The sequence below is a fragment of the Nestor notabilis genome, unplaced genomic scaffold (genome assembly GCF_000696875.1).
Source record: "Nestor notabilis isolate BGI_N333 unplaced genomic scaffold, ASM69687v1 scaffold4753, whole genome shotgun sequence".
Lineage (NCBI taxonomy): Eukaryota > Metazoa > Chordata > Aves > Psittaciformes > Psittacidae > Nestor > Nestor notabilis.
The window spans coordinates 1-58,091 of NW_009922227.1; the positions used below are offsets into that span (position 1 = coordinate 1).

Sequence of the window (58,091 nt, forward strand, 5' to 3'; positions counted from 1 at the left end):
TGGCAGCGTACCGCGGCGCGGGAGTGGCGTAGCGGCGTTCCCACGAGGTGGCAGCACAGCCGAGAAGTCGGTCGGCCGGTGCTGCAGGGCTGGGCACCTTCTGCGTACCCCCGTCCTTCACGGGGACAGGCGTGGGCTCCGGGCAAGCGAACTCTCCTTGTTTTCCTATTCCAGCACCTGTCTGAGTTTGTTTGCTTCTTCTTTGTTTTTAACGAAACAATAGGGAAAGCATTTGTTCCTTCATAAAGTCCGTAGGAAGGACAGATGTCCTTTATAAATGATCCTAGATGAATGCTTGTGTGTGAGATTTTGGCAGCTGGGCGATCACCAGTGGCACTGGGACTCCTGCAGATGCCTTACCTTTCCCACATGCTCTACTTTTTCTCTCAGACCAAGAGTTCCTGCTGCTTACAAGGCCTAGTAACTGGCCAAAGCTTCTATGAGGGACAGGGAGGCTGATTAAGACTGCTAAAGCAAAGACAGCTAAGAAACTGCTTGTGCTTAAGTAAAGAAATCAACACATAACTAGAGTGATTTGTCCTAGAAAGTTTATAAGGAAAACAATGTTTTTCCAGTATGAACCAGATACTTGGCATCCAGAGGCTTGCCATGCTGCCTGTACCTAAGGAACTATGTCTATAGTATCCTGCAAGTCATAGAATTGTAGAATACCAGCTTGGAAGGGACCTCAAGGGCTATCTGATCCAACCTTTCTTGGCAAAGCATGACTTAGACTAGGCGTCCCAACACCCTATCCAGCTGAATCTTAAATGGGTCCAGTGTTGGGAAGTTCAGCACTTCCCTGGGGAGATTATTCCAATGGCTGATTGTTCTCATTGTGAAAAATTTTCCTCTTGTGTCAAATTAGAATCTCTCCAGGAATAACTGTGCCCATTACCTCTTGTCTTCTCCATGTGACTCCTTGTAAAAAGGGAGTCTCCACCCTCTTTGTAGCCACATTTCAAATATGGTCTCATGCTCTGCCAGGGAAGAGGGGAAGCCAGGAGGAAGCAGAGACAGGACACCTGACCCAAACTGGCCAAAGGGGTATTCCATACCACAGCACGTCATGCCCAGTATAGAAACTGGGGGGAGTCACCCAGAAGGCCCAGATCACTGCTTGGGTTGGGCTGGGTATCGGTTGGCAGGTGGTGAGCAATTGTGTCCTCTCCCCTTGTTGTTTCCCTTATCATTATTATTACTACTAGTAGTGGTTTTGTATTATACCTTAGTTACTGGACTGTTCTTATCTCAACCTGTGGGATTTGCGTTCTTTCGATTCTCATCCCTATCCTGCTGGGAGTAGGAGGGGAAAAAGGGAGAGTGAGCAAGCAGCTGCCTGGTTCTGAGTTACCAGCTGGGCTTAAACCACTACAGTGTGTCTAGTTAATTAAAGTATTAGCCAATTTATGTGTAGGTAATGTTTCACTTAGTTAATAGAGTCTCCTAAATCAGTTATGTCTTAAGCTTGCAGACCAAAAGGGCAGATTTGAACTCATTAACAGTGACTTCCAGCCAAAAGAGAAGGAGGCAATAGATTAAGGAGCCATTTCAAGATACTCCCACTAAAGGCTGCTGAAGAGATCTGTTTTTACTAGAATTTGTCAGGGAGCATTTTCCAGGATCTGGTGAGTATGGGTGCCAGTGAGACCTGGAAAAAAGAGATGCCAGGGGCCGCAAAGTAGGCAGTGCTTAGACCAAGGGGAGTTCTCAAAAGAATAAAGGGAGGATGTAAAAGCCAATACAGAATGTAAGAGCAGTGAGATGTAATTACAGTACTTAGCAGTGAGCAAAGGAACATAGCAGAACACGCAGTTGGCTAAGAGACCAAAATGCTTATGTTTAGGAAAACCATATGCAGGTGGGAAAGACAGAAAGGTGCAGGAGGTGGACAGGAAAACAACAGAGGAAGTATGGGAAGAAAACAGCAAGAAGATGAATATCGAGCAAAGTAATGTAATAGAGTATTGAAAATTCATTCATTCATTAATTCACGCTTAAGCAACTGAGAAACTTGGTTTCATTTACATTAGCGTAAAGCTAGAATAACAGTGGTAGTTTGTGGTGTTATTTCGGTTTTTCTTTGGCATAACTGAGATATAAATTGCGCTCTCTTTTTGAAAATTAATAAGGATAATGGAAAAAAAAAGTTAACCAATGGAAAATATTTAAATAATAGAGAATGAAACAAGAGGGCAATAAAAGAGCTTTTTCTGTATCTCGGACAAATTCAGTTCCACTCTGCACAAAGCTACATTTAGAGCCATCATATACAAGCCTGTTAGTGTTTGCATGTTACAGCTGCTTTTGAATCAAAGCAGTTATTTGTAGGTTCTCCAGTAGCTTTTAAAGAAATTTTCAGATAGTAAACAGTCCTATTATAGCACGCCTCAGGGCTGTTCTTTGCCCTGCTCTGGTCCCTGTACGGCTACTGCAGCAGTAAGAAAGGAACAGAGAGTAAATATAAATGGATCCAGGGCAGAAATAAGTTGCATGGGGAGTTTTCTATTTGGACAGAGTTGATGGAATGTTTTGTATCTCAGCATAAAACTGAAATTTGATAGGGGGTAAATGTAAATGCACCTTCCCTAGTTTTCAGATGTTTTCCAGCCGTTCTTTCACTAGTCCCTGAATTTCCTATTCTATAGACTGATATTCAGCAGGCATTGAAGTAATTTAAAGTAATCTTTGAAGTTTTCCCTTTATTCTTTAACGCCTGCAGCAGAAATGTGTAGGAAGTTGCTGTTGTTCCCTACTGAAAGAAGAGTTTAGGCTTTTTCTTGCAGTCAGGACAGTGCTTCACGCCCTATGGATGAACACTACCATCTGTGATTCCAACAAAATCATCATATCAGTGAGGTCTCTAGAGGACACTCGATGGAAAGCAGGATAGAGTACTTTGCTTATGTTCTTACTCATATCAGCCTAAATCTGATTACTTTGATCGAATAAAGCAGAGTTGCATAAATTTTTAGAGACAGGAATCCAAAAGTTATACTTTGTGCTTCATTCTGCTTACAGGAAAGTCCCATCAGAAGTATGGAGAACCATCAAGTCTGATGATTTTAACCACTTCTTTTTCGCTTACTTTCTGCTTAAATAATTTGATCTGAATGTTGATACCAAAGCATATGCTTTACAGAACAACACTGACTCTTAGGAAACAGTTCATTGTTTCTGGTTGCTTTCATTTTTAGAATGATAGAAGAAGTGATGTGTTCATAACCAGCTGCCAACGGGGGACTGCAGGTAGCTAGGATAGGCAGTTAAGATGTCAGTTCTTTTTGACTCTTCCTCAGTCTCTAGGAAATAATAAACTGCTTCAATCTGTGTGGTCACATAAACACATTAGTACTGAATGTATTCAATTGAACAATCTCTTCAGTTGTTTGTGTCACCAGCATGAAAACTTACTGCAGATTCAAGGGGCTAGATTGTCCTAGGTGCTGTTCATCCTTACAGGCTGTTTGGAAAAATGTGTACTTTGTTCTGAAAGGAGAAAAGGCTATTCCCACTATGCAGAGCTCGCATCTTGTGGCAACAACTTGAATTTGGTGGTTGTAAGAATTGTTTCAATGGCTTAATACAGGAACTTCCTGTATGAGATCAGATTGCTTTCTGTCAGATGTCTTAGGTGATGTGACCCACATATTCAAAATAGTGAATTCAGGCTGTTAGATTCAGTTGTTTCTCATTACACTAATAACTATAAAGTCTAGAGCAGAGCAATAAGATGGTTTTCAAACTTACATTTTATTAGAAAGTTATAAATTTCAAAACAAAACCTTGCATACAAGCACATCAAATTTTAAAAATTAATATGTTGTGTGAATTCAGTTTCCTACTAATATAATGCAAGGCATCTGTGGTTGGGTAAAGTGTACGTACATTTGCTGTGAGTGTACAATCTGATTTATTAAAAAAAAAACCCAAACAATACAACTTGTATGCCACAAAACATGGCTTCAAAGGGTTTCATTTCCTGTAGTTCAAAATGTTAGCAGCTTACTCTGAATTATACTGGAACACTGAAAGTGAGTTTGATATCGGTAAGGAAGATGAATATATTTGTTAAAGAATACAAAACCATAAAAAATTGCCAGCAGAGTGTTAAGAGTTTCCCAGAGAGATTTGTCATCATGAATAATTGCACTTAACCTGTAGGCTATTGCTAGTAGGTAATACTATTTTCTTTATTATTTCAAAATATTTATAATTTCCTTAACAAAAATCCATTCTGTACCCAACACAAAACATTCACTGAATGCAGATTTAAGATGATACAATATTGGATTTTAGTTGTGCACCTTTACTTTTCTCTTTTTACCTGTATACCAGAAAGGTGGGGGTTTTTGTTTTGTTTGGTTTTTTTTTAAAAAAAGGTGCATTAAAATGAATGATCTGTGCAAAATGGGAAGCATTTATGTAATAACTGATGCAAAACTCATGCAAAAGAGAAAAAATGTAAAAAAAATCCCCCAACAGTCTAAGAAGCCCTGAGTCAGTAATTTCATTTCAAAGGCGAGGAACAGGAGTGCTCTGTGTTCTTCCTATACATTGGTGCATACTCAAACCAGTCCAGTATTTACTTGAAACATATTTTAAAATAAGCAATTTGTGCAGTTTCTCACATACAGGTCTTCTGTGCACTTTGTTCCTTTCAGCAGACTGTGACTGTATTTAATACTCAATTTCATTTAAGCTATCAGGATAGCCTGATGAGAATTGAATTTCTTCCACTTCTAGAACACAAAGAAGGGGAAAATACTGTAACTATTTGTATTTTTATCATACATAAGAATGCATAAGACAGAATGTTATTACCATGCTGTATTTAAATGAGACAGCCGTACGTTTTTTTAAAAGAGCTACAGCATCTTTACAAGTGCAGATTCTGAGGATCGTCTCGCATCTTACTAGAAAAAGAATTCTGCACCAATCCAGCAGCACAATACTAAATTCAGATCCATTCATTGGGGGTTCAACGGAAGACGTATCACCTCTCTAATTACAAGATGTGCTGTGAATTGCTGTAAGAGAAACTGTTTAAACTTACCTAAACAGGGTCCTGCCTGGAACAGAATATCATCAATAGCAGTGTCACTTCTCATCGACACACCACGGATTGCCTCAAAAATAATCTGTAAGGGTAAGATACAGCTTTTAATGAATCCCACAGGAGAGGAAGGACTAAAAAAAAGTAGAACCAAGCAGTCTACGCAATGATCTAGTCTCTCTGGAAAGCCCACTTCTTGGAAGGAAACTTCCGCACTCCATCAGTGGACTGATTGATCAGAGAATTTGGGTGTGTGCTATGCTGAAGCAAATCTGTTTGCACACTTTGTTAGGAAATCACTGTGTGTTACAGACAACTCATACTTTTTCTCTAGTGACACGGCATTTCTATCTTTTCAGCCCAAATGTGTAGCTATGTGTGGTCCGTATGTAAGCAAGACTTGGAGGGGAGAAAAAGCATGACAATATTGTTGTGGTCTTACTAATGAAGCTAAACTTGTTTTTCAGTAAAAGGTTTCTTTTTGTCATTTGTGTGGGGTTTGTTGCTGGTTTTGTTTGTTTTGATGTGATTGTTTCCTAAATAATTTCCAAACTCTTAAGGCAAAGTGATTAAAAAACCCCCACAGACAACATCCTTGGTTAACGATCAGTGCAGTAATTTCAGTTTCCTCTTTGACAGAGAAATTGAAGTAGGCTTTGTCTCTGGCAATACTGAAATGATAGCACTGTTGAAACCAAAGGCAGAGCTCTGGCTTGGTAACATCCCTTGCCTTTGGTGCCACCTCAGAAAGACAGTCCTGCAAGAAGCAGTCATTTTATCACAGCGTAGTGGTGATAAATCTAGACAGGGCTTTAGACAGCTGAAGGAAAAGAAATTCTGCAAGTGACAAAAAAATATTACTGCTGACAAGAAATAATGGGAAAACAGCATTTAAACACTTCTTTTTTTTTTTTTTAATTAATGAACTATTTTCATACTTGAAACCTATTAATGTCTTCAATAATTCCTTCCCTACCTTCATTTTTAAGAAATTACATGTTGCTTCAGCTTGTTCTGGTGTCCATTCAATGCTATCTACATTTAACTTTTTTTTTCTTTTTTTTTTTTAAATACAATCCAAAACTTGGATTTTAGCACATAGTTCAGTTCAATATTCCGTTTTGACTGGTTTTTGTTGGGTTGGTTTTTTCTGGTTTGGTTTGGTTTGGTTGTTGGTTGGGTTGGGTTAGGTTGGGGGTTTTTTTCTTACCTGGTAATTTCTATCACTTTCATATTCTATCAGTCCCCTTAGCCATGAGATGCTTTGTTCCCCTGTCCTCCTCCACAAAGGAATCTCATTGTCATCACCCTCCTTCTTTAGATAAACACTTAATAATCCAGTCCCAGCTCCATACATGTTATAGAAAAATGTCAAGCACTGTTTTCCAGAGGTTCCTCTCAGTGATCTTGAAACTAGGTATGCTCTCTGTCCATAGACCATGTCGGATGCCTCTATGTACATGTAATATCCTTCAAAAGATACGCAAGCAAATATTAGCAAAGTAGAATGCATTCTATCTGCATGTTCACTATGCTCAACATGCTCAGTATATAAAAAACTGTTATTGAAACTATTTTGATAAAGATTTTTATGCCAGAGTCAGTACTATTTAGAATTAACAATGGAAGAACATAATTTCTTGGTCATCTGCTATTTCAAGCCAAAGAGAAACATTCCTAAATGCATTTGCAATTCCACATGTAGAATTTTGGCCATACAATCTGCAGGATGCAGCTATTACAGAAATTCTACCAGGAGATGGGAAAGTGAGATTTTGCTGAATGTGCACAAAGCCATCTTCTTAGATAAAGAGATCAGAAGCAAGACAAACCACCTGTTATTTTGCTAACTAGGAGCATTTGTTGTTTTATTAACTAAAAACAAACTAGTTTTCCAAAGCAACTTGAATTAAGCTTGCATAGAGTGAGACTTCGTACTCACAGCTGAAATAACTACCCTTGATAATGCTCAACATGGTTTACACTCACAGTTGACAGAATAGTAATAGCTTTTGGTGAGCCTTTTAGGCAGGCCAACTGCTTTTGTAGTCTGGCTAAAATTATTAACAGACCAGATAGACAGCTACTGTGAATAAACCAGCGTGTCTGCAACTGACTTTATAACTTGTTGAATGAATGCTAACCACTGTGAAAGAGGGCAAATCCAAAGGCCCACGAAGCCTTTTTAAACCTATTTAAAGTTCACAAGCCTTACAGCAGTTGCATCCATTATGCTGAAGTAAGTGGAGTTGTTACTGAGGTCCTCTTCTGGAGGAACACAAGCACCCAATGCAGTTCATCACTTCCAAAAATCATCAGTACTGCCCCAAGAGCGGGGGCAATTCTGCTGTAGTTTTCTGTGTGCTCATTCATGCTAATAGGGGCCCCACTTGCCTAAATACTTTAATTTACATATATTTAATGTAAAAATACTTTAAATTACATCTGCTCCATGGTTATGGAGCAGATTTTCAAGACAAAGAGTCTGTGGGACTTCTTTTCTTACCCATGTTTTCTTTCAAGTGTTCAGGTAGAAGAGATCCCAACTGCTTGTTTGCCTTTTAGTTTTATTGAATATTCATGTAAACTAGGGGTTTGGAAGCAGGCATTTCTGCAGGGTCTAGGAAGTCATCCTGTCTTTTTTTCTCGCAAAGGAAAGGGCTACTTTAAAACATGAAGACTGAATTACCCAGTTGGCTTGCAGATAATTCAGATGAAACGTCACATTCTCAAAACCATTCCTGTGTCCCTAAGAAATGCGTTTACTTCATTTCATTAATAACTGTTCTGAACAGAATAGTAAAAACTTTGTGTTCTAGGTTATAATTTCAAAGAATTTTTTCTTAGCTATCAATCTCTGTTCTGAAAGTTCAGTGTGGAGCTTAACTCACCTACCCCAGTAGTGTGGTCTCCTTTCGGTCCGGTGTAAGAAGTGGGAGTTGGACCCCTCCTCCGGTGCCAGCTCCCACGACCTCTCTTCTTCTGGGTAAACACACACTCATCTTTTTCAAAATTACACTCCCCAGGATTGGGCAGCTGTAGATCTATAAGGAGAAGACATTGTTTAAAACTGCAAATATATTAGACATATATGGAGAAATTATACCAGTAATGTATCACTTCCACTCACCTGCTGAAATCACTCCTATCTACCTAGCAATACTTCCAGTAGTCACAAGCTTAAGAAAGCTTCAAACTAATTTATGAAATTTAATTTCATTTTCTTCACAGGGTTGGGGAAATCTGTGCCTGACTCTGGCTCACTAGCGTGTACTAGTATTCTGTAAAACACCTCATACAGTCTATTACGTCATCATAACTCTTACTCCACAATGGGCTACACCAGTGTAGTTTTCTTCACTACTGTGGCACCTCAAGCAGTTTAATGAGCTCCAGCGTGTATACCATGCATTTTAAATGCGTCTTGTCAAAGACTGGAGTTTCTATGATCTGAAATCAAACACCACATTTAGCTCTCCTATGTTGCCATGGCACCAGATTCTAATACCACATACAACAGACCACAGAGCTGCAATTACTAGATTATTTTCATGACTTCAATTCTGTTCAATTATGCAGAAGAGAGTAACAATTCAGGTGCTTGCCAGGAAGCTTCTGTCAGCTCTTCTGCTGTGATCCAAATATGTAGCTCAGGAGCAGACTCTCTGAGCTGCTTTCACCTCTTGCAAAGAAGGAAGCCTTGATACCTCATGTACACTGGGGCATTTTTGGGACATTTTTCTGCTGCCATCAGTGAAAAGTCCCAGTATGACTACACATCCAAGCATCAGTTCTTCACCTTTGGTTCCTTTTCAAGTTACTTAGGAAATACAGAAAGGCAACACAGATTACTGTTCGAAATTCTTTAGAGAAATAGCACCTTGTTTTATATATGTGACCTCTTTCTGTTCCATAGTGGTTAGCTGCCTGAATGCATGAAATGCAATCAAAAGAGGTCATTAAAAAGTTATTATTACATGGGAGTATAAATGGCATTGCAGATGAGTCTTATCACCATTTCAAAGGCATGGCTTTATTCTGAAGAAGAATGGGATTATAGATAGATGCCTGTCTCGTGGGAATGATTTCCAAATTAGAATACAGTCATTGCATTGTCAAACCTCAAGGAGCCCCAGAAGAGGGTGAGTTCAAAGAGGTTAACCTGTGCATCTCAGGGGGCGCAGTCTTGCGCAAAAGCATTCAGTTCCTCCCACTGCAAAAGGGAGACTTAGACTCACCTGTCTTCATTAGAGAACTGCAGTTCAGAAAAGGGACTATGTCTTGGCCTTGCACAACTGTACTTCTGGACTAAAAAGAATGACACTATGTTTTGAAAATACTGCTTTTGGGTCCATTCCGGGTTTCCTAAAAGCCATCTGAAAACTCCTTTCCCCTCAGTTGGACTGATGGTTTTGGTTTTTTGTTGGGTTTTCTTCGTTTGTTTGCTTGTTTTGGTTTATATTGTAGTGCCCCAAAGGATGCTCACTTGTATACAACTGCACCAGAGTCAGTTACATGATGCTGATTAGGATTTAGCTGGCACACCTGTGAACAAAAACTGTTCCTCACTGTATGTATGCTACTGCAAAAATAGGGTTTATGCAATACTTTTTGGAAAAGGAAAAGAAACCACTGTGGGATGAAGGCAGCTGTAAGACGGGCTTGGAAAATGAAGGTATGCGATGAACTCTTATTAAAAAGGGTAGCAGCTGTTGGATGACAAATATACATGGTCTTACCAGCACCCTGACAGCTTCCCAGGCTCAATGATACATCATCCAGGGCCACAAGTCCACAGTCCCAGAAGCTTTTACACCAGCTAACAAAGACAACCTGCAATACATGAAGGAAGTTTCAGGTATCTAACAAAAGCTGGCACTGTTAAGAGTCTGAAATTGTAAATTTTTCCAAATGTGCTAATAATTTTCACATCTACAGAATAGAAATTACGAACCCACTTTGTTCTGGCACATACTAATATGGGCAATGACTGAAATTTCAAATCCAGTGGGGTTTAGATGCATGTTTTCATTCAATAGAAAGTGTTTTCTCACTTTTAAAGGCAAATGATGTATGTCTATATGTAGTTAACTTTTTATTAGGGGACTGTATGTTTTTAAGTGTATGACAAAACATGACTTAGTGAGGTTGTGGTTTTTTGCCCCCCTTCCAAACCAACATGAACAGCTAAAATGTCCTCAGCTATCTTATCCTTAGAACCAGGAGATTTTATCCATGGAAAAATAGATCTGAAAGAGTAATGCCGAGCAATGGCCAAAAGAAATGGCCATGGCAAAAAACCGAAGAGCGATAGAGAAGAGATGAAACTACTGCATAAAATGGGATTATTCATAAATGATACAAGGCCATATCATAACGCAGGAGGCTGGAAATGCTAAGCATGCTAAGCATCATTCACAGCGTTTATCTGGGTTTGTGAAGATTAAAAATAGTGTCCAAGAAGTTTTATTTGTCTACACAGTAATTCTGCCATGAAAAATACATGTCATTCATGAGATGACAAAATAAAATGTAAAGAGACTGTAAGATTCCCATCTGCCCTTCTCCCAGGGTTGACCAACGTCTGTTCAAATTGCAGAAGACACGATAAGGTTTGTTTTGTGAAAACACTGCTGACAGTTTTCTTTGCCTAACTACTGCAAACCATCTGTCTGACCACTGGGGTTATGACCATAATTTGGGAGGAGCTTTCCAAAACAATTCCTTTGTGATGAGGTCTGAGCTAGTGGCTGGAGACTGTTAGACTTCTAACATTTTAGTATTCTGCAATAACTGTAAACACCTCAGTTACATATTTGAGGTTAAATGCTGTTGGATGACAAATATAGTTTCATGTGGACACAAAAAGTTTATAAAGTCATTCATGTATTATTTAATATGTCCTCTTTTAACAGGCTTCAATATGGTCATTATTCCAGATTTTGCAAGACTGCTTTGCTATGTACTATTTACTTACCCATCTGCTTATAAAACAGCCTGGGACATAACTACACTTAAACCTTTGAGGCATGTACCGGTTATGCTGCCCAGGATGGAGCAATTTTTAAAACCATTTTCCATTCAGTGCTACCAATTCTGGTAATAATGATTATCTGTCTTGTAAACTGTTACAGGTGTGGACTTTGAGGAGTGCTCCTGCACAGCATGCAGAACTGCTGAGAGTATAGTGGCCTAAAATCTGCCTTCTTTTTTTCTTTTTCTTCTTTCTTTTTTCTGTAGAACTGCTTTCTTAACCTTAAAGTTTAACAGGACAAAAACTGTTTCCTACTTTCTAAGTTCATTCTCAAGAAACAGGCGCAATCTGTTAAAAATGGTAGCATCTCTTGGAATTAAGCATACAGTAACTACAGACGTTGGGTGGACGTCACTCACCAGACTTTTAATGAAAGCATTCTGGTGAACATTTGTAATAAACTAAAGACATATTATAGTCCTAAACCCAAGAATCTTCAGAAAACCACACATGAAAGGGTGAGATCAGTCAGTCCTCATTTGTGAAACAGTATTTCCACACTGTGGAACCATGTTTTAAGTGATGTTTTCCTATTGACATCATTGGGAGTAGGATCAAGCTCTTTATTCTTAAATTGCAATAATTTGTTCCGTACAAGGTACATAATTACCCACTGGATCCTGCAGAAAGCCCTCCATTGCAAAAGCACTATAACAGTAACTGTTGGTCTCTCAAAGGCTGTTAGTCTGGTAGCCTCTGTACAATCAAAGGATTGATCTGTTTCAGTGACACTTGTAAACTTGTACAGCTTTGTCATCTGTAGCTTTGGTGTTACTAATTTTCCACTTGCTTTTTGTAGTGTTGAGTGACATGCTGCCATGAGCAGACTTTATAATTGCAAAGAGGTGGGGGAGCTTTTCTTGGGAATGTGATTTCCAGTATTAGCTACAGCAAATGTACTGAAATTGTTCATTGTCCTCTTGGCTTATTTTGTTATATTCTTGATTTAGTTTTAAGTAATGATGTAGAAGATATTTTTATTTACACGTCACTCCTCTTTTGTCCTTTTGGTTTTTTTTTTTCTTTTTTTTCTCTCTTTTTTCTTTATTTTTCTTTCTTTCCATTTTTTTTTTTTTTTTTTTCATGAAGAGACGTTTTTGGCTATTTGAACTTTACCTACCAAAATTGTGTCTATCTGGATTTACTCACCTGCTCATTTTCACCCTATGTCAGGTCTCTGAATCCTTTCTATAGTCTTGATAGGACTAATCTCATGAAGCTTTACATTTGTTCTTGGTTTGAATTAAAATATTTCCTAGGTCAATTCTTCCAAAATAAATCTTTATGAAGTTATCTCATGCCTTGGAGAAGAGAACAGGGGGGTCTTTGTGCTCAGCTCACACTTTGTTCATAAACCATGACATACGAACAACATACTAATTGTTTCAAACTAGGTAACTCCTGGACTTGCATGCTATCTTGGAGGCTAAATTAAAAACATTATCAAAGGTCAATTGTTGCCTGTGTTACTGAAAAATAAAACATACTTTCTTCTCATGCTTCTTTTTGTTCCAGTAACAGGACACAGCCAGGGCATTAGTTTCCTTCCAAATCATTGCCCTGATTCCTGGAAGCTGGTTTGTTTATTTTCCAGTACTCAATTAATGTTCCTGACCTGTAGCCTCAAAGTATTGATAATCAGTTCTTATTGTTTTTCTGGGTTATATCAGAAATGAGCAATGCTAGATGAGAACAGCTGTTAGAGCAGAGTTTCACTTCTCCCATGGCATGTTGCTGGGTTGTGCTGCAGGCACTGAGTGAGGTAGAAGGGACTTCTCATCCTTAGCACTCTGCATCTCTATAAGAAGATGTGAATTAAAACATATGCATATAAAGTTTACCTGCTTTTAGAAGAGAAGAAAGAGCAGGACATACAGTAGGGTAACTCCAGTATAAGGGAGGACTAAAGGGGGAGCTTGTAAAAGGAGCTGGACTGAGAACAGGGTAAAAGAAGATGCCCCTAGACCCCTATGGGTTCTGTGTATTTTCTTTGCTACTTGTTTATCCCAGGGAGTATAGCTCTTGCTCAATTAGAGAGGCAGACCAGCCAAACAAAAAAAACCTGTGACAGCAGCAAAATCTGGTGACATAAGAGCAAGCTGTGCCTCTGAAGCAAAGTAATTTACCTGGTTCCATCCTAGTGAGTATTACTAGTTTTAAACTAGATACTATATATCAGTGTAGACCCAAAACTCAGTCAGTTGCTTATACTCATATTTAGGTTCAATTTCTTTAGGGAGAAAGGTATTACAGTGGAGTCTGAAGTGGGTTTTTGCAAGAATCAACTGTTGTATCATCCATGCAGTGACACAAAGCTCAGTATTATGAAATCCAAAAATAATTCAAGCACCAGAAACAAAAGTGTGACATGACACAAAGAAACAGTGAAGATGTTTTCACAAAACAGCGAGCCTGACTTTCCAGTCAGTCACACTAGTACGCAGCTGTATAAGGGTGTAAGCCAGCACAGGAGAACGGGAGAACCATTCTGATTGTCCCAGGGCTGTTCAATATAAACGTTATCAGTGTAACTCAAATTACTTTTAACAAGCTTAATTAAAACAGATTTTAAATGGCTTGTTTTCCTTTGTCTTAAACAGTCAGAATCTCATTTATCAAGAATGCAAGTAAGCTATTAAGCCAAAATTAGAATGTCTGCAAGCATCTGTCATTTAAAAATGAATTGATTTAAAATGGCATTCACCATGCAAGTTCAATTTCTTGGCATGTAAATACAATAAGGTTCTCCAGGAAAATAATGGATTATGAAAGCTTCTACATAAATAATTGGATAATACTGGTAATAAGCTTGTGACATTTGAACAAATATTTTATAAAATCTTTCCTGTACAAGGGCAAATAAATGGGTTGCAGAAACAAACAATGAAAGAAAAACATAAAGCTAACAGAACAACCGAGGGCAAGAGGCTTTTGATGCTACATCTATGTTCACTGGATTGCACTATCTAGTAGAGAATACTGCCTGCACAGAAATGGTATCCCCAGCTGTCCCCCAGGCCCCTCCTGGATTTCCAGAAATCTGCTATTATGGGCTCTATCCTCTTTTGAGTGAAACAGTTTCCTTGGCTCTTTTTATAAGAGGGGAAGATTCTTGCCTTTAGACTAAGGACTCTTGTCAAATGATGTGGCCTTGTAATATCACAACATTAAGTACCCAGAACGGAGCAAAAAAAGGAAATGTCAGTTACATATCACAGATACCAAAAGAGGTATGTAATAAATATTTAATGCAAGATATCTCATTTAGCTACTGTGAAGATGCAACCCACTTAGACAACGCTTTCTAGCCTGAATAATTTTTACAGTTTTTAGTATGTTGTCTCCATAACCATGTCAAACACCACAGACAGTGGGATTCACATTTTGCAAGCACTAATCCTGCTATTTACAGCCCCTAATGTTCTTATTTTAAACAGGCATTTCTAGTGACTGTTCTGTAAGAAGTTTCTTGGTATAGAGGTGAGAGAAGGTAGGGCAGAAGAGCCATACTACAAAACTGCAGCTCATTCCAGCCTTTTTAGGTTGCATACCATATCGTGGAATGACTCATCAAGGATTGCATCAGAACAGTACCAAAATGCTCCATTATTTGACACAAGTGAGGTTTTTCCAGAGGAGGAGGAGATGAGGACTAGGATGTCGGTTTTCGTCTACTTGGTGCCTGACTGGATAACTGTGTCCTTTATACTAGTGACTTGATTACAGGGATCTAGGACTTCATCATATGTCCAAGATTGCTTTAGTTACTTACCTATGACTTTGGCGGATAAGCAGGAGACACAAATTTCTCAGCAGCAAAGAGAAATGCTGGAATAATTTAATATTGAGCACCATCACAGTGATATTATGAGAACAAAGGTCTGAAAACCCTCATATCAAGCCCTAGGAAGGTGGAGGGGTGATAATGGATATTTAGGGAAAACAATACAAGAAACAAATCAACCGTAAAGCCATTTGTGCTGTTATATTATGTTCAGCCCCACCTAGAGAGTTGAAGAACTTGAACTGGAGGTCAGTGAGTACCACTGTATTTACAGTCATGTGAGGTCCATTTTCCATGAATTTACCTAATCCCTTCTTAAATGTGTGAATGCTATTGGCCTCCACAGCATCGCACAGCAAAGGATTTCAGTGCTTAGTCATTTCTGGAAAAGTCCTCCCTTTTATTTGTTTTAAAACATTTAAATATTAAAGTGCAACACTCAGTCACTTGATCTTGCTTTCTCACAACTGCAACTAAAATTAGCTATGGAGGATGGGTGGGAACAAACAAATGAACTCAAGGAAAGAGAGTGAGGAGAAAAGAAACAGCAGGAAGAAAAAGTAGACGGAAAGAATAAAACCCCAAGAAATGCTGCCACAACCACCCTGATGGAAGTAGAGTGGACTGTTACAATGCCAGCTGCCTTTGTGAGGGTATGTTTTTGAACACTGTGGGAGGTATTCAAGTACTGCAGCACTGTGTAACATTGCAACAACTTGCATGGATGGGTAAACAACATGAGATGTTTGCTTTTGAAAACCTGAGTTTCAGAATGCCACACCAAATCTAGCAGAAATGAACGGATCTGATATAAGTAGACCCCGTTGCACTCAAACCTTCATTTTAATCTAGGCAATTAGACTTTGATGTGAAATTGCATAAAATAATTATCTTTCCATGGTGGCATATACACACAAATACACATACAATATTAAAATGGAGATTCTTGCTCCACAATGCATGTGAGCATCTCCAGGTTACATACACCATGTCTGAATTTTTCTTCGGTTAGCTCTGACATTCTCCTCATATGTATTAGAAGATCAGTTTCAGTACATTCAATCAGCTCAAAAGAATCTACATATTTCAGACTTAAATTTTTATGCTGCCCTTTAAGAGGCTTATACAACAAAGCATGAATGGTTTCATTTGTTTAAAAAAATGTTAGGAATTTTTTTCTTTTTTTTTTCTTTTTTTAGTTTTTCCTTCTTACATTTATTCCCTGAGCACTACAGAGTACAAAAACAACACTATATGTGTATAGGGTCATAGGAACTTACACTAAGAGTGGTTCAAGTACAAATTGAGAAATCAGTATTTTAAATTCCCTGCCTTCTCACTAGCATTATGTAATTTACGTATTTGCAGTATGTACACATATATACATATATATATAAACATTTATGATTTGCTTAGCTGGATCATACCCACCCAACCTTTTCAACATGGTATTTTTCAAAGTGTTGCATTAAAGCCTGTTGGCCAGCTCCACGTTTCCTGCTCACAGAACTCAAGCCAACAATCTGTGCCAGACTGCAGTTAGCTAATTCAAAAAGAACTTTCAAAAACCATTCAGGAACCAAGAGATGAAAATCTGAGCCTTTTTATTGTCCAGATGCAAACAAATTTATTAACAAAATTAAAACACATCAAACTGATTTTATATTGTTTTCAAAGCCTTGGGAGCCATATCTGCAGTGGAAGAAAGATGAAGGACATAGGTAACCAGGTATTTTAGAACAATTGTCCTCTGGCTGCTAAATCATTAATGACCTTCAGGGCTCCCTGGCTAAGCAGCATAACAGCTGCCTCACTGACTTTACTGGCCACTAAGGAACTGCCAGGAGACTGTTTACTGTTTCCACAGGCACTGACCCAATCTACAAGACACACCCTGTAACCAAAAAATTGATCAGACAAACTACTGTGCATGCCTACAAATCTTATCCAAGTCTAGTCATGATGCATCTCAGAAAACAATGCAACAGGCACATCACCCATCACATCTGCATTAGAGGGAAGTTGGTAGCTCTATCTGATTTTGAGACCACCTCACTCCATTAAAAGACTGCTTTAAACTTGTTCATAACATTGTCAAGGCGCAATGATTTCAGCTCAGACTTTCCATGCTGGGTCCCTGCTTCAAGCTTGTTTTGGAAGATTTAATCCAAAACAGCTCCATGATTTCCGAGAACAAGTCTAGGAAATGGAAAAGGTTTTATTTTGGCCCTATTAAAAAAACTCTTTGAAAAGCTTGGGCACTCCTAGGTTTTGGAATAGGAGCATGAAGAGTGTCAGGGTTTGGTTTTTGTGCCAGAACTGTGCTTTCTGTCAAGTCATTAGCTTTCGAAAAACTAAAATTTGTATGAACCGGGCTAAGCAGGGCAAACAGACTGTAACATGGGCATGATTAAAAATTAAAAAGTTGGACTGCCTGGAGCTGAGGAGCCAGGAGTAAGATGGGGAATGGGAGCAGGGGAGTGTTGCTGCTTGTGGGTCGGGATAGACAAGACAAAGGTGCATCAGTGAGGAGGCGAGAGACACAAGGACAGGTTGGAGGAAAGAGGACAAGAGAAGCCAAGCTTCAGTGAGCTAGTTTCTCTCATGCTTCTGTATACTGCCTCTCTCTCCAGAGCCTGAACTCTGACTTGCTGGTTCCCACCTCTCCCTGATGTCAAGCAAAACTGCTCCAATGCACCTCAACTTCTGGTCTGCATTGAATATGGCCATTGAAATGACTGTTCCTTATCAGCTATTTCACTAGGTGCTAGGCAGATACAGCTTTACAGAGAACAAAGCTAAGTATTTATACAATGCCATATAGTGCTCCTTCATTTCCTTCTGTTGGCTTGGAAAGAAGAAACAAACAAAGTAAGTATAAAGGTTGAAGATTTGGGCATGAGATTGCAAGGAAAAGCCAGAATCTGGTCCACTGTGCAACTTCGTTCAAGCGTGCTTGTGAATATTTCAATCAGACAACCTGTAACTACGCAAGTTTTTCATCTTTGGGGCTCAGAAGCAGCAAGGATATTTGCCTGACTTCCTTTTTGTCCTCTGTGCTGCTCCCTATCTGTTACTGCCTACAGACAGACTGGTAACTACAGTCATGAAAGCTGCAATTCATGAAAAGCTTTCCATGCTAGGCAAACTTCTTCACAAGTGTTTTAGATGTACCAATTTCTAGGAAAACATAAAAATAGTTCTTCATAAATTCATATTGGAAAAGACTTTCCGTGTAAACGTCAGATGGTAAAAACACTGCCACCTCAAAGGCTATAAACCATTTCTAAGAGTCGTGCTCAGCTGTCATCACTACTCATACAATGTATTGCATTACACAAGCTACCAAACCTTTTTAGAAGTAATAAAGAAATACATAAACAGGCAGTGGCAAAAGTAGACTATAAGCTTGCCTTTTTAACCAATACCTTTTCATGATTTAAAAAAAAAAAAAAAATTTTTTTCAATTAATATTTTGGGATGATACTATGAGAAACTTTTCTATCATGCATGTGCTGGGCAGACATTTTTTTTTTTCCTATATCAGTTGAAAGGGAATTAGAAATTCTATTCAGTTTTATGCATTAAAAATGTACATAAAAATCCTGTCAAATTTTTAAGATATCAGATGTCTGAGCGAAAACACTAGCCAGCAATTAGGACTTGAATTTTCAGCATAAACTTCCCTTTTAACACAGTTAGGCACCTTTTTTTGGTGAACTTTTCTTTTGCAGCATATTTACTTGGAAGAAAAACACTTTTTTTTCCCCCCAAGAAAAGTTAAACTCAGTAACTGCTGCCACTTCAAAAATTATTTTATAGTGGGGAAAATACCTAAGATGTTTGCCTGTAATTTAGAAATACTTGAGTTATAAGACAGGCTTTCAGTCATATATTCATAGCACTATCGGAGTGGAAAAAAAGCTGGATTTATCTCAGTGTTACCATGTAGTGATCCAACTGGTTTTCCTTAGGTGACTCACAGATAGTGAAAACCTATTACAGAAATCAGAAGTAGCACTTACACAAATCTGTGTAAAAGTCAATCTTTGTAAAAAGAGTGCAGATGAGGAATAACAGCTTAAGGACTTATTCACGAGGTGATACGAAATATTATGTTGTTTTTATTAAGTTGGGGAGATAACAAAGTGACCTCTCCAACCAGATGTTCAATCCTTCAAGTCCATTGCTCTAAATTTCAGAGACTTCTGATTCCATATTTTAACTCAGTGGTAGAGTTTAGAAAAGTAGGATCAGTTCCCCATTTTGACCAGAACTTACCAATACTGACTTTTTAGATTAATTAAAATCTGTAATCAAGTATGGTGATGCGAGTCACACAGGAAACAAACAAACAAAAATGAGTGAACCTGGAGCCTACTGAGAAACCAAGACACAACTAGCTCTCACTAGAGCTGCTCTAGTGAAATCTCCACAAATACTGTGATTACAGTCGAGAACAGCAAGGCAACACTGCTCCGTTCCTGGTATCGGGATATCCTCTGTCAGGGTTCCCATGGGAGCCAGGCTGCAAAGCAGTACTCTATTCCCCACTGTACTGCCTGGGGAACTCTATTTCACTCTGCAGGTATAGCTAACTTAAGATTAATCCCTGGATAACAAATAACCCTCAGATAAGAAGGCAAGGAAAATTTCCATCCAGAATTTGGCTGATTTGAAGAGTTGGCTCTTACCTTGCAAGGCATAGGCTTTTTGAAGGAGATTTCAGCTTGAGTCCAAACTCCCTTTGGAGAGTCCAAGACAGACCAGATTTTCTCTTGAACAATATGATTCTCCTCAAAGATATAAACAGCAAGAGTGCCACTCATTTTGAAAAACCCATACAAGGCATAATAAAAACGCAGACAAAACTGCAAGTTTCCTGGCAGGGTCGGGCCATACAGACGTCCAATGTACCCAGGCTGTGATGTAAACTTTGTGTTCGCCAACAAGTAATAGCCTGCAAGACAGTGCAATTATTGAATATTTCTAATACACAATTAGCAGAGCTGATCTGCTATCAAAGCAGCTTCCATTATTGCATCAGGCTTTGGTTATAAAACAGTTTCTACTGGCAGGAAACAGATTATCACACTCTGTTAGAAAGGAAGTAAGCATTTCTCTAAAAGCATCCCAGATACTTCAAGCTGAACTGGCACATGGCTACGTTACCAGAAATAAGCACTTCTCAAATTTATACTGAAAAATTCTCTGACCTCTCTGGAAACCTGTCTGTTTCAAGGGTACCAATCTAAGACCAAAGAATGAAGGATAGAGCACAAGGCCTAGTATTCCCTCCATCAAGTATAAAGAGGTAAGACTTCACCACATTTGGTTAAGAAACATGAATACTCTACACAAAAAGATATGCAAGTTTCAGAACTTACTAGCAGGCCTTTCACTACGTGGCTTCACTACACAACATTTCACAGTTTTCCCTTAAAAATGCCAACAGTCCTAAGCCTGGAAGAGCTAAGAGCCCACCATTCCTCTATATTAAAAGCAATGCATTAAGGTAGTATTATATCTGCTTGCATATTTTTGTGGAATCATCCCTTCAGTGACTACAGATTAGTATGGTGAAGATACTCTGATCTATGGCCCTGCGGGACTCTTCAGTAGGTGACCTTCCCCCTTTGCATATGGGGAGACACAGTCAGGGGCCCAGCTAGGACAGAAGGGTGTACACAGGCTTTTAATTGCAGGGAGTTGCAGTGAGGCATTCTAACCATTTAACATTAATTAAGAGAGCAAACAATGATACAATAGGTTAATCTTTATATCCAGTTTGAGTCTTCTAGTGAAAACGAGTTTTTATTTACCAAACCCAGTAGTGTGATCTCCTGCTCTATACACATTACGCTTCACTTTCACTCTGCTCCATCCCGGGCCATCTTTGTGATCCTGGTAAAAATTACACAGATCTTCCTCAAAATTGCAGCCTGCTGCAGCAGGATTGAAAGGTGTTCCTAGAAGATAAGACACATACGTCCTGTTAGGAAGGGCACATTATTATAAGCATAGGTATTTGCAGCACAAGGATACCAAAGTATACTGTTTCAACTTTCTTTGTATTACAGAAAACAAGCATGTTACACGTACACAGTGCACAGCCACAGTGATATCAAACTATCAATTTCCTATTGCAAGTGAGTGTTATTTGCTTACATTTTTTGCTGGAGATGGGAGGAAACCGCCATCACAGCCTCTATATTTTGGACAAAATAAGTGTGACTGTGCTCATGTGTGTCCATGGGTGCTGCATATTTGTTTCAGTTTCCAAGGGCATAACTTTCTGACATTAACATTCAATATTCTTTTAAAAAAGACCCTTTTGTAGTAATGCATAATGTGCGTGCATATGCATGTTTTAAGTATGTAGTATTTTGCTTCATGTACCATCTCATGGCTACTGGCCATCTGGAGCTATGCCTCACATTTTTAGCACTGCAGCAAAGAAAGCTGCACCATTGGTAGTGAAGTTGATTAAAAGCTAAGTGAAGCCCTCAAGACCTGCTGATGGCTCCGTCTTGATTTGCAATGTGGAATTTGTGGGTTAGGATGTGCTTTAGTCTGAAGAAATCCCCTTGGTGAATGGATGCTTTTAAGTAACATTTCTACTTCTTTAAAAGCGTCATCAGTCACTTGCACCAGATGCTGGGGGCAGGAGGGGCACAACCCAAAGCAGTCATGCAGTTTTGGCTATATCAGGAGTCAGGACCCTGTAAGCATCAATCTATGGCAGCACACACACCAGCCTTCTGCATGGAGGCTAAGAGGGACTTCCTGGCAAGGGTAGGGACACAGGTGATCGATCAGCTTCAGGAGAAGCAACATTTTGGCTTTGGAGAGATGCCTGTGGTCTTTTCAGCTTCAAATAAGACAAATATAAGCACTGCACGTGTGTCTTTCTCTGCCTACAGAGAAAAAGGAGGCATCCCTGGCCTTTCCAAACTGCTTTCCTAGCTAAAGAAAACACAGTTGGAGCCCTGCCAGGTCCGTGCAGCAGTTTAAACCCATCTTTTGATTCATCCTTTGGTGAGCAAGTTTAACATTCTGGTACCTTTTCTCTCCATTTGTCTAACACTGGGACCTTTGTTGACCAAAACTTCAGAAAAATATGGAAAAAACTTAATGCTTTTATATAAACTGCGATGACAAGAAGAATTACAATCTCTTGCTTTTTAACACCTCTACTCAAAACAGCTGAAGATGGAGATAGGAGATAAGTCTGAAGGATTAACCAGCTTTGTTGTATTTCAACAAAATATAAAGCAAATGATTGGCATTCATTTCTCAAACAGAAAAAAAAAAAAAAAAGAAAAGAAAGAAAAAGCCAACCCAAAAAACTCTAAACCAACCCAAAACATCAGAATCGGAGTTAGCAGGGAAAGCTCTAACTGACCCTATCAAATTTACCAGTCAGAGTAGATCTGAGCTTGGGCTGTAATAGTGTGACTAAATCAGGATTGGGGCAGAAAATACTATAAAATATATCCCATTTCTCAGCATATATAAGCCATCTGAAAATTAAAATGGAAAACATAGATGAGCAAAGAGCTAGAATCCTTGCATACTACAAACGTAAATCATTATTTTTGTTGCAAAACAAAGCAAAAACAGAATAGGCATTAAGGAGTTAATGAAACAAATCAATGTACTCAGCCAAGATTTGTCGATTAATAATGTAACTGGAATCTACCTCCTATTAATACTTCAACAGTGCAGCAGAGACTCCAAGAAGTTAAAAAAGAGGCAACAAGTCTTTTTTTTTGCTTGACCACTTCATAACATTAACCCAAAATTCAAACTTGTTACCAAAATAACAGATGGGCTCAGTAGGAAACTAACAATCTACCTCTGACTACTGCTTAGCACTACAATAAGACGCTTTGCAACCAGTACACAGCAATTTAAGAGGCTGTATTCAGAAATGACAAAGTCCTTCATCTCAAGTGTCTCTACAGCAGAGATCACATGGATTCAGCTGACTTCTGCTGTTGTCAAAACCTAATAACCTGATAGACACGCCACTGTCTGAGATAAATAATACCTCCTGGAAAAGTGAAGACAGGAAGGCAAGGCTCCTGTTCTGGCTCTGAAAAACACCTCAGGGCATGCTGCATGGAAGAAGATATTCCCTACATTGGCGATAATGAAAAGCATAGCCATTTTCTTCCTCATACAATCACACCTAGGAAAATCCCCCTCACTTTCTGTGACAGGCTTGCAAGTGGTAATTTGTTCAAAAGCCAGGCTGATGCAAATACAGCATTCAGTCCTGCACTCCAGTTGCAGGTGCTTGAGGAAATGTCTTTGGAGAGGAAGCATTAAGGACCGGTTTCTGGATCAAATGAATGGCACCATTGTTTATCTGCTGTTTTGTCACCAGGAGGAAGAGTAGCCCAATAGTGCTAGTCAATTGAGAAGGTACCATCTGCATATGACTACCAAATACTGCAAGTACTGACATACAGTTCAGAGGGGCAAAGCAAAAGGGAAAAACAAGGAAGGTAAATAATAATAAGAAGTCTTACCTGTCTGATTGCTGCAGTAAACCGGAGAGAAAGAAATGTCATCAAGGGCAACATAACCTCCCTTGGCGCTATTGAAAGCAACTTCAAATATTAGCTGGAAATGACAATCTTTTGTTATTCATCTACCATATACACAAAAATAATTTTGGTACATGTCTTTGTATTACAGAATTCTGATCAGATGTCCCAGACAGACTCCAGGACATCTCAGAGAGCACTGACGTAGTGACACAATTAAAATTATATCACTTATCAGGGATATAAATCAGAGCCTGACTCTGGCACTAGATCTTTATGCACTCAAGGTCAAGGAAAAATCAAGGGCATCATAGCTCTTCTGCTGCTTCATGAAGCAACAGTTTTAAAGATGCAGTAAGGCTACTGTCACGACACCATACAAAGCTAGTATTCAGGGTCATCCAGTCTGTAATGACTAGAATTCCAAAGCTGCCCAATTATTACTGTATCTAGAATCTGTCTGGATCATGAGCTAAAACCAGACTGTGTGGATTTTTCTGCTGTTACAATATCAAGTTTTAATGTTTTCTCTAAATGTCCTCAGACACTGAAACCCATGCCTTGGCATGAGCTGGCAGGGAAGATTTGCTTTAAAAAACTTATTTAAGAACCATAAAAGCTAGAAAAGATATCACTGCTACCAAGTCAAACAATGTTTGTACTTAGCCATTCCCAAGGGACATCATTTCCTCAAGTAAGTGGAGGACAGTCCATAATTCTTGAGGAAGTGTCTTAAAATTTCTGAGTTACAGGAAAGCATTCGAAAAGGCCTGAATGTCATGGCAACCCCAGAGACAAAACAAGGATATAGTAATAAATGCTTCCAGAGTGAGATCCTGTTCAGAAAAATGTTTGTGATGTCTTGCCTAGGGATGGGAGCCAAACAAGGAGAGCTGTGAAAGAATCCTCAATGATATCCTTTAGCCTCATGAAACAAAGAGGAAAACCCTCTTGAAGCGACTGAAGAAATTATATGCAAGGTTTAATCTTAACTTCTGTAAAGTGACCTCTAAAATATTGACTGTGTTGGATTACATAAAAATTCCTTGAGCAGAATAAAGGCTCATCTAATCTTGTTTCCAGCAGAGGTCACACACAGGAAGAACTGAACACAATGACAAGTTTTCAGTTCTTCCCTCACGTTGCAGTCCACCTGGACTCTTTCTTTCCCATTAATTTGTCTAATAAGTATTTGAATGCATCAGATTAATGGTATCCATAGCATGCTGTGAAAATGAGTTCTACAGTTATGCAATGTAGGCAAAAATCCTCACTTTAGTTTATTTTAAAACTGTTACCTGATAATTAAGAACTTGGTACAGCAACATAAATTATGAGAAAAAGGGAAGAGTAAATCTTTTCTGTATTATTAATTATTTTTATGAACCTCTACCATATTCTACTAAAGTCATTTTTACAGCCCAAAAACTGTTATTTTATTAATGTAACTTCTCCATACTTTTGATTATCCCTATATTCCTCTTGTAGTTCTAGGATATTCTTTTTTAATTGAGAGAGCTGGAGTTGCCTCTCTGCTGAACTCTGTGCATTCAGTCAGTGGTATGACATCAACTGTTTGCTCTTTATTTCAGTATAGATAGTTTCCAACATTCCAGATGGCTTTATGAATGCTATAGAGGATCAGAGGGTATTTTCACAGAGCTAGCCACAGTAATATCAAGCTCTAACCAATCATTAATTAATTTCCAACTGTAGTGCTAGGACTGTTTTTCCCCTTGCATGTTACTTTATATTTACTCAAGACATAATTCACTTACCATTCAGTATTATGAGACCTTAGCAAATCTAATCTCCTTCCCATATCATTTGGAGTCACTGACTTTACAGGATATAAAAGGACTATTTAACATCTAGTGAAAATTAGCTTTACCCCTAGTAATTTCTGGAAATCTGCAGTCTTACCATGAATTAACAAATAGCTTATGTGGAGTTAAAGCAAGTATAATGAAAGCCAATTTAGTTGTAATCCTAGTTTTGAAAGTATATTTGTTGGGAGAGAGTATGTACGTATAAATCACGTATACATATAGTATATATATTTATAATGTGTAAGTATACATGTGTATAGATAATACATATACACTGTTATTGCAATCTTCTAAGATATTTACATGTGTATTAGATATCAGAATTCGTATTTTACATATATAAAGATACAGTGTATATATGCGTGTATATGTATAGTACCCACAGATTTTTATGCATATATATGTGTAGGTGTATATATATTTATACACATATATCTAAATGTTTATTCCAATCTTCTAAGTTTTGGGGGTTTTTAGTAAACAGAGGAAAGTAAAAAATTAAATTTCTTTCTGATACCCTTGAAATTAATCAGTGTCACTTCAGAAAGCTGACTTTCACATCTAATGACTACTATTAGGGCCCTGGTTACACGACATTATGTAGTAGGAACTGAAAGACCTCGTAGGACTCTACAACCTCCTGAGCTATTCTGTTCAAGCACTTTACCACCTGACTTCATCTACACTGAAAATCAAGCGCCCATATAGAAAGTGATTCCTCCTTGACCCTTATGCAGTGAACAAAGGAAAGAACAGATCACTAGCATCGTTATAACCATCTCTCAGATACTGGGCAGCCACCACCATGTCCCCGATTTAGCCTGAGTCAGCACTGTTGTCTGATGCAACCTGGAAGTTGTAGCTGGACTGTACAGGAATGACTACTTTACCTCCATGGGGTATGGCGCATTGAAGTCAACTTCAGCTAGCGCCCAGTCCGCACTCAGTGCACTGTCTGTTTTCCAGATCTCTTCATAAAAGCCAGTTGTGTCTCTCAAGTAAACGGTAAACACAATGCTACTCTCCTGCTTAAGCTGGTAATAGAAAGACAAGCAGCCAGACATTGGGGCCGTGGTCTTTGGTGAGATTAGCTGGGCCACTTCCTGAAAATGTTTGACGTAAACAGAGTCCACATACATGTAGTGACCTAAAAGTGTAAAAAAACCTTGCTATAAGGACAATCTTTAAAGGACACCACTAACAAGAAGTATCAGGAGATAAGCAGGAACTAGACGTATTTCTACAACCTGGCCAGCAATGGTTGATTCCTCCTATGTACAATCCAAAGTTGTTTGGCTAAGATGCCACTAGCAAAACCAGTCAGTCTCAGCTCTTTCTTAAGTCTTTATTTGAGACATTTATATTACAGAAAGTAATAAACCCTCTGCATTTTGAGAGCCATTCAAAAAGGGAAAAATGTGTTACAACTGAGTAAATTCCCTGCCTCCCAACAGCTCAGTATAGTATTTAGTCTTTTTCCAAGTGCAACTTTTACTGAGGCAGGCCAAGTGAACGAATAAACTATGTGTTTCCTCACATGTTTTACTCAGCAGTTCATTTAATATGTATCAAGGATTTGGCAAATAACCTTTATTTTCTACATTTCACTGCTAGTATAATTCTGCTTGGTCTGCCTAGGTTTTGGCTTCTAATTGTTTCATCTTTATTGAATAGACTGTGTTTTTTTGGTAAAAAGTCCTTAAAAAAGACTTTTGGGAGATGTTAAACAGAAAAATGCGTTACAGGTGAGTAGACTCACTCCCCCTCAACAGCCAATATGACTTGCAGGATTTTCAAAGGGTACAGCTTCCCAGACTTTGATTTTGGGAGAGCTATCTCAATTTAAATGGGACACATCCATGTGCATGGATACACCATGCATTCGTAGTTTTCCTTCTTCTACACCCCCAGAAACACAGCATCAAAGAGTACCAGTTGATGAATGGAAAAATGGTTCTTCACAAGTGTCAAACTGACAGGGTACTTCAACATGGGCACTGCAAACTGTGCCATTAGGTTTGTATCTACACCACTACATTTCTCAAACCTGGAGATGTCACTTCTTGCTTCATTCCAGTGGGAGGAGGGGAAAGGGCTTGCTTGGTTGTGGGTCTCCTCCACCCTGCCCACTGCCACGGGACTGGTGACACTTCAGTGGGACTCGCCTGAGAAGTTCTGGGCTTTGCTTTTGCTCTGTAGCTTTACCACATTTCGTAGCTTAATTCTGATCTCCCTCGCTGATGTACCTTCATAGCACAAGTCTTACAAAAATAACGCTTTTCTGTGACTACTGGCTTCTTGGGCTCTTATCAGTCCATAGTCAGTAGTGTGAAAATAGCATAGTCAGGTTTGGTGTGAAAAACAAACACTGTGGCTACAAGAAAACAGATCCCTCCCATTTGGCAGTGTTTCTTATCACATAAAGTACTTTATTTAATAGGTAGAGCCACTGCCTGCTGTTGAAGTTGTGGTCAATTAAGCTTCCATCAAAATTTTACCAGCATCTAGGTGCTGCAGGGCGGTACTGGGCCGGACTGACACTCTGTACTCAACTCACACAATTGTGAAATAAATAAAAAGGCACAGCGGCATGAGTTAAGGAAAGAGAATCAGCCCTGCTCCTCATGACGCGATTCCTTGAACAAGGATGTCACGTTGTCCTGGATGCATAGAGTGCTGCAGCAGCGAGATCTCCTGACTGTCACCTGCTGTGGTTCTTCATGCAGCACTACATCGAAGGCTAAGATTACCCCTAACCCTTCTCTATGACTACGTAAAATGTTTTCCTTTAAGTCTTTACAGCATTCTGCTTCAAATGGACTGTATTAACAGCACCACATTTGAATGAAAGAAACAAAACACATAAACCATGCAATTTAACTCTAGATTCTTCAAACATGTTTCAATACCTTAGCTTTCCTAGTCAACTTTCCCAAAGCCACTGGAAAGAAAAGCCCTTCCAGATGTACAAAGCAGTGGTACAAGATCTTAAAACTTACTGTGGCCTGTACCCTTAGAATCCACAGAATCCACAGAAAGAGTAGAATCCCCCCACTCCATCCAAAATTTTATCCTTATTTGAGTAGTTCTGAAGCCTAGCAAAGGGCATAGCAACCTCATTATAAAGCTTACAGGAAAGTTTGTGCAAACTTCTTCAAATTCCCCCCATCTTCTTCTAATCACTTTTTACATAAGTCATTCTTACCCTTCACCCTCCATGCCAGGAGAAAAGAAACACTTCACATAATAATTTGAAGCATAAGAGTCTTACGTGGATTACAGACTCAAATTTTCCACTATACTCTGTTCTACATTTGTTGCTTACCCAGTTCACTGTTAAGTGTGTGGTCTTTGGGCAGGATAGACTGAGAATTACGAATGTTTCCTCCACCAACAAACCAGTTGACATTGGGGTTCCAGTGGTTCACAAAGCCACAAAGATGATTTTCTTCAAAGTCACATTCTGCAATTACAGACATCACCAGCTAAGTGCACACATTTTCATTACAGAAATTGGAAGAGAGACTATTGCTAAGCACTGGCCTCACTTTACATATGGCAGGGCAAATGACACCTATATTCATAGAAGTGGACACAGCACTGAACAGCTTATAATAAATGGGAGAAACCTTTGCCAACAAAGTTTTATCAGTAGTAGACAAAATTTTCACCTCCATCCTGTTAGTCTGATCTAACTTTTCACTGTCTGGCAGTATAGGACTGCTGTAACTTAGAACCAAATATACCACTTCATAGTATTAAACAGTGTGAGCAAACTTCCACTTGTAAATCAGGGATGGCTAGAAACAAAGCAGGACTAGTAGCGTTAATGAGACTGCTTTGTTTCTTTCACAGATCCAAAGAATTGTGATAATTTGGTTGGACGCCACCAGAGCTCCCCAGAAATGCAAAGGTCTCCCAGCCTCCTAGACCCTGAACTTCATTAGTGGTTTTTGGCAGATGTCATGAGGAAATAGCAGTAAGTGTAAATATCAACAGAGTTTTCACTCTGCAGCCTTCAGGATGCCACTGTAAGGAAGCACAAGCAGGCAGACAGCAAAAATAATGTCACAGCTGTTATGTCTAATATTTGCAGCAGTCTAGTTTTGTGAAAATGTAACACTTGTTCCTGCGTGAGCAATAAATAGCTTTAGAATGAATTCTTGTACATGAAAGGTCTATATATATCACAGAGATGGGTGAATAAAACCCCGTATTAGTGTGTTCAACCTTAGCTTAAAAAATGTCTCTATCAAGCCATTGCCTTTTTCCTAAACTTAGGCCTTTAATTCAGTTTTAAAACTGCCAACAAGGCACTTGTTTTTTTCCCTATGCAAATACTGAGGGAGCTGAACAGACAGTACTTACCAATACAATATCCAGGAGTTATTTTAATTTCAAAAACTGCTATACTGGCAGATTTCTCTTGTCCCATTTCACCTTCCAGTATAATCTGCACAATACAAACCAAACTGTAAATTCAGAGATTCGGTATTTCCATTATCACCCTGCGCATTTCAATGGGAGAACAAATAAAATATAGTCGGGGGCTCACCATCCCTGAAATCAGGGCAGGTGATTTTGCTGGAAGAGCTTGGCAGAAAGCATTTTAAAGATGGAGTCAGTGCCCTTCCTCGAGGACAGAAGGCCCAATGAAGGACAAGGAGACAAGGCCAAAACATCCCACACTTCACATACGAGTACAGGACTTCAGATTCCTCAGGTGTGGCTATACAGGACACTATCGTGAGAGATGTGATATGATGGGTTTGAGGCAGAAATACTGTCCTCTCAGCTTCTGAATCCTCCCAGAAGTGCATAGAGGACAGGAACAAGTAAGTGCAGCTGCAGACCAGCATGTGGGACATCCTGTATCTGCCACAGGATGCCAGGAGGTTTGCAGGGCTGTCATGAGGTGAGGCATCCTCACTGCATGGCTCAGCTGACTGATTTCCCATGAGATGTGCCACACATTCACTGGGAATGGCACCCACTGCCTGACTCATGCCCGCTCTGCTCACTGATTTTAGGGACAGAGGGATTGACTGGCTTACGTGCTGCCAAGAGTAGAAGCGAAAGACCAGAACAGGGCCCAGGGTGGAAATGTTCTAGAAGCAGTTCGTACACCCCAACACATGCACCAGAAAGCCTGTGGTACCTTCTAAAAGCAGGCTTACCTTGTACTTCTTTGTGCTGTTCATTAAATCTAAGCTAGCTATGAGCCAGCTATCTGAAGGCTCCTTGGCTGACCACAGCAAACGATCAAAGCTCTCTCCTTCCTGCCGCAGGTATAGGTTGAGCCTGGCGGGATCAGGTGAAGCCTCTGAAGTCACTGCTATCTGATAAATCAGCCTGACACAGCTCCACTCCTCAGAGTACAGCTCAGGGCTGGACAGCACTGCTTTCTCACCCTCGTAAGATGTATCCACAGAAATGTAATGTCCTGGGAACAGACACACATCAGAATAATAAATGTCAGAGGCTTTGCTTTTACATCCCTGGACAGAAGTACTTATTCATAAAGGAATGCTTGTGGGGCTAGGTCAGGAGACTGAGACTGCCACTCATTTGTTAAGCAAGTCATTTAACCTTTTGATATCTCACTGTAGCCCCATAAACATCACTCCATGAGTGTGAAGCATTTTTAATTGCAATCCTAAAATGACTGGAAATCCTCACAGAAAGATGTTATATCAGTGTAAAGCAGATTATTAAGTAAGTGTTGCTCTCCAGACCTGGTATCTTTAGACAGGCAATTTGATTGACAAGATAATTTACACAAGCAGGAATATGCTAGAGGGCTATTTAGTTGTTTTACGGATCAAAACTTTTATATTCCATTTTTATAATTTAGATTTTAAAACAACACATAAAAAACACACTGCAGCCAAAAACTCCTAAAGCATTTCTGTTTTCAAAGAAGAAAGCTAGAAGGACACTCTTAAGTACTAAAATTAACATGTCTGCTGATTCGTAAAATGCTAAATGTAAAACTACATTTAAACACATCAGCAGTCTCAATGGAATTATTTTAAAATTACTCTCTGCAGGGATATTTTAGGAGCAGGGCATAAAACATAGCCTTCTTAATAAAAACAAAAGAAAGGATGTGAAGACAAGTGAAAAATGCACAAGGCAGCCAAGAAATGCCAAAGAAACATTTTTCCTTGTAGAAAAAGGAGGCAAAAGTAAATAAATCACAGTGAAACATAAGCCTGGCCCTGGTGACTTTACTAACACACCACCAAGATCAGCAGAGTAAAACACGATCCAGGAGTCACAGAAACCTGGAATGCAATGCATATCGGACAAGTCCCATTGCTGATACTGATTCTCAGCAGCCAGGCTGCACGCAAGAGTCCTCATAGCTGTCAGGGGCCTTGTTGAGCAGAACACCACACTTATCCTTGTTAGACTCCCCAGACCATGTATTTCTTCTTCTTTAGTCTCACTTCTCTTGACCTCAGAGCTTGTCTGTAAACATCTGTGTAACTGGGACACATCAGCAGTCCAACTGATATTAAATATATTGCTTGCCCTTGAGGCACACCCTCCCATCCCAAATCCTGCCTGAACCCTCCAGTTCTATCAAGCCACCCCGAGGTTGCTTCCTAAGAGCTACCCTATTTCCCCTATTGCCTTTTCAAAAGTATTGTCTCCAATGTGAAAAAAATCATCTGCATGGACAGTCACCACACCCCAAGGCAAAGAGCAGATACAGATCTGGTCTACGAGGTTCCCAAAGTCCTCTCTCATGCACCTCCAGGAAGATGCCAGCAGCACCTGACAACACCTCATTCCTTGGGCATTGCATGTTGCAGCATCCCCCTGCATCCACTCCCTCTCTCACCTGCAGACACTGCAGAGCAACCCATTTGTACTGTACATTTTTGTTTAACAGACGTAAGATAAATGATTGCTACTTACTTAGGGAGCAGATGCAGCCCCAAGCAGTATAAGGGGTTGTGTAAATACAGAAAAGCTGCATTTTCTTTCCCTTTTTAGGGAATGGAATCTTTTTTGCCTCTTTGCCTTCTCTTTATATCTGATGTGTCTGGTTTCAGTCTCTTGGAGAAATACACAAAGTCACTGGTTAAGTACGAGCAACTTGTTACTGCAGGAGCATATAAAAGAAAAATAAACACAGGAATAAATGTTTTAAAATAGGCACCTAATGTGCCTGCCAAATAAACTGCCACTACGCAAAATGTGAGTGCATGAAATATCCACTTGCATACAGATATTCAGTTATTTCTCAAGAGTTAGTAGCACACAGAGCATTTATTTGCTGGCATGTGCTAGTCCAAAGATATGCATGTTTTTTTCACATGCACAGAGGATGAAGGGAAATCACCAAGGCTCTACCAGAAGTCGAATTCTTCTTGCACATTTGCTTTTAATTGATAAAAGTGGCAATATCCAGAACAGGTAAAGAATATGTGTTTTCAGTCTGAATTTGGATCATTTTGCTTACAAAGAAACCTACAATTCGGAATCCATGCCTGGCAATTTCATTTTAGGTTTCAGTCCTATTTTTGTCTGCTCTTCATGAGAAAACCCATAGTAAACAGCTTTCATCTAATACTCATCTTTTTTTTTTTTTTTTTATTCCCAGAAATAAATTAGTGTTGACATAGGAAAACACATTCACATGAAGACCTCAAATTACCAGCTATAAGACTTGAATGGCTGCCTGGCTTTAAGACTTGATTATAAGTAGACTAAGGTTCTCCTACAAAAACAGTGATTTAAAAGAAAAAGAAAACCTCTTAAGAGTTTCCAGTTGGGACGATTATGTTACCATAAACTTGCCTCTACGTTTTCTGTCAGCTGTACACTTGCTCTCACTTGGTCTGATTCCCCACTGATATGTGAGCAAGGATTGTGAATTCTCTTCTTAATCAGCAGGGTGAGGGCTGCTTTTATAACAAAGATTAATTTGACCCATTTGTTAAGCCCAGAAATGGAGTGGTCTCACTCCTGACCCGCTAATCATTTTAGCATCTTCTGGAAGTTTAGATGTGTGGTTGGCTCTACTGAAATCAAAGGGAGCACTGATAGAGATCTTCATGTGTAAATTTAAATGCTTTGCTGATCAGGAAGCCTGGCACTCCACAGTATCAAGCACAGAAATGCTAATGTTAAACTTCTTTCAAATGAATGCTGCCATTGACTGAATGGCCTTTATACTGAACTGTATTTCAGTAATAGTAATGACATGTGCCATTGCTGCAGAAAGGAAGGTCTCACAATGCAGACCTCAAGGCCTGACACAGAGCAATTGTGAGAGCAAATCAATGCAAAGAGAAGGCTCCTTGGAGTAAAGAAGCAGACAACTTTCCACACTTGTTTGTGGGAGTAACAGAAGGATATTTAGCAGCCTGTGGAGAAACTGATGAATGCACAGTGCTATAGTCTGAAATCTCTCATCAAAAATGTAACATGTAGCTTCATTTCCAGCAGCCTTCCAGTATCTGAAGGGGGCCTACAAGGGTATTGGAGAGGGACTCTTCATCAGGGTCTGCAGTGGTAGGACAAGGGCTAATGGGCTCAAACCTAAGCGGGAGAGATTTAGATTAGATATTAGGAAGAAGTGCTCTATGGTGAGGGTGGCAAGGCAGAGGAACAGGTTGCTCAGAGAAGCTGTGGATGGCTCATCCCTGGCAGTGTTCAAGACCAGGGATGGCCATGGATGGGAGACTTTGAGCAACCTGGACTAGTGGAAGGTGTCCCTGCCCATGGCAGGGGGGTTGGATAGAGATGATTTTACAGTCCTTTCCAACCCAAACCATTCTATGATTCTATGATTCATTTTGAAGCATGCCCACAATTTTTTTCCCCCAAAATCATCCTCCTCCAAATGCCCATAGCACTTAATGTATAGCCATCATTGAGAAGTTAGCAAAAGAGGGCTTCTCTTCAAAATCACAGGAAAGCAGAGGGGTAGTCACAAAATGCTAGGAAAAGCCTGATGACACAGAATCACAAACATACAATTTCTGGCAATTACATGCTTAGTGGGTAGATGCAGCCCGAAGCAGTATAAGCGGCTGTGCAAATACAGGAAAGCTGTGCTTTGTTTCCATTTTCAGGGAATGTCATAGGGATGGTGGGGTCACCATTATGGTGAAGACAAGCTCCTTCACAGATGACAAAAGCCAGGGATCTTTGTTAACAGCTAGCAGTTCCTTGGTGAATGCAAACACAACCAGAAGAGAGAGGAGAAAGGGAACTCTCAGATATATTTCCCTTACCACTCAGTCACTACTCAGGCTTGGTGCGTAATGCACTTTCTACCCACACCTTTCGATGACTTTTTACCTACTGTGTAACTTCACTCTCTTCTCCCTGACAGTCGAATCAAACTGCACAGGACCAAGCATGTGTTCAATTTACATTCCTCCCTGTCCAGGCAAAATATTGAGCCCAGGGGAGGTTAGGACCCAGTGTTTCCAACCTACCCCTCTGCAATGGAACTATGAACTGCAGCAGTAAGACTCACAAAATGAGACCTTTAAAATCTGTCTGTATGCATGTATCTCATCTTGCTGCTTTAATAAGCAGTTCCGTAGACAGTCTCCCTCAGTTACAGCTGGTGATACATCATGAGTCATCCACCCAAAGTTTCCATATATATATTTTTATTCTTTTTTTAAATTTACTTCCTAAATAGGCATCGATACATCAGTCAGCAGCGATTGTATCAATGGCTTAGGTCAAGGGGGTTGAGACCAGCAATTCTACTTTTTCCCCAGAACAGAGCAGAAATTACACTGATTGCTTTCTCTGTAAGAAACACAAAGACAAAATGCCAGACACTAGCTAATAAACTAAACCAAATTCCACTGACAAATGAAAAAAACCCAACTGGGATAACTAAAATTACCAGTTAGCTTTTAAATGACATATTTCCTCTGTAAAAATTTGGAAGGGTAACCACAGACATGTTAGACCCTTCATGGGGTTTATATCTGACACAGCTGTTCTCTTAGTACAGCTGCGTCAGATATAAAGCTGTAAAGTACAGCTTTATGAGAAAAAACTGCATATGAGCAGTGAGCTACAAGAGAAACAGTATTAAGGAAATATGAAGCAGAAAAAGTTTGGGAATGTACATTTGATTAGGCACTCATTCATACAGAAAAGTTGCAGGAAGTGTCTTAAAGTTGCCAGTCATGTTTGGATTTTCTCTGTACTTCCCATTCAGAAATAGGAAGGAATATTACCAGGGTTTCTTAAGACAAAAGTTAATCTAAACCACCTCTTTGGAATCTCAGTACCTGGATTTTGGGCTGTGGCTTTATTTTGTACAGGCTAAAAAGCAGTAAATTTTTTAGGACCTATTAAGCCTTCTTAAATCTCCAGGAAAAGTTAGGTAAAAATGTTAATGGTACAGTCAGGCATATATAATTTTGCAAGTTAAATTTGCACATGGAGACTATCCTTGGGTACACATGAGGTTTAGATGAAGCTTCAGAGTAAGAATACAGAAATTCGACCAGCTACTTCTCATGAGATTTTGGGTAAACCTAGGACAAGGCTTGTGGCACTGGATAGGAAAGCTTCAGAATCAACACTCTGCTTTTCATTCAATTTCTTTTCAGTAGAATGCAAACTTTTCAACTACAGTGGACATTTTTGGCCGATAATTTCTCTTGAAAAACAATACTGCGTGGGTCATTGTTGAATTTGTCCATCTACGAAAAGCTGAGGTTTTCTGAAGAACATTCTTCCTCTAATGAGGAACAGTCACCATGCATTTTGTTAAGGCTTTTTGGAGGGAAGAGGGACAGCTGGGGGGGTAAGGTGCTTTTTTTTTTTTTCCAATTTTTTTTAGGCAGTGTTTTGGGAAAGCAAAGAATTGCATTAGCAAATGACTTTTCAGTTGGAAGGAAAGGATTTGCCCTACAACTCCACGAAGAAAGTAAAAGAAATCCCAAAACCTGCCAAATGCACAAACGCCTGCACAAACATTTAATCAGGGCCTACAATGTTGTGCTGGGGGGCAGGTCCCCTCCGGGCAGCTGTGGTCACAGCGTCACCAAACTTGGTGTGCACCAAAAGCCACCAAGACCTCTTACAGTACCAGCAGTGCATCCCAGGCAGCTGGACAAAGCGTCGCCTCTCACCACTGGTGCTGGACGCAGGAGGAGGTCTGTTCACCCCCCAGGCCCCAGGGGTTCTCCCCATAGTGTCTCCCCATCCTGATCTGGCAGAGAGGGAAGTGCTGCAGCAGTGGTCCACTCTTGTGAGAGTTGGTGTTCAATTACTTCTCCCTGGCCCTCTAGAAACCTGTGGCATCAGTTTCTCCCCTGGACGGATAGATGCACATGGGACACAACGCACACAGGACTGAGCAGCAAAGCCTGGCCCATGTAGGTAAAGGCTCAGTCCCAAAACATCCAGGGTGGTGCCGTGATTAAAGCTACTTGACTCCACAGGGCATAACTGGTATTTTCATTCCCTTCAAGCCACAGATTCACACCAGAAGAAATGCATGGTATACACTGGGATCAATTAGTGTTGTCATCATAGGAAATCTCCTTGTCTCTTCTATGGTTTCTTAAAAGCAGCTCTGTGAAAATAGCTGAGGGATGGAGAAACAGGAGGTGGTCTTTGTTTGGTGTCTGCAGTGACTGATATGCACTGCTACTGTGAAGCTCTTCCTTCTCTTCTGTGTCTACAGGGGCACCCCAAGCCTACAGCTTACAACTTTCTGCAGCAAAAGCCCGTGTTTCTGCCTGGCTGCTGCCAGCTGCCTGAACTCCCATCTCTGCCCAGGCAAGGAGGGCACCTGCAAACCCCACTAAATCTGCCCCTGTGCTGCTCAGCTTCTTCAGGGGCAACAGTGGTGTTTCCACTGTTTCCACTTTGACAAAGCTGAGCAGTATTTATGTAAAGCAAGGGCATTCTGTAGAAAAGCACAGCCTCCAGTGATGAATGCTGCAGCAGTCACACACCTTCCTCCTGCCAGATTGACAGCCCTGGCAACTGGAGCTCCCCAGCACCTTTCTCTCCAGCGCACCTTACTTTACCTTGCTTTCCCCAGAGAGTTAACATTTGACACTTTGTTTGCCACTGCCACCGGGCCAGGCAAGAGAGCTCACATTTCCCAACCACGAGGGGATGAATCTTCAAAGGCTCCTATTCCTTCCCAGAGGAGGGCTTGGATTAACTACCAGCTCCAGCTCCTGCCCTGTCCTTTGCTCCCCAGAAAGTTCAGAAATACAGCTGTTAGCAAGCCTGTCAGAAACCATAAAAGCAATACAATTAGCCCTGAAACACTCTGTGATGGTGGCATCTGGTTGCAGCTACCACCATACTGGCAAAGCCTCCCAGCCTCCCTCCGCCAGCGTGCCTATGAACATCCGGCACAAGTCCAGCTTGTACTGCCTCTTTCTGTTTCTGATTTAGAGGAGTTGCTCCACTGCACTGGGGATGCTTGAACTTGTGAGAGCTTGTTGGCAACAGCTGGGTCCTCTTCTTGCTCTCCCGCTTGAGACATCATGTACAAATTATACCAGATCTTCTGTTTGTTCCGAACACAGCCATGTGGGTTTGTTTTCTTTCACAATGACCTCACAGATTTTTATACACTTTTCAAGTTTTCTTTCTGCATGTTCCAACTGACCCATCAGCTATTGCTCACACCACATGGTTCTCCTTTTCACGCTGTTCATTACAGAATTTTGACAACTTTTTATCTGCTGACACAAAGGCTGACAGGTCCTCCTCTGCTATCTCTGGTTTCCCTTGCATCAGCTTTTTTAAAAAGCCTTCTCCGTGATTTCTTTTAGCTGGTACGCTTGAGCAGGATATAGGTGAGATTTGGAGACAGAAGACTCTGCTGTGAATTTCTGAATTGGAAATAATTCAGAAAAGCTTTTTCTTTATTCTTTGACATCCTAAATCAGTTTCTGTTGTTCCCAGTGAACAGGGAATATTAAAGATAAAAATAAGACGAAGTGCAGATCATCATGCATCTATATTTTCACAGTACTCATCTCTTTTAGTACTAGCTCTATTCCTTTGCTAAATCATGTTTCCGCCAGGATCAAGCACATGGGAGAAAGCATTGTGATAGCTCTTTCAGCACAGCTGCTTGTCCTGATAGAATGCATCACAGGGCTGCCATCCTTCAGCAAAGAGTATGTAATTTCACTCCTATAGTATTCCCTTGCTTTATGTTGTCTATTTATTTTGTTCACTGTTCCTTTCATTTACTTACACAGATGCACAGGGTGTGATGTGGTGGAGTATCTCTGTCATGTACTATGAGCTCTGCTGTTCTGAACACATCCCAGCCTGCAGAAGGCAAACCTACACATCCACAGTCTGCACAGCAGTGGCACTTTTCTGAAGAAAACCCCATCAGATTTGCAACCCAGACCAAACTGCTGGCCCACATCCCACAGGGGAACCAACATGAGGGAGCTGGAGAGCCAGACCATGAGACAAGGGACATGTCGTTTTGTTTTAAGAAGGTTATGCTTCTTCTCAGACCAGAGTGACAAGTTCAGTCATGGGAGGAAGAGTTCGAGAGAGGTAAGAAAGACATACTCCAACCCCAGCAATCCTGATTTGGTTTTTGCATGTCAGGATTTACACTAATCTGGAAGATCATGCTTTTCTGCTTCAAAAGCAAAGAATTTGTGGTTGAGAAACATCCTTGGTATGATCCAAAGGGGTTAAATTAAAAGCCCATGGTGCTTACATCTAAGCAAAACCTGCCCTCAGCCAGGGAAGCAGGAATACTCTGGTCACAGCAAGCAGCGGGGTGGGGGGAGAGGACAAGCGAGCCTTGGAGCCAAGGTGAGCAGGAACAGAAGCCTGCCCAGCATGACTTGGCTTAGGTGCATGAAGGAGCAGGATCTCAGCATGCAGGCTGGCTACTGAGCCAGGCTGCAGCACTGCCCATGGGGAAAGAAAAACCCTCAACCAGTAGCCTTCTGGAGTGCATCTGCAACCACAGGGACTCACTCAATGAAAGACTATAAAAGCGAAACTTGTCTACAAGTATGGATCTGCTCACTCTGTGTCTGCCAAATCATGGTGTACTGCACTACCCTAAAGAACAGCTCATCTACCTAAATGCTTGTCTCTTTTCCCAGCTACATTAGATTAACTAACAAAATGTAACCGTTGCACACAAGTCTTGTTCCTCCAAGGAAAGTAGTAAATGTGCTTTCCTATATAAATTGTGTTTACTCTCATACTCACCTGGGCCCTAGGTCCTACACAGACTGAAAAAATACTTGAAATACTTATCTGATTTCACTGGCTTCAGAAGTTGAACTCCTGACTGAGTTCAGTTTCCTGCTTTCCTTTAACCATTTTCCCTTTATACTCCTTTTTTACACGAGAATCGTTAGGATGACTAGCAGGCTCATGGTGGGCTGTTCAGTGATCTCATGTCACAAACAGAGCTCCTAACAGATGAGGTACATATTTATAACCATGTCCTGAAATAGCTGGCTACAGAAAGTGCTTTACACGTGAACTAATCAGATCCTGATGGGTGCTAACAGCAACCTGGTAGGTCACATGAGGGCACCAGCCTAGCCATACCATCAGTTCCAAAAGCTGCTGGAGCTTGCTGTCTTGTGAACAGTTTACCACCACTGCTGCTGTGGCAGCCCCTTTGCTGCTGCTGTGTTTTCTCAATGGCCACTCTCAAGTAATCTACTCTAAGCAAGAAAGCAGCCTCAGTGACTCATTTTCTGCCCAGCAGGTTTCTTCCTGTACCAGGAACATGGAATGGTGAAGATGCAGCATCTGCAACAACTAAACCTGCAGCCAAGGAATACATCTATTGATGCTGAACATCACAACCACCAGGACCATTGCTAATATTTCCTGGAGCTCTGCAAAACTGCATCCATCAGTCAGACATTTCAAAGATCAACATTAGCAGCTTCAGTTTACCAGGGATGCTTCTAGGCTTGCAGTCCTGTACATCATTCCTGCCTGGCAGGCAGGTGGTAGCAACTGAAGACATGTGTGAGTGTGTACAAGGCAGAGCGTGCCAAAATCCACGGAACTGGAGAATGGGGTTTATCAAGGGTTTATCAAAACAGCCCCAGGTTAGATAACGGTAATCTCTAAAACATCTCATGAACATTTTAAGGGAATGGAAAGTAGTTGTACATTTAATCCTGAAATCTACATTTGCCATCTGAGCTTTAAGTAGAACCTGTTGCACCATCACATTCACTAGGTACCAAATCCCTTATGTCCAGAGGTGTCTGCCAAAGGATTTTTCATTCAAGTATAATGGACCCAGATTCCTGCCTCTTCCCTTCAAGCAGAAAGTACACTTTGAATGATACATACTCATGCTCAGTGGTAGAGTACATCCATGGGTAGCTGAGCATGGGGGCTCTAGTCACAACCCTACTCCTTTAAAGGCGCTCCATTCAAAAAACATGAATGATGACATTTGGCTGGGTACCTTTAAACAGAAACTCTTAAAACCAGCAAAATTAAATAGGAGGTTAATTTCGCAGCCAAGGAAGACTAGAATACAACTATTCAAGGCTACTCCGAGCTTTGTTTTTTCTTCTTCAATTATTACTCTCTATCCCTTTTTGTTGAGTGAGGATCTTAAAAATATGAAATGATACAAATCAAAAGGCAGGAATTAAAGTTTGCTCTGTTTCGGTTTGGTTTGGTTTTCTTTTTTGTGTTTTTTTTTGTTTGTTTTTTGTTTGGGTTTTTTTTGTTTCGGTTTTGTTTTTGTTTTTGTTTTGTTTGTTTGTTTGTTTTGTGGGTTTTTTTGTTGGGTTTTTTTTCCAAAAAAATACCTTGCATGTACTCGTTAATCCCATAATGACCTTACATTTTTTACAGGGATTGTGGAAAACTGGGCACTGATAAATTTAGTGCTGGTCCCAAAATTCAGAAGATCACAAAGCATTTTATAGGATGCTGTGGGCCTCTGTGGGGAGGAGTTGATGCCCTATGGCTCCCTCCCCTCTGCCTCAGTAGCTGCAGCCTCTAGTATTGGAAGGAGATTCAGTTGTGGAACTTTGGCTCCAAGCAAGACATTTGGACTACCCAGAATTATGTTTGTAAGAATGGCTTGGTATCCAAAGCAAAAAACACTTCCTTGTGCGAACTCCAGTCTAAGGGAACAGTAAAAAACAGACGCCTATTAATGTCATGAATGTTTAGTCATTTAGGAGATTTAAAACCCAGTATTTTGCTTTGCACAAGGTTTCTAACTGCTGACTGTAATCAACAGAGTTCTGATACATTTTAGCTTCACTGGGCTTTTTGTTTTAGTTTAAAGAGCCAGTCAAATTCTTCTTTGGGAGTGAGTCCAAGTCAGTGAACCACCTTAAACATCTGAATTCCTCTCAAGCCATCGGATGTCACCCTGAACATGCACAGGGCTTTGTCATCTGTCTGGCTCAGTCCACTCTTCACATGTCTCTCACATTGTGGTGGCCTCTCTGTTTCCCCTCACTAGGCAATGGTCAACAAATAAATTCCTCCAGCAGCCACTTCACACGCTCCCCAGCTGCCCAGGGGCACTTGCCATCACAGGTGCTCAGACAGGCCCCAAATATTTCTGTTTGGGGTTTTTTTTTTTCCTAGTTGACTTCAGAAGTAAAACTTTCGGCAAATTTCAGCACTTACTGTAATGTCATTCCAGTAAATATTTAGTATGAACCTCAGGCATTCACTTGCAAGGGCATTTATAAGATTGTATTTGATCTATATAAGACACATTTATCAAGATAGAAATAGCACTTGAGCTATAAACTGGTCATTGGAAAAAAATCTATCAATCTGACCCTGCCAGTTCATGACACTGTTTCCTCCAGAATATCACCACTGACTCCAATTTCGCTGCCAAAGTAAGTAAAAGCTTACTTACTTTCCAAAGTATCAGAGTTTAAGGGCCCTCATTAGATTTTTATTAATTATTATTTGGTTTTCACCTAATAGATTATTAAGTCTATTAGGCCCCTTTCTAGTTACTTTATGTGCTAAATATCTTAAGGTAATCACACAGATGTCAATGAAATTCAGATGAATCCATAAAAGACCATTTAGATTCATTTACCTTCATGCACTTGGGCTGCCAAATCCCACTGGGCACTTAACACTACCCAGAGGGCACAGTTCCCTTGCAAATGTGCACCCTAATTTATTTTTCACAATGTCATCAAAAGGCCCAGGAGATCCAACCCAACATCCTCCCAGCTGGCTCTTAGTACCCAACAGTGGTCCCAGATGGGTGCTCAGGGAAGAATTAAGTGCAAAACCAGCACATGAAGATACTCCCCCCTGTGCCCTCCCCGTCCCTGCTTTTCAGTGTGCAGGACTGCCTGAGCTGGTTATGGTATTGACTGTATCAACAGATGAGCAGCATGTATTTGTTCTAAATAAAAAGAAACTACTGAGAAAATAAACCCTGCTTTGCCCTATCTACCAAGCTTTGTGTGGTCTAAAGACAGTCATTTTTCCTGAGAAAGGCTTTTAGTGTTGTGTGTGCCATAAAGTATAGTTCAGAAGTTATCTGAGACAAAGCAAATGCTGGAACGCTTGAAGGTGTTACCAAATTTCACACAGAGTCAATGAACACATTCAGCACTGGTCCCAGCACATTTTCTGCATGTTTACAGTTTCCCCAGGAACAGGGCATTCGCTGCTGGAGAAGTATTTTCTGCAAACACGCAGCCTTTGGGGGGGAACTGGATCCAGGAGCTTGCTCTGTGTGCATGCGAGTGCTCCCATACACTGCTCTCTGCACTTGACAGTGCTGGCTGGAGCCCTGGCATGCTTGGCTGGTCATTGGCAGTGACTCACTGCTTTGTTTCTGGTGTCAAGAAACTTGTCCTGGCAGCTGATCCCACCAGTTTTCGCCTGTTACCCTGCAGAGGCAGGAACTTGTGCTGCCTGCCCACAGAGAAAGCTCGCTGTTGACAGAAGAAATTTGCAGTTGTACTCGCCCAAGAGGTATCAATGGGCATCTCTGGGATTACAGAGGCAGATTACTCCTTATTACATGTTAACAAGTGATTAGACTAGCTCCACAACTTTCTTTTTAGGTTCAAATATCACACATATGCTGCCGTTCTCTTAAAAGTGGAAATGTAGGATTGTCTTTTCCAGCCTCTGCTCCAAGCTATTACTCACATAACATTGACAGCTGCACTGCAACTCATACACAAGAGACAGTTGCCATGGAATGTGTTATCAGTTCAGCTTTCTGAACATGGTCCCCAGCCTCTCCCTTTAATGTGGAGCAGGAGAAAGACCCATTTCCATAGCACAGAGAAGCTGAAAATCCCAGAGCTGCTGTTCCTCCTCCCCATCTCAAAAGCTGACAGTAAACTAGGCCACAAGAGCAGATGCTTGCCAAGTTTTATCTCGGAAAACAAGGGAAATATTTATGACCATTGGGAACTTGGGGGGAAGAAAAAAGAAGACAACTTTTCAATGTGTGATACTGAAATAACCCAAAGTAGTGAGCCACTATTCCTGTAACTGTGGGTGCTCTGAGGGTGGAAAACTCATGGTCTCACACACCAGCCTTTAAAAGTCAGGTATCTAACACTACCAAGAAACTGGTTCAAGCCGACGTAGTATACAGCAATCACCTAAGGATAAAAATATCCACATTCATAATTTAGCAAAAAAGTAATTTCACAAGATCACTGCAACCAGACTTTGCTATTTGGTTTGGATTGGTTTTTTTTTTATTTGAAAAGGAAAAATTATAATGACGGGTGTGTGTTAATTTAGTACAACATGCAAATAGGTAACTACATTTTCTGCAAATTTTTAAGAATCAAAAAAGCACACAGAGCAAGGGATACAGCATGCAACACAAGGAAAGCAACCAAGGAGACATTCATATACATGGTTATTTCCTTGCTTTTAAAAGTGCTCTGGTTTATTTCCTTTTCCACAGGATTACTTTTTTTTTCCTCTATCTTGGCTATCTAGAAATCCATTTAAAAAAATAAATCAAAGTCTGCAATATCTTCTATATTTACAAATAAAGGAATTGTTTCTTTTTTATGCTTCTGACTCTTAAGGCAAAGTATAGAGTATTAAAGTCAGGAAACTGGCCTCAAGAAGTGCCCTTGTAACCCTCTGGGCAGGAACATGGCTCTGCTTTCCTGCGGTTCTCAGACTCGTGAACCAAGCTGTTTCAGGAGAATATACACTGATTCCAGCAGGGGAATCATACAACAAATGTTAGACCTGCTTTCCTCCTCTACATCTCTGTGCCACATGAAGCCCAGTCAGGAGAAAATCAAACCCACAGATCCCTACTGAAAACTGACCTAACTGAGTAGCTCAAACTCTGCTCAGCTATTTAATGGGAGAATAAACCTGTAGTTACTTCTTTGTATCTCCCTCAATAAGTAATTTAGTATTATGCAAAGACTTAACTTCTGCATCAGATACAAAAGTCGAAAACAAACAGTATCAACTGAAAACTTTGTTTAATCATGGCCCGAGGAATTGCCAGTGGATCACTGGAGAGAAACTGTAAGTACAAGCTACCTTTTATACCAAGCAAAACCTGTGGCTGCTGCCAGATGATGTAAAATAACTATATGGCAAAGAAGCCTGCAGATGGACTCATTAGCAACAGGCAGAAGCCTGGCAGCTGCTGAAACCTGCTCCACCTTCATGTAGACCTCTTGGCATTTAATGTCACTCTTTGGCAGGGAGGAAATGTGTCATAAAAAGCATTAAGCAACTTCATTTAGAAAGGAAAGGAGTCCTCTGTTGCAGGATGTGAGGCAGACATTGCCATTCCCTACTGAGCAATTTTCATGGTTAAAACTCATGGAGACATTCCCCACCAGGCACCCACCTGCACAACACAGTGCGCAGGCTTGCGACAGCTGGTGACCTGCACAGTCCATAAATGCAGTGTCTTCCGCCAGGCTCATTACCTTCCTTACTCCTCTGCTGAATCTCCAGGACATCCAAAATCCCTCACTTCCACATTTCCTTCTGGGAATATTTAATTTCCTTTCTTTTCAGGGAAAAAGTGTACATGGACATATGACAGGACAATGAAATTGTTTAGCAAGTCTTTGTTATTGAAAAGAAACTGTGGGCCAATTTTTGAAGATATTTACCCTTCTTCTGGAGTTCCTGACATCAAAACAAACTTGAGCTAAACCAAACTGGCCACACTTTGAGAGCAGCTGGTTAACATTATCATTTATTTCTTCTGCAGCAGCAATGGTGAAGGAGATTCCCATTGTAGCATCATGGCTTAAATTTTCAGATAAAATCACACCTCACCTTTTTGAATGCCCGTCCACAACAGCTCAGATTTAAGTGCCAGAATTCAGCCTCAGGGTGGCCTTTTAGTAAACATTACTTGTAAAGGAGGAATACACTTTCTGCTCCAGGACAGCTGAAGCTTTCCTTTTAGTTTGTCTATATGGTCATACTGTGTATTAGCACAAGTGTTGTCATAGAATTATAACATGTGGAAACCTGGGCAACAGATCATGCAAACAGATGTAATCCTAATAATGAAGTGTGTAAACAAACAGAAAGAAAATTCCACCGCAATCAAATTATGTATACTACAAGTATACTACAACAGGTCTGTACTCATCGGACGGACCTATTGCAGTATATTTCTGTGCCAGCTATGAAAGAAACTTGGTAGCATAGCTGAACATAAAAATGAACTTCAATAAAATTCAGGGCCTGCACAAGATAAGTCAGATATTATTTATTATATTAAAAAATAGCAGCCATTTGTTAACCTCAGAAAACTCACAGATCCTGGGAATAATCTTTGATGCAGAGAAATAGGGATTTAATGGGTAGCCTACATGATGGATAAGAAAATGGCTGGATGTCCACATACAAAGAGTTACAATTAAGAGCTCAATGTCCTAATGGAAACCAGTAATGAGCGGTGTTCCTCAAGGGTCCGTACTGGGATCAATTTTGGTTAATATCTTCATCAGTGACATAGGCAGAGAGATTGAGTGCACCTTCAGCAAGTCTGCAGATGACACCAAGCTGAGTGGTGGCATTAATTTGCTTGAGGGAAAGGATGCCACCCAGAAGGACCTTGACACAGTTGGGGACAGGGCCTGCATGAACCTCATGAAGTTCAAGGCCAAGTGCAAGGTCCTGCACCCGATTTGGGCCAATCCCCAGTATCAGTGCAGACTGGGGGATGATTGGATTGAGAGCAGCCCTGCAGAGAAGGACTTGGGGAGATACTGGTGGAGGAAAAGTTGCACATGAGCTGACAATGTACACTCGCAGCCCAGAAAGCCAACTGTATGCTGAAGTTCCTAGAACAAGGAAGACATGGACCTGTGGAGTGGGTCCAGAGGAGAGCCATAAAGATGATCAGAGGGATGGAGCACCTCTCGTATGAAGACAGGTTGAAAGAGTTGGGCTTTTCAGCCTGGAGAAGAAAAGGTCCTGGGGCAATGTTATTGCAGCTTTTCAATATATAAAAAGGTCCATCCTCCCTCACAGGTTACTGCATTTTGGTTATGGGTCCTTGCAGACATGTTGCTGACACAAGGCTGTTACTATCAGCTACAGGTGATGGGCAGCAGAAAGAGTTGGGTTACAGGGCTCAGTATTTAATAATTTTTATAATTCTCATGGTTTTCTGGGAAAATATTAAGGTTTGTTTTTTGACGATTCACCTCCATAAAATGTTGGAAGAGCTGAAGTGTTTAAAAAGCAGAGCCATAACTCTAGGTTAAGTATAAAAATTCCATGGTGCATATCAATTCCTTCTTGACCTAGACTCCTTCAGCATCCCTCTCTCAAGAGATTCATTGTGATCTATCTAATGCCTTCGTGACTTGAGAAAATTTCTGTCGCTCTAGACTCATCCATGCCTTTGCAGGTCAGTAGCTCAATGGTTTAGGAGCACTAATGGAAACCCTGGAGCAGATTTCCCATGCACCAGTAAAATGTACAGACCCACTGTGCAGGTACCGTGTAAACATCTCTCTCCAAAAGATCTTGAAGGCTGCCTTCTTCTATCAGGTTAGAGCAATGCATTACTATGAAGATCCTTCAGACTGCCACTCTTCCCTCTCAGAGAGTTTACTGCACTATGATACATGTCATACACATGCTAAATAAACTAGAAATTAGAAACCAAAATAGAAAAGGCCTCAGAGAGGGGGTTCAGCCAGTGCAGATGTCCAGCAGGCAAAAATTTCGTTTTCCAGCAAGTTTCAAAATTAAGGTTTGGTTGTTTTGTTTTATTTTTTTTTTCTCTTCCTACAGAATCATTTGAACATTTTCAAACCATGGAAATTATTCTGAAACTTCTACTGCTCAGGGTTTCACCTATAGCTCTTCTTTTCTTCTCACTTTCTCTCTTCAGTAACGAACAAAGCTGACACATGGGTGCCACACACAATCTTGCAGTGAGTTGCTAGGTCATTTCTTCTAAAAATAGTGGACTAAGTTGCAGGTTGACTAGAGGCATAGCAGTGAAGTCCCCTTCTAGATGCAGAATTAACAGAAAACACAAAATGGCATAACAAAAAGAAACAGCACAAAAGGTACGTGACAATGGAAAGGCTGACTAACAGAAAAAGATCTAGATGACCCAGCATAGGAAAAGATTGGAGTCCTCTGCTAGTAAGGCGTGATTGATCATGTAACTCTATTTTTGACCGGAACACCCACCAGCTGTAAAGTCTACTCCAAACTCATGAGTGCTTTTTCATATAAGAACAAACATCAGTTACAGCTTTTGGGTTTCTACCTACATGTGGTGATCCAAACCACACATACCACTCATCTTATTTCCATATATGACAACTTCACTGTGCAAAGTTCTCTCATCTTTTTCAAACAAAGTACAGTTACTGCCCTAATAACTCTCCAGTTTGACACTTTTAGTTTAAAATAGACACTGGAAGAGACTATATTTAGAGAGCAATCTGGTACTGGTATAAATCTTCTCATGTTTCCACTTAGGCACACAAGAATATTCTTGGCTAGGAAAGAAATCCTTCTGCAAAAGGCCTTGCAAGAATTAAAATGCAAAGCAATGACTACATAGGAACTAGTAAAGATTCATGTGTTTCAACTTCTCCTGCTTGTAGTAATTAAACTTCAACTAATCTTATACAAAGCAAGAGCTTAGATTAGCATTGCCTAGCTGTATGTATACATATTTAAAATTCTACAAGTCACCCTGCTTGAAAAGCTGTAAGCAACAGCTTAAAATTAAGCATTCATATAGCTACATTTAAGTTTTCTAGGATATACATGAAGCTGTTAATAACTGGTTTGCTGACAGTAAGTACTGTGAAGCTGAATATGCGACTGCACATGCAGATGCTAAGCAAACCAGTATACTGACACAGACTTGTAAACAGACTTTGTTCTGCATACTGACAGATTTTAGCATTGTTTGTGCCCTGGACCTTACTGTGTCTCCAAGGCATATCTCCAAGGGACAAAAAAAATTGAATAAATACAATTTTCCTAAACATATTTATTTTTGCTATATTGGTTACAACTTCAAAAATCCAGGTACAAGGATGTTTGTATTTACAGTTGTCATTACATTTCTAGCACTCAAGGTAGCCTTTGCTTCCCTTTACAAGAACTTAGGAATTTAAACAATCACAAATTAGTTTACATTCAGGAAAACCATAACCATTTATCTCCTGATTACTGGGAAGGCTCCAAATTTGTTTACAGCTATGGGAGTATACTCCTACTTAAGTAATGGCTCCAAGTATGAGCAGTACTAAAAGCTCCTCATTTTCTTGCTGCCTGTATTGAGTCACTTTTCTACCAGACACTTAAGGATGGCACCAAACTGTAGGGCTCTGTAATGTAAAATTACTCACTGTAGAGTAGATGCAAGCTATAAAAACAATGGCATTATCCCAGCTCTGTTACAGATTCTCACTGTTGCTCTGTCATAACAATACATGACAAAATTGGCTATCACCTCACACTTGGGTACTCAGGTGATGATTTTGCTGAGATAAAGAAGGTCTCAGTAATATTATGAAGCATGGCATGACACACAGAATGTGTCTTCAAGTATCTTGTCTTCTAGCTCCAGCCCCTACTTAAGAGCTTGTAAATTTTTGTGGTTGCTTGCCACAAATGTTTACACGTTTAAAGTAGGGAACACACTTCTCTAGCACCTGGCACATGGGGAAGGAGAGAAGAAGACATTTGAAACAAGCTGATAACAGTAATAAACACTGAAAATGAACTGCAGGTCAGCTTGGGGACACATGGCTTGGGAGAACTGAGGCCTTTATTTCCTAAACAGATGGAAAGCAGACAGTGTAGACATCTACATCTGTTTCATCACTTGCCTGAACCTATTCTGATGAGCTGAGAGCAACTCAAAAGTCTACATCCATTCATTCGTCTGCCGCCCTGCTGACTGCACTAAACAGTGATGCCAATTACTGTCAACTCTGTCTTATGGCCTTAAGTGAACTCAAGTCACTTTGGCTAAACAGCTGCAAGACGGTACTTTCAGTCAAGGACGTTCATTTGCAGAATGATCTGCCAAAAGTGATTAAACGGAGCAGAACTGTTTTGCTAAAGCCTCCTCAGGATAACAACCATGTGTAAAACAGCACACACCAAAGACAGTAAGTCTTCAAATGTGAATTACTTAAAAAACGTAGGAAATGATGAACTGACCCCTTCTCAAACTGCATCAGAGTGCACTGCACCTTAACTTACCTGTTTCCTATGAAATCTCGCAGCCATGAGCACTAGAAAACCTTAGCTACATGATAATTAAGCCCCAAAAATACCAGTAAGGAACACGTGCTCCATATCCTGTTAGCAACAATTAAGAGATCCTTCATCTAACGGGACTTAGAACAAATTCTCATGTCTTCTTCTGAATAAGTGTGCAGAGATTTCAATATATACGTGCACATAAATGGATTCAGCCATACACATACATGTGAATATTCTCTGCAATTCTTACCTTGAAGAGTACCAGAAATTCCCATGTTCTCATTGTGGGTGGAGATCTCTCTGAAAGGCCACTGCAGTAGGGCTTTTTTCAGCTTTCAGTAAAAATGTGAAGTTACCTCAGAATCACAGGCTGGTTGAGGTTGGGTGGGACCTCTGGAGGTCATCTGGTCCAGCACCTCTGCTCAAACAGAGCCATCTAGAGACACTTGCCCAGGACCATGACCAAAACGCTTTTGAATATTTCCAAGGATGGAGACTTCCAGCCATGCTCACAGTGAAAAAGTGTTTCCTGATGTTCAGAGGGAACCTCCTATATTTCAGTCCATGCCTGTTGCCTCTGGTTTTGTCATGGGGCACCACTGAAAAGATCCTGGCTGTGTCCTCTTTGAACTTTCCCTTCAGGTATTTGTATTCATTTATATAAGATCACCCTTGAGCCTTCTTTTCTCCCAGCCGAACAGTCCCAGCTCTTACAGACTTTCCTCACAGCAAAGATGTTCCAGTCACTTCACCATCTTCATTGAGCTCTCTCCAGTATGCCCGTACCTCTTTTCTACTGGGGAGGCCACAACTGGACACAGAAATCCAGGTTTCCACAGTGCTGAACAGATGGGAAGGATCACCTCACTTGACCTGCTGGCAACACTCCTCCTAATGCAGCCCAGAATACCACTAGTCACCTTTGCTGCAAAGGCACGTTTCTGGCCCACATTCAACTTTGTATCCACCAGGACCTGCAGGTCCTTTCCTGCTGAGCTGCTTTCCAACTAGGCAGCCCCCAGCATATGTTCTGTCACAAGGTTGTTCCTCCCCTGGTGCACTTCTCCTTGTTGAACTTCATGACATTTCTGTCAGCCCATTTCTCCAGCCTGTTGAGGTACCACTGGAGGCCGCCCCATGCATAAGTCACTCCTCTCAGTTTTGTGTCATCATCACATTTCCTGACAGCATACTCTACCCCATCATTCAGATCATTAATAAGGATGTTGAAGAGGATAGGACCTAGTGTTGACCCCTGGAATAAACCACTAGGGACTGGCCTCCAATCAGGCTTCGATCCAGTAATCACCATGCTCTGGGCTGGGCCCAACCATTCAATCAGTTTTCAATCTTCACCTCAGCTCTGCTCGCCCACCCCATACTTCATTAGCTTCTCCATGAGGACCTTACAGGTATAAAAAGTAAAACAAACAAAAAAACCCAAACAGAACTTCCAGGTATGCAAAATGTAAATAGGTGCAAAAAGTATCGAAAAAGTTTCAAGTTAAGACTGGAAGCCTTCTTTCCTTGTTCTTCAGCTTCTTCTCATTGCTTATAATGCTACAGCCTCAGCAGCTGTTTCCAGTTACTTCTCCAGGAAAAGAAGCCTAGACTTCCTATTTCTAAACTTATCTCAGCTAAGGTGCCTTTATTCAACAAAGAGACAAAAGAGCCAAATTATTTTTTTCCCCTTTGAAAATATATTTAAAGTATGCTCTTCAGTATTTCTAGTGTCCACCTGCAGCACATGTGCAACAAGAGAGCAGCCATGCCACAGGACAGCTCTGTTTCTGACACCTTGGCTGCAACTCATGTTGCCCTCCACATCAGCAACGTTGAGTTACCCTGCCTTCCCAGAGCAACTACACTTCAAAGAATATAATCTTGCAAATAACAGTAGTAATAAAACCAGTAATCATCATCATCATCACTGTTGTCTCAGAAAGATTTCTAAATACAAAACATATTGTTTAGGCTCGTTAGTTTGAACCTCCTTTATGAAAGGGAACACGTCCCTTTCTTTAAAGGAACATAAATCAGATTTTCCTATTTTCTTTTTCCTATTGTATTTTCCTCCATTTAGATTTTCTAGATTAAGTCCTTAATGCCCAACACCATACCTATGTACTTGCTTCCCAGTATGTATAGCAACTTAAGCAAACCAAGACATTTCTGAACACATCGGAGCACATTGGAGGCAACCCAAAACCCCCAGCTGTTACGCAAAATCTTCTGGCTGAGATGCTATCATACCCAGTCACTGCAGTAAATCTGTGCCATCCAAGACCTGCCAACATCCACAACAGGAAATAAAGTGTCAGGGAAATGTCAGAGTATTACCTGTAACTCCCTAAGAAACTCAGCTTTATTGATTTCCAAATAAAAGACCCCACAAACCAAATTATCATCACTCTGCAAGAAAATCTAAGGAAAACAATTCAGACAGAACTCATGAGGTTTAACTCTGAAAGGTTCAAGCACATTTTCATGAGGGCAGGACTATTAACTCCTGAGGGATTTAGTGGTATGGCCCAATAGCCACATGGACCCAGAAAAGTATCTATTGCCCACTAATCCTTTCCACATTATTTCTCAGACGTATCTTCTTTCTACTCCATGCAAAGAAGGATCTATTCCCCCGATATAGTCCCTGAACTTACGGCTTCCTTCCACCCTGCTATTCTCAACCTATGTCCAGAAGAACTGATGACTGTTCTGCAACATAATGGAAAATAACTGAAGCACTTCAGTTTGCCACAGCATAAAAAAACTAGGAGTGTGCTCCCAAAGTACCTTCCAGTGCTCACAAGACTTGCAGTACCCATGAAGACTTTAACTCAAATTGACTCTGCCTTACAGCTACCCATATGCATATGAGGCTAGCCTGGATTCTCATAGTGAGGCACCAACCTCATCATCTAAACCTGGAGTGAAGATACAGCCATTAAAATGACATATGCATACTTTCTGTATTTCCCGGAGACAGAGTACTCATCCTACCTGCTGTCACCAGCTTTCTTCAAGGGGTTTTTCAAGTCATGTTCATGATAGTTACTAAAAAACAAAAAACTATGTTCCAGGCTGGAAGAAACATGGTTCAGCAAATGTAAAACAGGCCTATGAAAGAAGACACATTTTCACTGTAAGATCTAAAAATGTATTGACATTGGACAATGTAGTTTACCCAGCCATGTTTACCCATCAGCTGAGCACTTCTACTGCAAGTAGAAAGTGCTCTGTGGAGCACTTTGGGCTTTATTGAAGAGAAGTGTTTACATAGTTAATCTAAATACTGTTCTTTGATACACTACATTAAAACACAATCTTTAATGTCATTATCAGAAAACCGGGAAATCTTCCACTTATTCACAGAGCAGGTTTCCTTACCCTCCAGGAATGACTTTTTGCCACAAGTGGATCTGCTCTAAAGCTGTACGCAGTAGCATTTCCCTAGATAGTACTTTCACACAGAAGCCTGTCTTGATCTTTGTTCAATCAGGAGTGCTAGATAAGGCAGAAGTCTTTACCATATTGATTGACTGTTATGGTGTAACACCCTCCCAGAAAAAAAGAGATCATCTGAAATCTGGAGAATTACTTCCGTTGGTGAGTTTAGTCAGTCAATGAATCGTAGCATTGACTAATGCTATTGCACATGGTAGCTGGGGATGAAAAATCTCAGAAGCTAATACAATGGGAAAACTACAAAACAAAAGGGAACACAGACAGCTAGTTCCAACTGGTTTTGGCTTATTTTTTTCAATAAACTCTCAAAGATTTCCACTGATAGCATCCTATATAATCAGATTATTATTGTATTTTCAGGCTGATAGTATTAAAACTCTGAACAGTCTGTAACATACGGAAGGTCTTTTTTACCAGTAGAAATGTTTCTCAAATGTTTGTGGTCTCTCTTCAGCACAAGTACAAGCTTATCTTTACTCACCATAGATCCTGACCCACATTAGATCTTGACTAAAGTTTATACTGAAAATCAACAGTGCCGAAAATACCTTCCCTCAAAAAAAATGAACTGGCAAATGATTGGCTCAACTCTTCATTTTCAAGATAATAACATATGTAGTGTAATACATGACCCCCGCAACAACCACATAGAACTGCCTGTTACCAGTTTTACTGGTACAAAAACTCACTCCATGCATACACCCTGAAATTCCTAAGAAGAAACTTTAGTTCAATTCATTGAAATCTTTAGTTTTTTTAAGAAAACTGAAAATATTTCTAGCTGTTTTCAGCAAGTGATTTTGCATGTTTTTACTTGTTTTTAGCAACACTATTTGCAAGGTCACTATCCATCCTGTTTATAACAGAAGCTGAAAATATACTATTTAACTTTCTATTAATGGAGAAGATAAGTGTACAAATCTAGACTGATTTCCTAATCCTGGCCCCTATCCATCTCCATCAGAGCCAGCCACAACAGCTGTGATTTCAGGCGGGAAGCCGTCCAGTGCTTGCCTGAGACATGCTCAGATCCCTACAGCCTTTCAGGCAAACTGAGGGTACAGACACCTTACATACACGTGCAAGCCGCAGCGGTGTGACCGCAGTCTCTCTGGGTAGGCTGTGCAACCAACATGCGCTGTTACATTACAAATTAAAGCTAGCCCAGGTTGTGTCTAAATGAGCTGAAGGCTCATACTGAGTGGCTGCTACACAGACACACAGGTGTTTTTCCTGTAAACATGCAGCATTTTGAAACATGAAGCTGCAATATAATTTTTGGTAAATGTGGTTTACAGTGCTGTGTCAGTGGCAGAGAATCATAAAAGTTGCTCCACCCTACTCATGAGTTACAAACCTTGTTACCTGGAGGAAATTCGTTTTCCTCTGGGGTTACATGCAATTCATTTGTTTGACTGAGGTTGTTTGGCCTCCATCGCAACTTACAAAAACTGTTTTGCTATCCTACAGTTTTTATTTTTCTTCTCCAAATTCTAGTGGTAAATTACTTATTTTCAGTTGTTTTCATGCAAAACAAAGCCCAGCGTACTGTTGGGAGCTGCAGGTATATTCAGTAAACACTAATTTCATGTTTATCCTTCCTCTTCTATGGCCAGCCACCACGGCTCAATGTAAAATGCACTAAAATAGCTTGTTGACTCTCTAAGCACTGAATCATTAACAGCTGTATGTGAAAATACACTTCTGAGAACATTACTATCCTGTGGCGTAGAGGAATGCTTTGAAACTCATCTCTCACACAGTGACTCACTGATAACAAATTAGGATGTGTTTGTTCTCCTACTGCAAATAGAAAGCCAAGACTTATCAAAAGTGTCATGCATAGGCAGGTGCTGCTGAAGCCCTCCATGAACATGCAGTGCTCTTGGCCATCTTTTGTTTGCACAAGAAATGCCTTTGAAGATGAGCAAAAAGTATGCTAATACCTGTAATACGGGCACAGTTCAATAAAAACTCTATTGCCTAGAAGCCTAGGACAGAAGATGAACCTCAGTAAGCAAAATGTCAGATTTCCTACTGGTATCAGCCAGACAAGGGATAGGCTGGGGCAAGGCCTGTTAAGCTGCTGGTGACGAGCTGAACAAGAAAATAGCAAGAAGAAATGACATGCTAAAACAAGAGAAGTGGCTGAGTAGTCAAAGCGGAGCGTACAGGAGAAATGTCACTAGGGAGGTGAAGGAGAAATAAAAGCATGAGAATCTAAGTGTACCAGAGGTATGTGAGAATCAGCTTTTTTTCTAACTCCCTGGGAGTGACTAGGAAGAACAGTTGTCACTCCAACTGCAACTATTTGAGCCAGGAAGACAAACATTTTAGGTATCACTCAAAGCAAAACAGACTGTGTTCCAGTTGTAATAGCTTCTCCACTCTATCAAATGGCATTTGTTGCAGAGATACCCAGGCTACAGGTTTGGAAGACCGAAACCAAAAAACTCCTATAGCAGGGTGGATTTACCAGCTGAAAACTTGCCAGCAAGCAAGCATTGTGGAATGCCAGCCTGGTTCTGCTGCACCTAGATACAAGCTGGTGCAAGTCTCCCTCAATTACCCTCTACTTTGCACCCTATTACAGTTATCATGAACATGCGAGACCTCTGGTCTCATCCTAGGGTTGTACAAAGCCAGCAGTGTTACACCTTTTTAATATTTTCAGAATGCTTCCTTGCCTATGAACAGGGAAGTACTAGAGAGATGGAAAAAACCTGAGACTACAGACATCCCAATCTATCTGCCAGTAACTGAGCACGACACAGAACACATCAGATATAAACTGTGCTTGCTGTGCAACAACAGCTAGCATCACCAGAGACTACCTGTTTCATTACTCTGCATATCACAACTGAATGTTGTTGCATTCAAGATGAGAAAGTTTAGGGCAAAAGAGGTCAGTTTTAAGTGATATGGCAGAGCTGTAAATACAAGCTATTTAAACGGTATGCAGGGAGTGTTTAGATTTGAGATTCCTTATGCTGCTGCTCTCATGCCTGACTTATATGATACCCTGGGATGGCTGTCCTTGTCTCTTGAAATTATTTTCCATCTTAAAGTGTAGCTGAAGTGTACTTATATGATAAGTACGTCCCGAAGGACAAGTTCTGTTTCCTGACACTGTTGTCAGTGATGTTGCTTGCTTACCTGCTTACCATAAACTGTTCCCTATGGATGCCCACTTTGAGTGTATCACAGAAACAGTCTTGGACTAATGCAGCAAAAAGCAGATATGTTTTAGGAAGAAGAAAATCTGGCTATTTTTATATATATATATCATAATTTATTACATTGCACTTCTGAATGAAGTCTATCTCTTTTTAAGGATGATTCTCCTTTGGAATACCGCAGAAAGAGAAAACATTATTAAAAAAGCTCTGAAGTGCATGCTACTAAAATATATCCTTGGACACATGACATTTGAAGTAATACAGACTCCCAAAATTTTAGAAGGAAAGGAGCAGACACAAAGCTATACATTCAGAGCTCTCAATGATCATACGAGAGCCAGATGCATATGGCTGTATCCACCACAAGTTATAGCTTCAGCAGTTGAGTGCCACATAGCTCATTAGAGAACATCAACATCAAAAGTCACTCAACAACACCCCACAGAAAAGCCAAGGTGATAAGAAGACAACCATACAAAATCCATTGCCACTACTACTAAAATAGCTCCAAGTCTAGGGCAACCAACAATGCATGGGAACATTTAACAATGATCACTTGCTTTTTGTACCACATTACTAATATAAAAAAAAACTATCTTTCTTATGGCTTGCAGTGCTTATAGACAAAATTATTATCTCCTGCTTAAATCCAGGCAAGCAGATGCAGCACAGCAAAATCTGCTAGTGCAAGTTCGAGCTGACAGCCCAGATGCCCATTATTTGTAGCTCTATTAAACTGGTTTCTGTTAAAATGAGGGAAGACTGAGAACAAAACATACTCATAGACACAGGCACACCAAATGCTATACAGATATTCTTGGCAAAAAACCTTGCCCAGAGTCACAGAAAAGACATGCTGTAGTTACTGTGTCTAATGAAACTTGTCTGTAATAATGCTAGGAGCAGGATGTTCTCACAGTCAGGTTATAGCTGGGTCTGTGCTGGAGAGGGCTGGGAGAAAAGCAAAAAAAACCTAAAATCCAACCCTGCAGAATGGCTGCAGCAGGCATAAGGCTGTATTTCCTATTGCCATTTCAAGTGAGTCTGCATGGCTTCACTTTTTACTCTACTCAGGATTACTTCCTACTACATACAGCATCTTCATTTGTTTTGTGCTTACAAAGCACATGTGTCCTCTGAAATAAATGCACAACTTGGTTAAACAAAATCTCAAGAGTATTTGATGAAATACTATCATATGAAGTTTGACAGTACGTATTAGAATGAACCAGGTCTTTCCACTGCAAAACATATACTGCTGACACAGAAGTAAATTCCTGTGGAAATCAGCCACTATGCACCTGCAAAGCTTTATGCTCCAATGTAATCAGATGTGAACTCATGTGAAATATACCTGTAGGTGTTAGTGGTAAGCAACATGGTATTCAAGCTTCTCAGTTATCTCTAAATAACACAGTAGTGATGGATATAGATCCGGTTTCTAAATTTCATAGAATCATAGAATAGCTAGGGTT

At 40.3% G+C, this 58,091-nt stretch overlaps 1 protein-coding gene across 1 annotated transcript; it reads right to left on the reverse strand.

The window, feature by feature from the left end:
• Nucleotides 1-4,680: 4,680 nt before the first annotated feature.
• MAMDC2 (MAM domain containing 2) lies at nt 4,681-45,498 on the reverse strand. Its single transcript, XM_010011512.1, has 14 exons — nt 45,373-45,498; nt 43,830-43,869; nt 30,436-30,701; nt 29,627-29,711; nt 28,584-28,721; nt 26,149-26,405; nt 23,412-23,505; nt 20,697-20,843; nt 19,569-19,834; nt 9,796-9,889; nt 7,948-8,100; nt 6,267-6,526; nt 5,057-5,141; nt 4,681-4,742 (listed from the first exon to the last, which is right to left on the reverse strand). Exons 1-14 carry the CDS (start codon nt 45,496-45,498, stop codon nt 4,681-4,683), a joined length of 2,073 nt encoding a protein of 690 aa, XP_010009814.1.
• Nucleotides 45,499-58,091: the final 12,593 nt, after the last annotated feature.

Excerpts from the sequence above, each read along its gene's own strand:
- MAMDC2 (XM_010011512.1), bottom strand. The coding sequence starts at position 45,498 with ATGGGAATCTCCTTCACCATTGCTGCTGCAGAAGAAATAAATGATAAT. Across the intron at positions 23,506-26,148 it reads ATGCGCCATACCCCATGGAG|CTAATATTTGAAGTTGCTTT; the intron begins GTAAAGTAGTCA and ends TGTCATTTCCAG. Across the intron at positions 19,835-20,696 it reads AGATCACACTACTGGGTTTG|GCTATTACTTGTTGGCGAAC; the intron begins GTAAATAAAAAC and ends ACTGTCTTGCAG.